The following is a 72,089-nucleotide window of genomic DNA, read 5'->3' on the forward strand; positions in this document are numbered from 1 at the left end:
GTGACCCCATGGCCTGTAGCTCGCCAGGCTCCTCTGTCCATGGAATTCTCCAGGCAAGAATACTGGAGTGGGTTGCCATTCCGCTCACACTCATCAAAAGGCTCTCTAATACCTCTTCACTGATATAATCTGCATATCTGAGGTTGTTGATATTTCTCCTCAGTTCAGTCGCTCAGTCGTGTCTGACTCTTTGCAATCCTATGGACTGTAGCACACCAGGCTTCTCTGTCCATCACTAACTCCCAGAGCTTACTCAAACTCATGTCCATAGAGTTAGTGATGCCATCCAACCATCTCATCCTCTGTCATCCCCTTCTCCTCCTGCCTTCAATCTTTCCCAGCATCAGGGTCTTTTCAAATAAGTCAGTTCTTCACATTAGGTGGCCAAAGTATTGGAGTTTCAGCTTTAGTATCAGTCCTTCCTGTGAATATTCAGGACTGATTTCCTTTAGGATGGACTGGTTAGATCTCGTTGCAGTCCAAGGGACTCTCAAGTGTCTTCTCCAACACCACAGTTCAAAAGCATCAATTCTTCAGCACTCAGCTTTCTTTATAATACAACTCTCACATCCATACATGACTACTGGAAAAACCATGGCTTTGACTAGATGGACCTTTGTTTGTAAAGTAATGTCTCTGCTTTTTAATACGCTGTTTAGGTTGGTCATAACTCTTCCAAGGAGCAAGCATATTTTAATTTCATGGCTGCAGTCACCATCTGCAGTAATTCTGGAGTCCCCCCAAAAATACCAAATGTATATTTCTCCTAAAAAATCTTGATTTCAGCTTGTGAGTCATCCAGCCCGGCTTTTCACATGATGTGCTCTTCATACAAGTTAAATAAGCAGGGTGACAATATACAGCCTTGATGTACTCTTTTCCCAATTTTGAACCAGCCCATTGTTCCATCTCTGGTTCTAACTGTTGTTTCTTGACCTGCCTACAAGTTTCTCAGGAGGCAGGTAAGGTGATCTAGTATTCCCATCTCTGAGAATTTCCCACAGTTTGTTGTGATCCATATAGTCAAAGGCTTTAGCATAGTCAGTGAAGCAGAAGTAGATGTTTTTCTGGAATTCCTTTGCTTTCTCTATGATCCAACATATGTTGGCCATTTGATCTCTGGTTTCTCTGCCTTTTCTAAATCCAGATTGTTTGGCCACATCCATAACTCTAGGGTGAACTCCCTCTCACCAATGGAGTGAAGAGGAGGTGATTAAAACTTCCAGGATAATAAACAACGTTTCCCTATAAAGTAAAAGTTGAAAAGGTTAATGCACAGCCAATTATGAATGACTCAATTTCCCTAGGCTCAGGGTTCCTTAGCTGTGATGCAAACCCACCTTGTGCACAGCTTTCACTAAGCCCCCTCTTCATCATCTTGAAGGAAGAGGAGTGGGTGTGGCAAGGGTGCCTGATATGAACATAAAGCTAATGTTGATTGCTGTGCGATAAGTAATGAAGTCCTCTGTTTCTGACCCAGGGGTTTCATATCTTCTGCCAATATCCTTGAAACTGGCATGCAAATAAGTCTCAGGCCCTTCACAATTCTTGACATTTGTACAGCCTGATATAACTACCTTTCAGTGTCTTTTCCTTTCAATCAACCAATGTAAGCCCATTTTGCAACGTTTCTAGGACATAGTCTGGTTCAGTTCAAGTTAAAGTGTTTGGTCAGTCTGGTTCACTGATATCAGAAGTTTTCTTTCTTGTATATTATTAAGACCTACAACACTGACTTCTATTGGTTTAAAAATATTGCTACCACTAGTACACTAAACAATAAATTAGTTTTTAAATCATTGATTGATGCCTATGTAAAACAATCTTAATTAAATAAAGATGGAATTTATTGGATGTTCAGAGAGGTTCTTATTATCCAAATGTTCATTATCTGAGTCTACACAGTAATTTCCTGAAGGGAGCAAAAATTTCCATAACACAAAAAATATTCATCAATAAACTAGTGCTAGTGCTAAGTCACTTCAGTTGTGTCTGACTCTTTGCAACCCTATGGACTGTACCCCACCAGGCTCCTTTTTCCATGGGATTCCCCAGGAAAGAATACTGGAGTGGATTGACATTTCCTTCTCCAGGGGATCTTCCTGACCCAGGGATGGAATCCATGTCTCTTCAGTTCAGTTCAGTCGCTCAGTTGTGTCCAACTCTTTGTGACCCCACGGACTATACAGTCTGTGGCATTCTCTAAGACAGAATACCGGAGTGGGTGGCCTTTCCCTTCTCCAGGAGATCTTCCCAACCCAGGGATTGAACCCAGGTGTCCTACATTGCAGGCAGATTCTTTACCAACTGAGCCACAAGGGAAGCCCAAGAATACTGGAGTGGGTAGACTTTCCCTTCTCCATAAGATCTTCCCAACCCAGGAATCAAACCGGGGTCTCCTGCATTGCAGGCAGATCCTTTACCAACGGAGCCACAAGGAAAGATGATAGGCATATATGGCAAAAGTTACAACTATGGCCCATAAACGACTCAGCTCAGATGTAAAGGATTTGCCTGCAATGCAGGAGACTCAGATTCAATCCCTGGGTTGGGAAGATCCCCTGGAGAAGGGAATGGCTACCCACTCCAGTATTCTTGCCTGGAGAATTCCATGGACAGAGATTACAGTCCAAGGGGTCACAAAGAGTCGGACACGATTGAACGACTTTCACTTTTAACTTTCAAGGTATCAGACACACATGTCAGGCATCTTCAAAAGATGACATCCAGTGGCCAAGGGTGTGTTGAACAACAGAGTCTCATATTAGTGATTGGACAAGACTTTCACATTGTAATCATGAAAATAAGACCCAAGTATCCAGACACGTGTAAAACTTTCCAGAAACAATAGTTAAAAATAAGTAAAGACAGTTTTTTTTTCTTTATATCTCTCTTCTCCCTCCTATGTATGTCACTGCATTTTTCTCTACTTTTGATCACCCTACACCCGACTCCCTCCACATTCTTATCCTTCTTAACTGAAGGCTTGACCCTATCACACTTTCTTACAGCAATTCAGTCCGGAGGTTCAGAGTACTTTAAAAGTTTCAGTACTGACCACCCCAAACATCAGGAAAGAAAAATGGCTCTCCCTCTAAGTGCAGACATGTTTGTATATGTGTGTGTGTGTGTGTGTGTGTGTGTGTGTGTGTTGTGCAAGGTAGTATGCAGGTAGTCATGGTCATGGGCTTCTATCTTTATTTTCAGTTCAAATGCTTTTTCTAATAAATTAGTTCTTACATCACTTGTTGCAGGAAAAGGAAGCTCTGAAGAAAACTTCACTAAGGCTTTTGAAACATTAATCAAGAAAGTAAGGGGAAAACTTAATTTTAAAGCTTTACAATACAGTGCTTTCAAGTTTTCCAAACTTCAGTCATCTATCAACTCTCAATTTTTGCTATGTCCAATTATCTGTACTATAGTTCACTTAGTATTTTTCTTTCAGTTCAGTTCACTTCAGTCGCTCAGTCGTGTCCGACTCTTTGCGACCCCATGAATCACAGCACGCCAGGCCTCCCTGTCTATCACCAACTCCCAGAGTTTACTCAAACTCATGTCCATCGAGTCAGTGATGCCATCCAGCCATCTCATTCTCTGTCATCCCCTTCTCCTCCTGCCCCCAATCCCTCCCAGCATCAGAATCTTTTCGAGTGAGTCAACTCGTTGCATGAGGTGGCCAAAGTATTGGAGCTTCAGCTTTAGCATCAGTCCTTCCAGTGAACACCACCCAAGACTGATCTCCTTTAGAATGGACTGGTTGGATATCCTTGCAGTTCAAGGGACTCTCAAGAGTCTTCTCCAACACCACACTTCAAAAGCATCAATTCTTCGGCAATCAGCTTTCTTCACAGTCCAACTCTCACATCCATACATGACCACGGGAAAAACCATAGCCTTGACTAGACCGACCTTTGTTGGCAAAGTAATGTCTCTGCTTTTTAATATGCTATCTAAGTTGGTCATAACTTTCCTTCCAAGGAGTAAGCGTCTTTTAATTTCATGGCTGCAATCAGCATCCACAGTAATTTTGGAGCCCCCCAAAATAAAGTCTGACACTGTTTCCACTGTTTCCCCATCTATTTCCCATGAAGTGATGGGACCAGATGCCATGATCTTTGTTTTCTGAATGTTGACCTTCAAGCCAACTTTTTCACTCTCCTCTTTCACTTTCATCAAGAGGATTTTTAGTTCCTCTTTAAATCAAGTAAATTTTCTTACTTTGCCTCATTGAAGCATGATACTTGTGAAATTATAGTTTTTTGTCCTAGTTACATTTTCTATACAATTTAAAATATATAATATCCAACATTTACTGAATGAGTACTACGAGACAGATACTGTCCTAAGTGCTAATATGTGCTATGTTAAGTCACTTCAGTTGTGTCCAACTTTTTGTGACTATGGACTGTAGCCCACTAGGCTCTGCTGTCTATGGGATTCTCCAGGCAAGAATCCTGGAGTGGGTCACCATTTCCTTCTCCAAGGGCTTTTCCCAACACAGGGATTGAACCCACATCTCTTAAGTCTCCTGCACTGGCAGGCAGGAAGCCAAGTGCTTATATGAATTACTTCATATAATCTTCACATCAAGCCTATGAATTAGACACTACCATTATTTTCATTTTACATATGAGAAAACTGAGGCACAAAAGATTAAGTAACATGCTGAAGGCCACATAGCTGGAAATCTGCAAGAACTAACAAATGAACTGCACAAAGTTACAAGAAAATCAACATAGAAAAAAATCAGTTGTTTTCCTATACACTAACAAGAGAGTTGGACTGTGAAGAAAGCTGATCGCTGAAGAATTGATGCTTTTGAACTGTGGTGTTGGAGAAGACTCTTGAGAGTCCCTTGGACTGCAAGGAGATCCAACCAGTCCATTCTAAAGGAGATCAATCCTGGGTGTTCATTGGAAGGACTGATGTGGAAGCTGAAACTCCAATACTTTGGCCACCTCGTGCAAGGAGTTGACTCACTGGAAAAGACTCTGATGCTGGGAGGGATTAGGGGGCAGGAGGAGAAGGGGACGACAGAGAATGAGATGGCTGGATGGCATCACCGACTCGATGGACATGAGTTTGAGTGAACTCCAGGAGTTGGTGGTGGACAGGGAGGCCTGGAGTGCTGTGATTCATGGGGTCGCAAAGAGTCGGAAACGACTGAGCGACTGAAGTGAACTGAACTGAACTGATACAGAATGAAGTAAGTCAGAAAGAAAAACACCAATACAGTATATTAATGCATGCTGCTGCTGCTAAGTCGCTTCAGTCGTGTCCGACTCTGTGCGACCCCATAGACGGCAGCCCACCAGGCTCTGCCGTCCTTGGGATTCTCCAGGCAAGAACACTGGAGTGGGTTGCCATTACCTTCTCCAATGATTAATGCATATATATGGAATTTAGAAAGATGGTAATGGTGACCCTATATGTGAGACAGCAAAAGAGACACGGATATAAACAACAGACTTTTGGACTCTGTGGGAGAAGGTGAGGGTGGGATGATTTGAGAGAATAGCATTAAAACGTATATATTACACTATGTGAAGTAGATCACCAGTCCAAGGTCATTGCATGAAACAGGGCACTCAAAGCTGGTGCACTTGGACAACCCTGAGGGATGGGATGGGGAGGAGGTGGGAAGGGGGTATCAGGATAGGGAACATATGTACACCCATGGCTGATTCATGTCAATGTATGGCAAAAACCACCACAATATTGTAAAGTAATTAACCTCCAATTAAAGTAAATTAATTAATTTAAAAAGTAGAGGTAGAAAAAGCATTTTACAAAATCCAAGAATCATTCATGATTAAAACTCTCAGCATAGTAGGACTAGAGGGTGACTCAATAAAGAACATCTATAAGAAACCTACAACTAGTATCACATTTAATGGTAAGAAACTAGAATCTTTTTGGCTAAGATGAGGAACAAGACAAGGACATATGGTCATCACTTCTTTACAACACTGAACTGTAAATTCTATTGATAGTTAATCAATAAGATAATAAAAGGATATAAAAGGTAAACTTATAGGGGAGAAAGAAGTAAAACTTTCATTGTTTGCAGATGAAATGACAGTCTATGAAGAATATCTAAAAAATTGACCTAAAATTCCTAGAATTAATAAGTGATGATAAGGAAAATATAGGATACAAGATTCACAGAGACAGGTCAGCCACTTTCCTGTACACCATCAATGAACAAGTGAAATTTGATATTAAAAACACAATACCATTTTTTTAAATCTCTTATGTTTTATTTTAGATTCCTCTCTTTTGATGATTTTCCCAACCCACCCACTGCTACTACTTCTTTTTTCAATTTATTTATTTTTAGTTGAAGGATAATTGATTTACAGAATTTTGTTGTTTTCTGTCAAACCTCAACATGAATCAGCCATTCGTATACATATATCCCTTTCCTTTTGAACCTCCCTCCCATCTCCCTTCCCATCTCACCCCCTTAGGTTGATACAGAGTCCCTGTTTGAGTTTCCTGAGCCATACAGCAAATTCCTATTGGCTATCTATTGTACGTATGGTAATGTAAGTTTCCATGTTACTTTCAACATTATTTCACCCTCTCCTCCCCCTCCTCATGTCCATAAGTCTATTCTCTATGTCTGTTTCTCCATTGCTGCCTTGCAAATAAGTTCTTCAGTACCATTTTTCTAGATACCATATATATGCATTAGGATATGATATTTATTTTTCTCTTTCTGATTTACTTCACTGTGTGTAATAGACTCTAGGTTCATCCACCTCATTAGAACTGACTCAAATTCATTCCTTTTTAAAAACACAATACCATTTACATTAAAACCAAAACATGAAATACTTAGATGTAAATCTAACAAAATATGTGCAAGATATATATGAAGAAAACTACAAATCTTTCTAATGAAAGAAATCAATCAAGGACTAAGTAAATGGAGAAATATTCCATGTTTATGGATAGGAAGACTCAAAATACCCAAAATATTGATTATTCTCAGCTTGATCTATAGATTCAATGCAACACCAATCAAACCACCAGGACTTTATTTAGTGAATATTGACAAACTGACCCTACAGTTTTTACAGAGAGGCAAAAGACTCAGAATGACCAGCAAAATATTGAAGAGGAAGAACAGTTAACAAACACATGAAAAGATGCTCAACATCACTCATAATCAGAGAAATGCAAATCAAAACCACAGTGAGGTACCATTTCACGCCAGTCAGAATGGCTGCTATCCAAAAGTCTTATAAATGCTGGAGAGGGTGTGGAGAAAAGGGAACCCTCTTACACTGTTGGTGGGAATGCAACCTAGTACAGTCACTATGGAGAACAGTGTGGAGATTCCTTAAAAAACTGGAAATAGAACTGCCATACGACCCAGCAATCCCACTTGTGGGCATACACACCGAGGAAACCAGAATGGAAAGAGACACGTGTACCCCAATGTTCATCGCAGCAATGTTGATAATAGCCAGGACATGGAAGCAACCTAGATGTCCATCAGCAGACGAATGGATAAGAAAGTTGTGGTACATATACACAGTGGAGTATTACTCAGACATTAAAAAGAGTACATTTGAATCAGTTCTAATGAGGTGGATGAAACTGGAGCCTACTATACAGAGTGAAGTAAGCCAGAAAGAAAAACACCAATACAGTATACTAACACATATATATGGAATTTAGAAAGATGGTAACGATAACCCTGTATGCGAGATAGCAAAAGAGACACAGATATAGAACAGTCTTTTGGACTCTCTGGGAGAGGGCGAGGGTGGGATGATTTGGGAGAATGGCATTGAAACATGTATATTATATGTGAAACGAATCACCAGTCCAGGTTCGATACATGATACAGGATGCTCGGGGCTGGTACACTGGGATGACCCAGAGGGATGATATGGGGAAGGAGGTGGGAGGGGAGTTCAGGATGGGGAACACATGTACACCTGGGGCAGATTCATGTCAATATGTGGCAAAACCAATACAATATTGTAATGTAATTAGTCTCCAGTTAAAATTTTTAAAAAAAGAAAAAAAAAGAACAAAGTTGGATGGTTGAACCTATCCAACTGCAAGATTTACTATGATCAAGACAGTGTGGCACTGGCAAAAGAATAGATAAACAGATCAATGGAACAAAATAAAGAGCCCATAAACTGACCTAGATAAATATAGTTAACTGATCTTTCACAAAGGAGGAAAGACAGTACAAGGGAGCAAAAACAGTCACTCCAAGAAACGGTGCTAGCGTAATCAGAATTCCACATTCAAAATAATAATAACATCTAGACACAGATCTTCCACTCTTCACAAAAAGTACTTCAAAATTCATTATAAACTTAAATGTAAAACCACAGATTAAGATAAAATATTTGCAAAATACATTTAATAATGTTCTGTTATCTAAAATACACATACTCTTAAGACACAACAATAAGAAAACAGGGTTTTAAAATGGGCCAGCGACTTTAACAGATACTTCACCAAAGAAGATATACAGATGGGAAGTAAGTACATAAAAAGTTACTCACATCATACTTCACCAGGGAAATGAAATTTAAAACAACAATGAAATACCACTACACAACTATTAGAATGGCAAAAATCCAGAACACCAACACCACCAAATGCTGACCAGGATGTATAGCAACAGGAGCTCTCATCTATCGCAGGTGGGAATACAACATGACACAGTCACTTTGCAAGACAGATTGGTAGTTTCTCACAAAACTGAACATGCTGTTACCATACAATCCAGCACTCCTCATTATTTACTCAAAGAAGTTGAAAACTTATGTCCACACAGAAACCTGCACACAGATGTTTATAGCAGATTTATTCAAGACTGTCAAAACTTGGAAGCAAGTAAGATGTCAGAAGAGGCCTTACAAATAGCTGTGAAAAGAAGAGAAGCAAAAGGCAAAGGAGAAAAGGAAAGATATAAGAATCTAAATGCAGAGTTCCAAAGAATAGCAAGGAGAGATAAGAAAGCCTTCCTCAGCGATCAATGCAAAGAAATAGAGGGAAACAACAGAACGGGAAAGACTAGAGATCTCTTCATGAAAATTAGAGATACCAAGGGACCATTTCATGCAAAGATGGGCTCAATAAAGGACACAAATGGTATGGACCTAACAGAAGCAGAACATATTAAGAAGAGGTGTCAAGAATACACAGAAAAACTGTACAAAAAAGATCTTCACGATGAAGATAATCACTATGGTGTGATCACTCATCTAGAGACAGACATCTTGGAATGTGACGTCAAGTGGGCCTTAGAAAGCATCACTACGAACAAAGCTAGTGGAGGTGATGGAATTCTCGTTGAGCTATTTCAAATCCTGAAAGATGATGCTGTGAAAGTGCTGCACTCAATATGCCAGCAAATTTGGAAAACTCAGCAGTGTCCACAGGACTGGAAAAGGTCAGGTTTCATTCCAATCCCAAAGAAAGACAATGTCTACGAATGTTCAAACTACCACACAATTACACTCATCTCACATGCTAACTAAGTAATGCTCAAAATTCTCCAAGCCAGGCTTCAGCAATATGTGAACCATGAACTTCCAGATGTTCAAGGTGGTTTTAGAAAAGGCAGAGGAACCAGAGATCAAATTGCCAACATCTGCTGGTTCATGGAAAAAGCAAAAGAGTTCCAGAAAATCATCTATTTCTGCTTCATTGACTAGGCCAAAGCCTTTGACTGTGTAGATCACAATAAACTGTGGAAAATTCTGAAAGATATGGGAATACCAGACCACCTGACCTGCCTCCTGAGAAATCTGTATGCAGTTCAGAAAGCAACAGTTAGAACTACATGTAACAACAGACTGGTTCCAAACAGGAAAAGGAGTACATCAAGGTTGTATATTGTCACCCTGCTTATTTAACTTATATGCAGAGTACATCATGAGAGACGCTGGGCTGGAAGAAGCACAAGCTGGAATCAAGATTGCCAGGATCTTCAGAGATGCAGATGACACCACCCTTATGGCAGAAAGTGAAGAGGAACTAAAAAGCCTCTTGATGAAAGGGAAAGAGGAGAGTGAAAAGTTGGCTTAAAGCTCAACATTCAGAAAACTAAGATCATGGCATCTGGTCCCATCACTTCATAGCAAATAGATGGGGAAACAGTGGAAACAGTGTCAGACTTTATTTTGGGGGGCTCCAAAATCACTGCAGATGGTGATTGCAGCCATGAAATTAAAAGACGCTTACTCCTTGGAAGGAAAGTTATGACCAGCCTAGATAGCATATTAAAAAGCAGAGACATTATTTTGCCAACAAAGGTCCGTCTAGTCAAGGCTATCAGAGAAGGCAATGGCAAGCCACTCCAGTACTCTTGCCTGGAAAATCCCATGGATGGAGGAGCCTGGTGGGCTGCAGTCCCTGGGGTCGCGAAGAGTTGGACACGACTGAGCGACTTCACTTTCACTTTTCACTTTCACACACTGGAGAAGGAAATGGCAACCCATTCCAGTGTTCTTGCCTGGAGAATCCCAGGGACGGAGGAGCCTGGTCGGCTGCCGTCTGTGGGGTCGTACAGAGTCGGACACGACTGAAGCGACTTAGCAGCAGCAGCAGCAGTCAAGGCTATAGTTTTTCCCGTGGTCATGTATGGATGTGAGAATTGGACTATAAAGAAAACTGAGCACCTAAGAAATGATGCTTTTGAACTATGGTGCTGGAGAAGACTCTTGAGAGTCCCTTGGACTGCAAGGAGATCCAACCAGTCCATCCTAAAGGAGATCAGTCCTGGGTGTTCATTGGAAGGACTGATGCTAAAGCTGAAACTCCAATACTTTGGCCACCTCATGCAAAGAGTTGACTCATTGGAAAAGACTCTGATGCTGGGAGGGATTGAGGGCAGGAGGAGAAGGAGATGACAGAGGATGATATGGTTGGATGGCATCACCGACTCAACAGAGATGAGTTTGGGTAAACTGCAGGAGTTGGTGATGGACAGGGTGGCCTGGCGTGCTGTGATTCATGGGGTCGCAAAGAGTCGGACACAACTGAGCGACTGAACTGAACTGAAGATGTCCTTCAGTAGGTGAATGTACAAGTAAACTGTGGTAGATTCAAACATTGAAATATTATTCAGCACTAAATACAAATGAGCCATGAAGCCATGAAAAGACATGGAGGAATAGGAAATGCATATTATTAAGTGAAATAAGCCAATCTAAAATGCTACATATTTATGATTCCAACCATGGGACATTCTTTATAAAGCAAAACTATAGAGACAATGAAAGGTGGTTTCTAGGAGTTAGTGAAGAGGGAGGGATGAATAGGTGGAGCAGAGAATTTTTAGGGAAGTGAACCTATTCTGTATGATAGAATACAGTGGTGGACACATGTCATTTGCATTTGTCCAAACCCATAGTGTATACAACACCAAGCATGAACCCTAATGTAAAGTATGGACTTCAGGTGATGTGTCCATGTAAGTTCATCAACTGTAATAAGGGTACCATTCTGGTAGGGGATTTTGAGAGTGGGAGAGGCTATGCGTGCATAACAGCCAGGGGTACATGGGCAACCTCTGTACCTTCCATTCACTGATGCTGTTACCCTAAACTGCTCTAAAATATAAAGTGCATTTTTTTTTCAAAAAAGTAAAACCAAAAGATAAAGAGGTAAAAAGAAGAGAAAAGATATTAAAATTTGAGGGTCAATCAGAGAGAATAATAGCCACCTACTGATGCTAAAGCTGAAGCTGCAATACTATGGCCACCTTATGCTACGAGTTGACTCACTGGAAAAGACTCTGATGCTGGGAAAGGTTGGGGGCGGGAGGAGAAGGGGACGACCGAGAGTGAGATGGCTGGATGGCATCACCGGCTCTGTGGACGTGAGTTTGAGTGAACTCCGGGATTTGGTGATGGACAGGGAGGCCTGGCGTGCTGTGATTCATGGGGTCGCGGAGAGTCGGACACGACTGAGCAACTGAACTGAACTGAATTAAAGTTAAGAAAGAGTGAAAATGAAGGGGATGAAATTATCTAATAGTGCAAGAAAATTTTCCAAAATGGAGAGATACAAGTCCCTAGTATACTTGGTAAGTACCTGCTGAGCCCACCAAATGCCCAGCAGCATCCATGAAAAGAGCTTGACCATTTGGAAGTGATTTGCCTATCATCAATTAAGCTTATGGAGGTTTCTTTTTTTTATTTATTTTTTAATTGGAGGAAAATTGCTTGCCAATGTTGTGTTGGTTTCTTCCATACAACAACACAAATCAGCTATAATTATACATATATCCCCATCCTCTTGAGCCTCCCTCCCCTCCCCCATCTTACCCCTCTAGGTCATCACAGATATTGTGTTATAAAAGATAATTGTTCTTTTTCAGTAGCTTCCACAGTGGTAAATAATCTCCCTGCCAATACAGGAGACACAAGTTCAGTCCCTGGGTCAGGAAGATTCCCCTGGAGTAGAGCATGGCAACCCACTCCAGTATTCTTGCCTCAAGAATCCCATGGACAGAGGAGCCTGGTGGGTTACAGTTCACAGGGTTGCACAGAGTAGGACACGACTGAGTGACTGAGCACAGAAACACACAATATAAGGCTTTTGAGTCCGTTGCAGTCACTTCAGTGAAGTTTTCATTAGAATCAGTTAGCTGGGCCAAAGTGCTAATGAGGCCCCAGTCATCGGCCAAAACCCTGGGTGGGCCATTCAATTAATTCTGTTCCATGCCCAGCCTCTTAACATTGAACATGAGGGAGGCAGTGTTAGTACAGATGGGTCAGTTCAAAACCCACCCCCAGTAAAGCATTCCAACTACCTGTCCTAGTGGAAGTTCTGTATCTTCATGTATAAAAGGCAGACCCTTAATTTTGGATAATCAAAATTTACTAATTATTTTATATAGTCAACTACTATCCACACACTAGGTTGGATCTGGGTCTTGAAATATTCTCTGGAGAAGGAAAGAGTTGGATTCTCTGTGTTTTTTGGTGGTTTCCTAGTTTTCTTTATTCATGTAAAAATTCAAGCAAGAGCCCAAAAATTATTTTTCAGGCTAGTATTTCCAAGCACACAAATTTTATATGCCAGTCAGATTTATTGTAATAGAAATAGAATGAATTAAGTCAGCTGCTTCTAGATGTTTGTGATTGATTTTCCAGAGCACCTTGGAGACTGCCCATTTATCTCCTACTGTTCTTAATTTTTAAAAAAATACATCTTTGGTCAGGCACATGCTATTTTCCATCTATCCTCCTTGGCACCTACTACTACACAGCACCACATGTTCTTTTCACACAAGTTGCTTGATTTTACCACGTTTCTCTGAGGTTCTTTTTTTTCTCCCTATGATCATTGCTCTTTTGTCAAATTCTCTTTGAATGATTGCTTTCTTTTCCTGTCTCTATTTCATGCTCACTTTCAAATGACACTTTTGGTAATATCAAAAATGTTTATTTAGAAAGAAAAAGATCAGTAGGAAGAAAAACATCTTCTCTTACTCTAGGTTTTTCCCACATCTTAAAATATGATATTCTATTCATCTTGAAGATGTTTTAAAGTTTTCAAAAGTGAATATTAGTCAAGCCACAGTATAAGGTAGTGAAGAGTCCATTTACCTTTCTATGGCTCAATTTTATCCTTTGTACAAGACAGTCACTAAGTTGTCCAGAGGTGATTCTCCTTGATTATAAGTAACTTCTTTCTTTTTTGTCACTTCTTTCTCATTGGTCTCTGCCTAAGCACTCTGAGCAGAGTCCGTCCTGTAAAATGAAGAAACTAAGGGACAGAGACCCATTGTGATTTGATGAAGGTCACATGGCTTGTCTGTGGCATTCAGAAATAGTTTGGTAAATTCAGTACACCAGTCTTCCCACTCAATTGTAAATCATTTAAACTCAGATTTAAGTATAATACCTTGCCTTGCTTTCAGTGCCACAGCAGTCATTTTATTGTTACTGGCAGAGAAGGGGGGGAAAATGAAAACTAATACAGTGGTTGAAAGTTAAATCTCTTTAGCAGGCTAAGCTTAAAAAGAAACTTACTGTTTTCCTTCAGTTCTTCCTTTTGTACCCTAGATTTGGTCCTTCTTGGAGAACATATGAAGAATTATCCGTTTGTCTTCTCTAGAGACAACTATCCCTGCTATAGTGAGAAGAGCCCTGGAAAAGCCCTGATTCTAGCTGTGTTACTTTGGGTAAGTTGCTTCATGACTGGCTTTCAGTTGTCTTATCTTTAAAAATAGGATTAGAGCAGAAAATTGCCAAGATGATTTTAGTCCCAACTTTCCTTAATGCTAAAATAAATAAAAGAAACCACACTCTGTGAGTGAGCACATGGAGTAAATAGGGAAGAAAGAAAAGAGACTAACTTTTGGTTAGGACTCTACACAAAGAAAAGTTCAAAGAGATATGAAGCTGAGAAGTATGAGATGCTGTTAGCTAACCTAGAAATGGATTCAGATATCATTTGGTATAGGTTCGTCATTCTACAGAGAACCTAAAGATTTGGATTAGATGGTCAAATTCCACCCCTAAGCTGTGCTTTTTTGTTTGTTGGTGTAGTTACCAATCAAAGGGAATATAGGATGAGCTGGAAGCAAGGACCTTAAGAAGTGAAGAGTATGGAAAGATGGAGTCTGACCAGTGAAAGATTTAATAATCTATCGAAAATGGACACCACTATTTCAGCCAAACACTGATGACATCATTGGAAACATAACAGAATGTTTGACACTTGGCAAACATTCTGTGAGGCTGTGCACCCATGAAAACAGAGGCAGACAAATAAACTCATATTTGTCAAATTTAGGAATTCATGAGGATGATCTGAGGAAACTTGTTAAAACACAGATTCCACAATATGGCTCCTGGGATTGTGATTCAGTAGGTCTGTAATTATACCCACCAATCTGTATCTTTAAAAAAGTATTGCTGGTGATTCTAATGCAAGTCAGAACACACTGTAAGAAATTCTGTGGTAGAAAGAATAGATCAGACTGCTTCTATCTGGCACCTGTTCATATATGGCCCATTAGAACAAGGTCTTCCAAGCAAACAGTGCTCTACAGTGAGTTTTCTTTCACATTAAAAAGTCATAAGCAATACACAGAAAATTCAGGTATAATCCAAATCCAAGAATAGTATTTACTGACTGAAATAAATATAGGCTTCTAATTATCCCCTCTATCTTTAGCATCTTCACCATCACCTTTAATTATCTTTGCTCCTTGAGCATTTTAATCTACATAGACATCATTTTACTAAACTTTACAGCAGCATTTGAAACATTTCATATACTCTAAAGTAATGACCACCTCCACTTTTTTGAAATTCTTGCTTCACTTGACTTCCATAACATCAAATTCTCAAGATTTAGCTCTTAATTTTCTGGCAGTGACTACTTAGTTTCCTTTGTGATACCTTCTTCTTATTCCCATTCCTGATAGGCTGCTGATCTCTGTTCTGGCCCTCTTCTCATTCTAAACATTCTTCTTGGGCAAGGTCATCTTTTCAAGGGGCTTCATTTAACATCTACTAAATTTTAATCTCTAGACCACATCTCTCTCTTGACCTGAATAGTCAGTCATCTCCTTGACTTCTCCACTTGAATTATGCTCAAGCACCTCTAACTTGGCCTGTCTAAAACTGAATCTGCAAAATCCAATAAGTCTAATAGAGGATCTAAACATGAAAATTAGGCAAAGGAAAGAAATAAATGGCAGCAGAAATGGAAAGGAAGAAAGTGAAATAAAACTATTTGTAGATGACATGATCATATAATGGAGAAATATATAAATAAGCCACTAAAAAAACTATTGGAACTAATAAACAAGTTCAGCAAGGTTTCAAGATACAAGATCAATATACAAAAGCTAGTTGTATTTCTATACACTAGCAATGGATGATACAAAATGAAATTAAGAAAATAATTCCATTTACAATAGTATCAAAAAGAATAAAATCTTAGGATATAATTTAACCCCAAAATGCAAGACTTGTACTCTGGAAACTAGAAAACATAATTGAAAGACATTAAGGAAGACCTAGATAAATGAAAAGACATCATTCTATGTTCATGGATTGGAAGAGTTAATACTGTTAAGAAGGCAATACTCCACATAGGTCTACAGAGTCAAAAAAATCCCCATCAACGTTGAAACAATCTCTTTTGCAGAGACTGAAAGGTTAATTTTAAATTTTATATTGCAATTCAAGGGACACACAACAGCCAAAACAATCTTGAAAAACAACAACAGAGATGAAGGAGTCACAATTTCGGTTTCTGATATAAAAACTTATTACAAAAGCTACAATAATCAAACCAATGTGAAAATGGCATAAGGATAGACCATTTAGATGACCATCCATCATATCCATGGATATGATATTCCATTTAGACCAATGGAATAGAATTACAATAAACCCAAACCTCTTTGGTAAGTTGATTTTTGACAAAGGTGCCAAGACCATTAAATGAGAAAGAACAGTCTTTTCAGCAAATGGTGCTATATACACTGGATATCCACATGCAAAAGAGTGAATTTACATCTGTATCTCATACCACGTGCAAAAACTAATTCAAAATGAGTCAAAGACTTAAATGAAAGGGCTAAAACTGTAAAACTCCTAGGAAAAAATCATAGGGATAAATTTTCTCACCTTGGATTTGGCAAGGTACTCTTAGATATGACATCAAAAGCATAAGCAACAGAAGAAAAATATATGTTGAAAATTGAAATATTTGTGAATCAAAGGATGTTATCATTAACTATTAAGGTCATCCATAGAATGGGAGAAAATATTTGCAAATTGTAAGCTTAACAAAGGATTTGTATCTATAATATATCATAAAATCTCTTCTCACTCAAAAATAAAAAGACAAATAACACCATTTAAAATGATCAATGGATTTGAATAGACATTTAAAGGATATACAAATGGCTAATAAGCACATAAGTCTGCTTAGTTAAAGTCTTTCAGTTGAGCCCAATTTTGTGTGACCCCATGGACTATACAGTCCATGGAATTCTCTAGGACAGAATACTGGAGTGGGTAGCCTTTCCCTTCTCCAGGGGATCTTCCCAACCCAGGAAACAAACCCAGGTCTCCCACATCACAGGCAGATTCATTACCAACTGAGCCACAAAGGAAGCCCAAGAATACTGCAGTGGGTAGACTTTCCCTTCTCCAATGGATCTTCCCTACCCAGGAATTGAACCAGGATCTCCTGCACTGAAGGCAGATTCTTTACCAACTGAGCTCTCAGAGAAGCCCTGACAGAAGCAGAAGATATTAAGAAAAGGTGGCAAGAATACACAGGAGAACTATACAAAAAAGATCTTCATGACCCAGATAAACACGATGGTGTGATCACTCACCTAGAGTCAGATATCCTGGAATGTGAAGTCAAGTGGGCCTTAGGAAGCATCACTATGAACAAGACTAGTGGAGGTGATGGAATTCCAGTTGAGCTATTTCAAATCTTGAAAGATGATGCTGTGAAAGTGCTGGACTCAATATGCCAGTAAATTTGGAAAACTCAACAGTGGCCACAGGACTGGAAAAGGTCAGTGTTCATTCCAATCCCAAAGAAAGACAATGACAAAGAATGTTCAAACTACCACACAATTGTACTCATCTCACATGCTAGCAAAGTAATACTCAAAATTCTTCAAGCCAGGCTTCAACAGTACGTGAACAGAGAAATTCCAGATGTACAAGCTGGATTTAGAAAAGGCAGAGGAACCAGAGATCAAATTGCCAACATCCGTTGGATCATCAAGAAAGCAAGAGAGTTCCAGAAAAACATCTACCTCTGCTTTATTGACTATATCAAAGCCTTTGACTGTGTGGATCACAGCAAACTATGGAAAATTCTTAAAGAGATGAGAATACCAGACCACCTTACCTGCCTCCTGAGAAATCTGTATGCAGGTCAAGAAGCAACAGTTAGAACCAGACGTGGAACAACAGACTGGTTCAAAATTGGAAAAGGAATATGCCAAAGCTGTATATTGTCACCGTGCTTATTTAACTTCTATGCAGAGTATATCATGTGAAATGCTTGACTGGATGAAGCACAAGCTGAAATCAAGATTTCAGGGAGAAATATCAATAACCTCAGATATGTAGATGACACCACCCTTATGGCAGAAACCAAAGGCTCTACAGAGCCTCTTAATGAATGTGAAAGAGGAGAGTGAAAAAGTTGGCTTAAAACTCAACGTTCAAAAAACTAAGACCATGACATCTGATCCCATCACTTCATGGGAAATAGATGGGAAAACAATGGAAACAGTGACAGAATTTATTTTCTTGGGCTCCACAATCACTGCAGATCGTGACTGAAGCCATGAAATTAAAAGACACTTGCTCTTTGGAAGAAAAGCTATGACCAACCTAGACAGCATATTAAAAAGCAGAAATATTACTTTGCCAACAAAGGTCCGTCTAGTCAAAGCTATGGTTTTTCCAGTAGTCATGTATGGATGTGAGAGTTGGACCATAAAAAAGGCCGAGCACCAAAGAATTGATGCTTTTGAACTGTGGTGCTGGAAAAGACTCTTTAGAGTCCCTTGGACCACAAGGAGATCAAACCAGTAAATCCTAAAGGAAATCAATCCTGAATAATCATAGGGGGGACTGATGCTGAAGCTCCAATACTTTGGCCACCTGATGTGAAGAGCCAACTCATTGGAAAAGACCCTAATGCTCGGAAAGTGGGAAAGACTGAAGGCAGGAGGAGAAGGGAATGATAGCAGATGAGGCAGTTAGATGGTATCACCGATTCAATGGACATGAGTTTGAGCAAGCTCCAGGAGATGGTGAAGGACAAGGATGCGTGGCATGCTGCAGTCCATGGGTTTGCAATGAGTCAGACAAGACTTAGCAATGGAAAAACAACAAATAGAAGACACTATAGAAGGAAGCAAGAGAAAGATAACTCAGAGATATTTTTCTTTAATCCAGATGAAGAGCTAGGTGGACAGGTAGAAGGAAAAAAAAAACAAAGCAGCCTGATAGAAAAAGAGATCTGGGCAACATGATCTGTCATAACTTCATCTTTCCCCTGCAATCAATTTTCTACCCACAATGGACTACTCAGTACTCCAACCCAAACACAAACTTATACACCTATAAAACTTTGCTCATTTATTATTGCAGCCCAAAATACTCTTCCACATTCTCTGTATCCACCTAAATCCTATTTTTGACGGGCTTTTGACCTTGTAGAGGCTTCTGACAGAATTCACTACTGCCATCTTTGTCAAACCTAACCTTCTCTTTGCTTTTGTGACACCTCACTTTTTCCTGGCTACACTATTTCAATCTCATTTGACAGCTCCTCCTCCTCCATCATTTGACTCCTAATGCTGGAATTTCTACAATGAAATCCATCCAGCCAAGGGATGAATGGAAGAGGCTATGATGGAAAAGACCAGTGTAGCCCACAGTGCCATAGACAATGCAGTGATAATCAACAAACTCCCAAGGGAACCAAAGTGTGACCCAAGAATTTTCTATCCTATCAGTTTGCCCTTCACCACACAGATATTCCCAAGCTTGCCAAAGTTCAAGAAATGCAACACTCATGAGGGCTGGTTTAAAAAAAAATAACTAGCATCTTATAAAACCTAGACAACCAAGAGATACATGAAAACAAAGAACTCAGGAATAAAGAAGCTGTAATAAAAGGAGTAGTGTTAGACACTGAATTCATTTAAACACAGAAGCAGGACCAAACAACTTAGAGAATTCTAGGTGGAGAACAGAATATAAATGTTATAAACTATGAGAAGGTAAAAATAATAATATAGCTAACAAAAATCATGAGATGGAAGGAAAAGTGTATTTCATCACATTTTATAATGATAACTCATTTCCTCATATTTATAATAATAGTTAATTATGTACCAGGCACTGTGCCAAGTATGTATTAACTCTTTTGTTCTTTACAACCCAGTGAAGTAGGAACTTTTTTAACATTTTATTTTATATTGAAGTAGAGCCAAAATGTTGTGATAGTTTCAGATGGACAGCAAAGGGACTCAGCCGTACATGCACATGTATCCATTCTCCCCCTTATGAAGTAGGCACTTTTTAGTCTTCATTCTAAAAATGAGAAAACTGAGGCACATAGAGATTAAATAATTTGCCTACTTTATAGCTAGTAAGTTGCAGAACTGAGCTTAACCCAAGAAAGCTGTCTTCAGAACCCATATCCTTAATCAACTACCCAGGGAATCAGTCTAACACTATCGAGAACTGAAACATGGCGATAAAAATATAGTAACTATAACCTCTTTATATTTTCCAAATCTTTAATCTTAACTTTAAAACAGTCTTTCAGAGACCACTATTTCTTGAGAGGGAAGAAACATTTATCTGAAATTTGTCAGTTTCTTTACTTTCACTTTAATCTATTTGTCTTTTGTTCAACTTCAGACTTTTTGAAAGAGCATGTATATTATTTCTATTAAAATTTTGTATCTATCCATTCCTTCAGTCAGTTCAGTTCAGTTCAGTTCAGTCGCTCAGTTGTGTCCGACTCTTTGCGACCCCATGAATCACAGCACGCCAGGCCTCCCTGTCCATCACCAACTCCCGGAGTTCACTCAAACCCACCTCCATTCAGTCGATGATGCCATCCAGCCACCTCATTCTCTGTTGTCCCCTTCTCCTCCCGCCCCCAATCCCTCCCAGCATCAGAGTCTTTTCCAGTGAGTCAACTCGTCGCATGAGGTGGCCAAAGTATTGGAGTTTCAGCTTTAGCATCAGTCCTTCCAATGAACACCCAGGATCGATCTCCTTCAGAATGGACTGGTTGGATCTCCTTGCAGTCCAAGGGACTCTCAAGAGTCTTCTCCAGCACCACAGTTCAAAAGCATCAATTCTTCATATAATAAAAGTGATGTCCAGAATAATGTTCATTAATCTTAGTAATTAATGTTTATGAACTATTTACTATTTGTCAGATAGCAAAGTAAGCACTTTAAATGGATTATCTTATTAAGTTATAACAGCAATCTTATAGTTACTATTTTTATCCTCCTTTATTCAGATAAGCAAATTAAGGCACAATACTGATTAGTTCTAGTTCATGCAGGTTTCTGGAGGTATTTTTGCCCTCCTTTTTGTACTTCTCTATATTGCTAGCTTATTTTATAATGAATACTCCATGCATTTTTTAATAAAATGCCAAAACCATTCTAAAAGTATATTTTAAAATAAATATCTCTTGAAGATTCCCAGTGGTCAGCCTTGAGCCTTTCTCTCCTTCTGTTTTACACTCATTCTCTAAACCATGTCATCAGCTCCCATAGTTTTGAATATCATTCACAGGTAAATGGCTCCCAAATCTCTATTTCTACTCCAGGGCTCATCTTTTGAATTCCAGACACATATGTTCAACTGCCAACAAGACATCTCCTTTTGTATGCTTCATAAACACCTCAAATTCAACATGTCCAAAATCATACTCATCACCCCAATCTGGTCCTCCATGTTTCATAATCCCAATAAATGATAGCACTCTCCATCCAAATGCATAAACCACAAGCACATCAATCATTTTTTTGTATTCCTCTCCTTCTCTCACCCTGTGGATCCAATTTCTAACCAAAAGCATGCTACCTCTACTTCTCTCTACTGTCTACTTCTCTCCATCTCTACTACCACTTCCTTAATCCAAGGCACCATAAGCTCTTGCAATTACCTTCTAACTGGTCAACCTTTAAACCATTCTTGCCCCCCTTACGATTCATCCTTCTCACAACAGCCAAACAGATGCTAATCAACATAAAAGGAGCTGTGTATCTCCCCTGCTTAAAACCCTTCAATAAATTCCCACTGTTTTTGAATAAACTAAGAAATCCCACACACTCTGTGGTAGCAACTGCAAATTGCCTACCCAACGTGTTTTCCCCTTTTCTAATAAAACCAGTAGATTTTTTAGGAGTAATAATAGACTAAATTGAAAATGAAACCTCCTCATACTCTATTGTAGTTAAGGGTCCAACCCAGTTCTATCTAATAGACAAGTGAGGCTTCCAGGAAAACTGTTACTTTCCTGATGGAATGAGACAGACTTAGCTGTCATGTGTTTTTTGCCCTTTGCATTCTTTCCTTTTGCTGCCCAGAAGTAGAACAGCAGGCAGCCTGAAGATAGAAGCCATGCTCATTGGATCATAGAACAAAAAGATAGAAGCTTGAGTCCTGAAACTTGTATGAGTCCTGAACTGTTGACGTTGAGGCTCCTTTATGTTAGAAAAATAAACATTTTTTGTTGTTGTTAAACCACCAGAACTTGGTTTATGTTACATACAGCCTAAGAGTCCTAATAGATACAATCTTGTATGATATAGTCCCTGCCTACCTCTTCAGACTTATCTCAAGCAACTCTCCTCCACATTCACTATATTACCGCCACACTGACTTTCCTTTTATTCTTCAAGCACAATCTCTTTTCTGCTTCAAGGTATTTGCATTTGCTGATCCCTCTGCTTGGAATAATCTCTTTCCCGCTCTTCACAGGCTAATTTCCACTCATTATTTAGATCTGAGCGTAAGGGACTTCTATTTAGTGTGGGCTTCCCTGATCACCCCTTCCCAATCTAAATTAGGTGTTTTCATACTATACCTTGAGCTTTTCCTTCTTAGCCTATTTTGTTATTTATATATTTTATTTATTTACAGGATTTTTCCCCTTTAGTTTAACTTCTGTCTCCCCAAATAGCTTCTGAGCTCTATAATGCCAGGGACTGTGTGTGTCTTATCCACTACTGAGTAAATATCTAGCCCCTACAACAGTGCCTGCCACATAGAGTGCTAGTAAATGAACAACCTACCAAAATTGCTTTGTGTCATTTTCCCTGCTCTCCTGAATCAGAATTAATCAATCCTCTTTCTGTGCTTCCATGGCATATAGATTTGACCTTTATTTTATTTCAATCCTTTTAACAAATAAGGAATGTTTTAAAGGATCTCAAAATCTGCTCAGAAGAAAAACACATAGAAACTAATTATAATACAGTGTAAAAAGTGCAACATTTGAGGTATGAGCAAGATACAAAAATAGAACAAGGGAAAGGATGATGAACTCAGTGAAGTGGTAGAGATGAGATCAGCGAAGTCTTTCAGGAACTGGTAACATCTAGGCAGTATTTTGAAGACTAAATGAGAATTTTCAGGTAGACAAGGGGAGGAAAGGAAACCCAAGCAAAGAATGTGGCATGTGAAAATGCAGAGCAGGGTAGAAAAGCAGAGAGTGCTCAGAATCAATACAGCATAAAGTGGAAGGAAGGTATTAGAAGCATAATGTGAGTAACATTGTTGAGGGGGAAGAAAATCTAACACAATAAACATGGATTTCTTCATAAGACTGCTCTCATAGATTTATTTTAAGTTTGGCCAGAGAATTGTAGAACAAATGGAACCATGACTGATATTTCATAACTTCCATATTCAATCCATGTATGATCATGTCTGCAACAATTAGAAAAATATTTTCCTTTGAGACATTAGGACGTGGGTGAAGTCACACATATATGTTCCATAGCTCTGCCCAGCTGAGACACCCAGTTGTCTCCATGTCTATGGAAGAAATTGTCCAAAAGCAAGGCTGGGGGTATTAGGCACAGTCAAGACCTTGAAGTACCTATGATGTCACCATAATGAGTTTTGATGTTTATAAACAATGAATAAACACAGAAAGATTTTAATCATGGCAGAGATTATCCTCAAATCTGAGTCACAGAAAAGAAGGCAAGGGGACCAGTAAGGACTCTATTGCAACAATAAAAGTAACTATGAGAACCTCAACTAACACAGTGGAACTTGAGGATAGAATAAGATTGGGAAGATAATTCAGAGGCAAAAATGACTGGATTTAATAAATCACTAGTCATGGAGGCCTAATTAGGCAAGAGAGGAAGAAATAAAGGATCATTTGGAGGTTTCCATTCTAGAAACTGATCATCATGCTATTTAGTGAGAGAGGTAATATAGAAAGAAAGGTATATTTGAAGGAGAGATAATTAATTCAGTTTGAGACATGTGGGTCAGGAAGATCCCCTGGAGGAGGAAATGGCAAACCATTCCAGTATTCTTGACTGGGAAAAATCCCATGGACAGAGGAGCCTGGCGGGCTGCAGTCTATAAGGTTGCAACGAGTTGAAGATGACAGAGTGACTGAGCATGACCCAGTAGAGGACATGTGGTATTTGGGGCACCTTTTAGATATCCAAGTGAAAATGTTTAGCAGGTTAGATGGACACGAGTCTGGAGCCCTAAGCAGACTGGGTAAGAGATATGGATTTGAGATTCATCAGAGAAGAGGACAACCTAAACTAAGGCTTTAGAAGTCAATACAGGGAGAAAAGAATGGCCTTGATAGATTTAAGAATTTAGAATAAGAAATACCTAGTCACTAATTGGATAAGGGAATGTGACAGAGAGGGAAGTCTAGGACAAACCATAGAGCCTGAGTGAGTAATGGTTCCAGTGTTACAAACTAGATTGTGCCCCCTCCACCATCCAAATTCATATGGTAAAGCCCTAATATCCATTATTTTTTAATGTGATTGTATTTGGAGACAGGGCCTTTAAAGAAGTAATTAAGGAAAAATAAAATTGCATGGCCTTATCCAATATGACTGGTGTCTTTTTAAGAAGAGGAGATTAGGCATATATATGCATAGAAGGGGAGTACCATGTGAACATGAAGGCCATCTACAAGTCAAGGAGGAGGCTTCAGAAGAAACCAACTTTGCTGAGGCCCTGATCTTGGACTTCTAGCCTTCAGAGCTGTAGAAATATAAATTTCTGTTGTCTAAGCCACACAGTCTGTGGTACTTTATTATGGCAGCTCTAGCAAACTAACGCAGCCACCAACTAAGATTAACAGTATGGGAAAAAAGGTTGGAAGAAAGTGGTGTTGAAAGAAGATTTTGATGTGGGACATGTTGCATTTTGAGATTCTTGAGTTCCATAGAGGTAGAGATAGTCAAATAACTTTGAAATTCAAATGACAGATTGGAGTTATAAGTATAGATTTAGAAATCACTGGTATGAAAGTTATATTTTAAACTGTAGAAGTGGATGAGATCATCTAAGAAGGGTATATATAGAGTGAGAAGATCATCAATGATAGAATCATAAGGAATATCAACATTAAGGAACAGACTAAGGAAGAGAATGTAGGAAAAGAAAATAATCAGAAAGACAGAATGAAAAGAGAGACCGAGAAAACTTGTAATTAACCATTTAAATCTTGTTTTTAATTGTAATTTGTTGACTACATATTGATCTTAGTCATCAAAGAGCTTTAATATAGAGAAGGCACTATCTTATTCATTTCTGAATCTCCTACACTAAGCACAGTGCTTGACATTTAATATCCTTGCAATAAATATTTGTTAGATCAAATGGAATTGAAATTAGGTCTCCATTCCTTTCTTTGTTTTGTTTGCTTATTTCTGGAGTATGCAGCGTGCATTGCCACTGATATTTTAAGTTCATAGTGAAAAATCATTTCAAAGTGTCCTAGGCTTGGTCCCCTTCCAAACCAACCCCCAAGACAATAGTTTTCATTATAACCTTCTGTCTTTGCCATTCTGGATGGAATTCTGTGCACAGAAGTTATATACATATATGGGTATATCGGTGCAACAAATCGCAGCACAGGAGCCCCCTGGGCTCCCTCAGGCTCTGGTATGACATATTTGAGCCATATAAATTCAGCTTCTCCTCTGGCATCTGTTAGTCGACTCACTTGCAACTCCACCTCAGCAGTGGTCTCTCAGTCCTCTCAAAGCAGGGAAAGAGTGCTGTGTGCTGAGAGACCATGGCAAAGAATCCTCCAGAGAACTGTGAGGACTGTCACATTCTAAATGTAAGTTGTTTCATATTTTTTTCCCTTTTGAGCAAAAGCATGGCTTTACAGAGATATCGTATTGCTATGTGAACATTAAAAAGTGAAATTAAAAGTGACTTTGAATTATGGCTTGCATTTTTAAGGGCTATTGTTTATTGCTTTGTTCTCTTTGTATTTTGCTTAGGCAGAAGCTTTTAAATCCAAGAAGATATGTAAATTACTTAAGATTTGTGGATTGGTATTTGGTATCCTCGCCTTAACTCTAATTGTCCTGTTTTGGGGGAGTAAGCACTTCTGGCCTGAGACACCCAAAAAAGTAAGTAAATGCACACTATTATCCAAAGTTTCTGTTTTGATTTTATTGAATTTAATTAGTGGTTGACATGTATATTACTCTGAAAATGAAAATCACTAAGTTTGTTTTGCATTTATTTTTTGGTGACGTGAAAAACTGAACCAAGATTTCAGTTCTCTCTTTTTTTGCCTTATTATTTTGGCAATGGAAAACAAAGTTTTCCTGTATTTCAGTTAATAATGATAAGATGTAGAATTATCCATTCTTTTTTAATGTTTGGTCTTAAGGAGTTAAGTTCCTCCTAGAAGAAAACTTCTTACTGTAAGAAAATAGTTTTCATCTTTCTTTCAATTATCTGGGCAGAAACTGATGGAAAAGTAATTATGCTACCACATAAGAAGAAACCACCAGAAATGGCAGCAAAAGATTTTCAGGGATTACATTTCTGACTTAATGCATCTGCTGTGAGGACAGGCAGCAAACTCCTTTTCAGAAGGAGTAATTCTCATACCTGAGTTCACATTTATTTGTGACTCAAAAAAAAAAAAAAAAAAACAACTAGAGCTTTTCAGCTTCTCACCACAGGTTAGTGTTATGTTAGGGTTTAGCCACAGTTGTTGTTGTCCCAGTGAGATAGTAATGCCACAAGGTAAAAAAGTGACACCAAGCCATTAATCACATATGTCTCAGAATGCTTCTGACATTAGGGTTATCTAGTGAAGCTTAGCAGGCCACTGAAGTTGATATTAGTGTACCTTAGTGTTATTGTCACCCCTGGGCTCATACACAATGAGAAAGTTTAGCTGTGACTCAAAGAAAATCATAGCCCCTTCATGCCAACAATTTCCATTTGAAAGAGAATTAATAAATTTACAAGCTGTAAAGTGTGAAGATGGTTTTCTGGCTTTATCACATCTTTTTTTCAGGGTGTGGGATGTTGCTGTTGTTACCACTGTTATTAATTATTTGCTAGCAGACATGGGAAAGGCACACATCCAGGAGGCAAGATGAAATGATGGGGAAGGGAAGAAGAAAATAATGGGTTGTTATGAACTATTAGGGGGCTTCCCCAGTGACTCAGCAATAAAGAACCCACCTGCAGTGCAGGAGACACAGAAGGTGCAGGTTTGATCCCTGGGTCAGGAAGATCCCCTGGAGGAGGGCACAGCAACCCACTCCAGTATTCTTGTCTGAAAAATCCCATGGACAGAGGAGCCTGGCAGACTACAGTCCACGGGGTCACAGAGAGTTGGACACAACTGAAGTGACTGAGCATGAACCATTAGGAGACAAAGGAGTGATAGGAGCAAAGGGGAAATAATATGGATTAATAAGGAAGGACACTGGGGGTATAGAAAATAGAAAGTCAACTGGAAAGTGAAAGTGAAAGTCATTCAGTCGTGTCCGACTCTTTGTGATCGCACTGACTATACATTCCATGGAACTCTCCAGGCCAGAATGTGGGAATGGGTAGCCTTTCCCTTCTCCAGGGGATCTTCCCAACCCAGGGATTGAACCCAGGTCTCCCACATTACAGGAGGATTCTTTACCAGCTGAGCCAAAAGTCAACTGGACAAGTGTCTAAAAAAAAAAAAATCAGAGAAGTAAGACATAGCAACCTTTGGATTCTTCACCTCTGCTGCCATACTGACTTTCATTTAGTCCCAGGGGCTACCTTATCAAGTTTAAGCAAGAGAAAAAATAGTGAACTTTCTTTGCTTGTTTTTTTTTTTATACCTTGTTCCAGAAAGGATTTTTTGCATCATCCATTGCATATAGTTAACCCTTTCTTTTATCATTCTCACTGTTTTCTGCTTCTCAGCTACTTTCTGTTCACGTGTTTTTCTAGAGAAGCCATCTAACTTTGGGGCTAGCAAAGTCGGCAAAGCAATTGAGATCAGGAAACAAACAGTAAATAAATAAGAGTGCCAAGATACATTCTGATCCAATTTTGCTATTACATAACTCATTCCCAAGGTGACACGTTGCCCCACAAATTGAATCTTGGGTCCTCTTGACAATTACAGATGGGCTAGAGGAGAATAGGGCTTCCCCAGTGGCTCAGAGGTAAAGAATCCGGCTGCAATGCCGGAGATGCAGGAGATACAGTTTCAGTCCCTGGGTCGGGAAGGTTCCCCTGGAGGAGGGCATGGCAACCCAATCCAGCATTCTTGCCTAAAGAATCCCATGGGCAGAGGAGCCTTGTGGGCTACAGTTCCTAGGGTCTCAGAGAGTTGGACACAACTAAAGTGACTGAGCACAAGCACGAGAGGAGAATAAACTGTTTGTCCTTAATGACCATAATGTACTTAACTGGGTGTAGTCAGTCATGAGCCCTTTCGGCCACCAATATGTATCTGCCTAAATATGGGGCTATATGACTTTTCTGGTTGTATTGTAGCCATTGTAATTGCAAATCTTATTCTGAAAAAGTTTGTATTTTCCTAAACTTACAGTGCTATTTGTCTCAGTGTAATTATAAATGACTAGGTGGAGACCTTGCTTTTATCTAACAAGGTGTCAAGCTCACTAACAGAGCCCATGGTCACCTCTGCTTTTGTATTATATCATTTTTGCTTCTCACTCCAGTTTGCGTTTTAATGCAGTCCTGTGATTTCCTCAAACCAATTGTCAAACCTTGTCACTGTGGGCACAGAAGAGGTGGGGTATGTTACCAAATAAAGTTTATCAAGAACCAAATCTCTCAAGAATTAATCCATTTGAGTATGTAACTTTTTAGCAAAGGGATTCTCAGAAATGAACACAAAGCAATCTGGTAAAAGATAATAAATAGGTGTCTCCTGGGGTAATTTTTCTACCGTGAACAAAGGTTGTTTGTTCTCCATTCCAATGGGGAGTTGTGATTTATTGCCTTTGATATTGAAGTCCAGGCCTTACCCCAGAAGACCAGGTTAGGTCCACTGCAAACCGAGGAACCAGCTGGAGATGTGGATGCTCCACTAAGTCCACTACCTTCAATTCCCAGACAAAGAGCCCCAGGGAACATCTAGGTTTCCAATGGCTAGGGCTGCTAATAAGGCTGCCTCAGAGAGGGCTTAACGAATTCTGGGAAGTGAAGAGAAGTCAGATTAGTCTTGGAAGAAGATTTGCAGAGGAAAATGATCCAGGCATCTTGCACAAATTAAAGAGGCTCCCCCTAAGAGCAGGGCCTGGCAAGAAACAGCAGTTAGCAGATGAAAACCCAGGCTCTTCTGGACTTTCCTTTACAAGACTGTGGGACCTATGGAGACTGTGGGGCCCTCGGTGGAGAGACCCGGTGATGCTGTTGTGCTCATGGATGACAGTGATGTGTTTCGCATTCCAGGACTCCCTCCAAGTTTTTAATATTTGCTCCTCTAGCTTCCAACCACACCTCCTTTTTATTTTGCTTTTTTACATTTGCTTATAATAAAGTGTTTATTTAACATTCCCCATCTGGTGTTGACATTTCCATGCCAGTAAGTTCGCCCCTCCTCCTCCCATTACCTCCCACCTTGATGTGGACAAAAGATCCAGATTTTTGATCTGAAATGGGAAGTAGGCTATGATGAACTCTCCACACACCTCAGGCATGAGCACATGCACACATAACAGAGAGAGAAGAAGGGATGAAAATAAAGTGAAACAAGGAAGACTAACTTTGAGAGAACTGCTGCACTCCCTTACAGGCTACAGATCCCCAACCACAGCCACATATAGAAGCCACTTGAGTTGAACGAAAGCCAGTCAATTGAGTTCTATATTCAGCTTTCTTAAACCGAGCAGAGGGCACCTATTCAGTCCCAGAGGTTTCAAGAGGACATCACAAGGCTCCATTTCCATGCAGTGACTGCCCAGCCACCTTTGAAGCAGATTCCCTAGAGATACATTCTTGCTTAAGGCTCCCTGTATTACACATTGAACTTGAAACAAGGAGAAATCAACTCTCCAGCTAATTCTTTCAATATGGAGAAAACAAGGCAGAAAAATTCCAGCTTTTAAACCAACAGCTGATAGATATAGCACAGATCTTGTAGTCTATCCTCCCTCCAATCCTTTGTAGAATGAAGCAGAAGAATAATAAATTAAATAAATGAAAGGCTGCCTTTCCTGCCATATATAAGAACTGCCTGGTGACTTTAGGGCTATTTGGAAAGCCTAAGTCTTAAGGCCCACACGGCAATCTGCAGATTCCTGGCGATGTCCCCTCAGCTCCTTCATACAAACAGGATGAAATGAGAAGGGTTAGGATAGGTGGGCATCTGTCTGCCCTCCCCCTCACCTCAACTGCAGATGACAATTGAAAGAGTTTCACTTGGGGCTGCAAACCCAACAGCATTCTAGCCTGAAAATCCTTTGCTCAGAAAAAGCACTTTCCTGATAAGTCAGGATCTGGATTTTTTGTGCCTATTTCTCTAATACTGGTATTGCCCAGGGGCCAACTTTCTTCATTCCCCCTCTAGGCATATGGGGGATACAACTTTCTTCCCTGAGTTCCCTGGGTTTTCTACAGTTTGGTGGGTGAAATGTGGGTCTGGAGAAGCATTTCAGCCTCTCAAGTGAAAGATGAAGCTGGAATCTCTTTAGCAGGGGAACTGAACTTTACCAGATGGTGCCATGTCAGCATTTTAAAATTTTATTTTCTTCCCAAACCATGCAAAAGCGAAGTCCACCGTTGTCTAGAAACTGTCTTGGGTCAGCTCTTACTCTATGTTGTTGAGGATCCACATCAACCACGTAGATTAGGACTGTGGCTACTAGGAACACATTTGAATTCAGTCTCCTTATTCTCCTCAGGCAGCATTGCTGGCAAATCACATGGTACCAGCCAGAAAAACCATAGGTCTTCAAAGGGAGCTGTCCTTTAGTGGCTAAGAGAGGGGCTGCGGCTACTGTAAGGAAGTAGCTCAGGAATCAACAAGTAGTAGTAGTTCAACTGTTCAGCTTGACCGCTGTCTACCAAATCTGAAAAGAATTCATTTTGCCAAACGACTGTATGTAAAATAGATTAACAACAAGAACCTATTGTATGCACAGGGATATATTCTATATATTCTATATCTTGTGTATATATATATATTCTATATCTTTTAATAACCTATGATGGAAAAGAATCTAAAAAGCTGAATCAGTTTCCTGCACACCTGAAACTAACACAACATTGTTAGTCGTAGCTACCAGTCTATCAGTCGGTGGCTCAGTTGTTCATGTTCAACTCTTTGCGACCCCATGGATTGTAGCCCACCAGACGCCTCTGTCCATGGAATTTTCCAGGCAAGAATAATGGAGCAGGTTGCCATTTCCTACTCTAGAGGATTAAATCAACTATGCTGCTGCTGCTGCTTCTAAGTCGCTTCAGTCGTGTCCGACTCTGTGCGACCACATAGACGGCAGCCCACCGGGCTCCCCCGTCCCTGGGATTCTCCAGGCAAGAACACTGGAGTGGGTTGCCATTTCCTTCTCCAATGCATGACAGTGAAAAGTGAAAGTGAAGTCGCTCAGTCGTGTCCGACTCTTAGTGACCCAATGGACTGCAGCCTACCAGGCTCCTCCGTCCATGGGATTTTCCAGGCAAGAGTACTGGAGTGGGGTGCCATTGCCTTCTCCGAAAATCAACTATACTTCAATTTAAAAAGACAATTAATTTCGTCAACTATTCAACATTGCATCTGGCAAGGGGTGGGAGATAAAGATGGGACCCAAGCCTCCAGAGACATTTGGTGACTTGTCCAAAGTCACACAGCTTGTAAGTGGCAGAGTTGGGGCTAGGACTAGAAACTGATCTAGAGATTTTTCCCATTATTCTTCAGCTGCATTTAAGAATAAGGAATGGTAAGGGTAGTGGGTAGGAAAAACTTCCAAGTCAGCTTGAATCTCTAGATGAAAGAAATGTGGGCTTTTTTTTTTTCTTTTTTTTGAAAAAGAGGAATGTCTGTGCTGCCTAGCCAATTTTTTTTTCAGGGGTGAGAACTGGTGATTGAAGATACAGAAGTCCAACTTTGCATAAGAAACAATGTGTCTGCTCTGTGTTAGTTAAGGAAATACACAGAGGCCCTTTAATTCCCACAGGCTAGTTCGGTAATAATATGGCACAATACATTCCCTTCCCTTCCTTCCGGCCTAACATCTGCTAGCCAGCTATTCTGAGCATGTATTTCACCTTTGGAGGGTGTACCTCATAAACAGACAGTAAAGAAGGACGGTGGAGAGAAGAACAGCTAGATTAATCACAGGCTTCAAAAAACAAACCTAAGCCAAATGTGCTCAAATACTTTTTCAGGACAAGCTAAAGCTTACTTGCCCCCAAACAGATCCATCACACTGAGGTCTCAGGCAGCTTCACTTTTTATAAAAAGCTTTTTTTTTTTCTGATATCAGAGATTGTCACAAATGGAGGCCAGAAAACACAGCAAACTGTGAAAGAGGGATGTTAGGGCTCATTTGCTGCCTGAGTGGAGGATTTAACCACACTGAGGAAAGAATTCCTGGGCAAGGAAAAGAAATGAGTCTGTTTTATCCATGTTTTATCAGTGCAGTCCTCTTATATTTCTCACTCCTTGGACTTCACCACATATCTATCTCACTTTACTTCTGAGTCATATCCCATTCCATTGGTTTACCTGTCCCACTCCTTGATATTTGAGATCAGCCTTACCTGTGGATGGAGCTGGAGCCCATTTGAGTGGTGCAGGAAAGATGCCCTTAATATATCTCTTATTCTTGTTGCCATTGTGTTTAAAATCAGTTCAGTTCAGTTCAGTTCAGTCGCTCAGTCGTGTCCGACTCTCCACGACCCCATGAATCACAGCATGCCAGGCCTCCCTGTCCATCACCAACTCCCAGAGTTCATTCAAACTCATGTCCACAGAGTCGGTGATGCCATCCAGGCATCTCATTCTCAGTCGTCCCCTTCTCCTCCCACCCCCAATCCTTCCCAGCATCAGAGTCTTTTCCAGTGAGTCAACTCGTCGCATGAGGTGGCCAAAGTATTGGAGTTTCAGCTTTAGCATCAGTCCTTCCAATGAACACCCAGGATCGGTCTCCCCTAGAATGGACTGGTTGGATCTCCTTGCAGTCCAAGGGACTCTCAAGAGTCTTCTCCAACACCACAGTTCAAAAGGATCATTTCTTCAGCGATCAGCTTTCTTCACAGTCCAACTCTCACATCCATACATGACCATGGGAAAAACCATAGCCTTGACTAGATGGACCTTTGTTGGCAAAGTAATGTCTCTGCATTTTAATATATTATCAAGGTTGATCATAACTTTCCTTCCAAGGAGTAAGCGTCTTTTAATTTCATGGCTGCAATCAGCATCTGCAGTGATTTTGGAGTCCCCCAAAATAAAGTCTGACACTGTTTCCACTGTTTTTCCATCTATTTCCCATGAAATGATGGGACCAGACGCCATGATCTTCGTTTTCTGAATGTTGAGCTTCAAGCCAACCTTTTCACTCTCCTCTTTCACTTTCATCAAGAGGCTTTTGAGTTCCTCTTCACTTTCTGCCAGAGGGTAGTGTCATCTGCATATCTGAGATTATTGAAATTTCTCCCAGCAATCTTGATTCCAGCTTGTGCTTCTTCCAGCCCAGCGTTCCTCATGATGTACTCTGCATAGAAGTTAAATAAGCAAGGTGACAATATACAGCCTTGACGTACTCCTTTTCCTATTTGGAACCAGTCTGTTGTTCCATGTACAGTTCTGACTGTTGCTTCCTGACCTGCATACAGGTTTCTCAAGAGGCAGGTCAGGTGGTCTGGAATTCCCATCTCTTTCAGAATGTTCCACAGTTTATTGTGATCCACACAGTCAAAGGCTTTGGCATAGTCGATGAAGCAGAAATAGATGTTTTTCTGGAACTCTCTTGCTTTCTCCATGATCCAGCAGATGTTGGCAATTTGATCTCTGGTGCCTCTGCCTTTTCTAAAACCACCTTGAACATCTGGGAGTTCACGGTTCACATATTGCTGAAGCCTGGCTTGGAGAATTGTGAGCATGACTTTACTAGCGTGTGAGATGAGTGCAATTGTGCAGTAGTTTGAGCATTCTTTGGCATTGCCTTTCTTTGGGATTGGAATGAAGACTGACCTTTTCCAGTCCTGTGGCCACTGCTGAGTTTTCCAAATCTGCTGGCATATTGAGTGCAGCACTTTCACAGCATCATCTTTCAAGATTTGCAATAGCTCAACTGGAATTCCATCACCAACACTAGCTTTGTTCCTAGTGATGCTTTCTAAGGCCCACTTGACTTCACATTCCAAGATGTCTGGCTCTAGGTCTGTGATCACGTTATCGTGACTATCTTGGTCGTGAAGATCTTTTTTGTACAGTTCTTCTGTGTATTCTTGCCACCTCTTCTTAATATCTTCTGCTTCTGTTAGGTCCATACCATTTCTGTCCTTTATTGAGTCCATCTTTGCATGAAATGTTCCCTTGATATCTCTAATTTTCTTGAAGAGATCTCTTGTTTTTCCTATTCTGTTGTTTTCCTCTATTTCTTTGTATTGATCACTGAGGAAGGCTTTCTTATCTCTCCTTGCTATTCTTTGGAACTCTGCATTCAGATGCTTATATCTTTCCTTTTCTCCTTTGCTTTTCGCTTCTCTTCTTTCCACAGCTATTTGAAAGGCCTCCTCAGACAGCCATTTTGCTTTTTTGCATTTCTTTTCCATGGGGATGGTCTTGGTCCCTGTCTCCTGTACAATGTCACGAACCTCCGTCCAGAGTTCATCAGGCACTCTATCTATCAGATCTAGTCCCTTAAATCTATTCCTCACTTCCACTGTATAATCATAAGGGATTTGATTGAGGTCATATCTGAATGGTCTAGTGGTTTTCCCTACTTTCTTCAATTTTAGTCTGAATTTGGCAATAAGGAGTTCATGATCAGAGCCACAGTCAGCTCCTGGTCTTGTTTTTGCTAACTGTATGCAGCTTCTCCATCTTTGGCTGCAAAGAATATAATCAATCTGATTTCGGTGTTGACCATCTGGTGATGTCCATGTGTAGAGTCTTCTCTTGTGTTGTTGGAAGAGGGTGTTTGCTATGACCAGTGTGTTCTCTTGACAAAACTCTATTAGCCTTTGCCCTGCTTCATTCCGTGCTCCAAGGCCAAATTTGCCTGTTACTCCAGGTGTTTCTTGACTTCCTACTTTTGCATTCCAGTCCCCTATAATGAAAAGGACATCTTTTTTGCGTGTTAGTTCTAAAAGGTCTTGTAGGTCTTCATAGAACTGTTCAACTTCGGCTTCTTCAGCGTTACTGGTTGGGGCATAGGCTTGGATTACTGTAATATTGAATGGTTTGCCTTGGAAACGAACAGAAATCATTCTGTCATTTTTAAGACTGCATCCAAGAACTGCATTTCGGACTCTTTTGTTGACCATGATGGCTACTCCATTTCTTCTAAGGGATTCCTGCCCACAGTAGTAGATATAATGGTCATCTGAGTTAAATTCACCCATTCCAGTCCATTTTAATTCACTGATTCCTAGAATGTCGACGTTCACTCTTGCCATCTCCTGTTTGACCACTTCCAATTTGCCTTGATTCATGGACCTAACATTCCAGGTTCCTATGCAATATTGCTCTTTACAGCACCGGACCTTGCTTCTATCACCAGTCACATCCACAACTGGGTATTGGGTTTGCTTTGGCTCCATCCCTTTATTCCTTCTAAAGTTACTTCTCCACTGATCTCCAGTAGCATACTGGGCACCTACCGACCTGGGGAATTCCTCATTCAGTATCCTATCATTTTTCCCTTTGATACTGTTCATGGGGTTCTCAAGGCAAGTATACTGAAGTGGTTTGCCATTCCCTTCTCCAGTGGACCACATTCGGATGTGGTCCATGTGATCAGATGAACTAGTTTCCTGTGATTATGATTTCAGTGTGTCTGCCCTCTGATGTCCCCTCCCAATACCTACCGTCTTATTTGGGTTTCTCTTACCTTGGTCGTGGAAAATCTCTTCACAGCCGCTCCAGCAAAGTGCAGCCGCTGTACCTTACCTTTGATGACGGGTATCTCCTCAAGGCCGCCCCTCCTGTCCTTGAACGTGCTCCTCTCGGCCCTCCTGTGCCCGCGCAGCCACCGTCTGTTGGACGTGGGGCAGCTCCTCTTGGCCCTTGGCCTTGGCCTCAGGCGTGGGGTAGCTCCTCCCGGCCGCGCCTCTTTGCCTGATTGGTTGCGCCAGGGCGCCGGGCCCGGCGTCTCTCGCGTCTGCGCCGCCGCCGGGGTGTATCAAACTCAATTTTTTAAACAAATGCCCATCACTAATATCTTAGTGTGAGATCATTTGCCAGATAGATTTCTTTGATGTAAGGTATCAGATAAACCACGAAATTCCTAGATGTCTAGACAGGAGGCAGAGGAATAGAGGGAGATAGGAGGAAGGGCTAGAAAGGCACAAAAGGAACAGGATATAAAAAGTAAAGAAAAGGGAAGCTAGAAGCACCAAAGATTAAATTGCCCTAATTTGGCGGTCTGGCAGAAGTGTTGTGATCATATGCTGACCCTGCTCTGTCCTTCCTGAAATAAAGCTGACTTGGAGGCAGTCTGAAATGAGCTACGAGGAGCCCACTCACACTTCTCTCAGACAAGGCATCCTGTTTCTGCTTTAGTTTACACCCAGAGTGGACAAAATCATTTATTCCTTCATCTCCAGAAGGACCCTTAGCCCCTTAGCCAGTGAGCTTAGTAGAAAGAAAAGTACTTCTAAAGCCAAAGGCATGAGCTCAGTCTTCATATGGGCCAGTTAAGCAATGTGCTCCATGGGGACTCGGACAAGACAGTATGTCTGGATTTGCTCAAACTCATCCCTAAGCAATCCAAAGTGGGCCATCAGCATCATCTTCCTAGACAAAGTTTGTTCCAAAAGGACACCTTTGATAATGGAATTCCATCTGAGTGAATATATAGTCCCCACCTCCCACCCAGAATTCACATATAAATGAAGTCATTCTGATCCCACTATCATTATTAACAAAAAGGCAACATGCTGGTTAATAATTACAATCAGAATGGATGCCTCCCCCAATAACAACAACAATAAAACTCTTTGAAAGAATGCTGAAAATAATCAAGATCTGCTGAGCTTGGCAGTTTCCAATAGTTTTCATCTAGCAAGGTGTCCAAGTGAAGTGCATTGCCAACAGTGCAGGAAAATTCATTCCACAGAAGTACACTGAAATCCTAAATGTCACCAGTATGGTTCCATAGTCTTCTCCCAGTGATTGAAAATGCAGCCTGTATTTTCTCTTCTGCCCAGGTAGAAAGCGTTCCAACATCCCCTAGTCTCTAACCTCATTTTTCCGTGCAATAATCCATCAGTTGTGCTACTGATGAAACAAACATCCCACCCCACCCCCAGTGACTGGTGGTGTCGACATCTGTCTCTGCAATGGATAGTATTTCTAAAGAAACTCACCCCTGTTGGGAGATCTGACAAGGCTGAATCTGCATTAGATGCCTCTCTCCTCTACTTAGGTCAGGCCCACTGAGAGCTCAATTTGTTGCCATAAGGTAGAAGTTTCTCGGGCTGGCCACAGAGCTGCAACTCAGAACAAATTTATAACTAGAAGCAAATAACAAGTCTAAGGGAATTTGCTACCTGTCACAAATCAAGTCAGACTCACTGTGTTAACTCTGCAGTTGCTGGAAAGTTCTAAATAGTGTTTTCCTTCCCCTTTTAAAATGTTGTCTCTTAAAAGACCTTGCAAATACTCAAAATCTCTTTAGAAAGACAAGAATTCGCCATTGGTGGGAAAAAATGTATTCAACAAATATTTCACCTCTGACCATCTCCAAATTACTGTAGGGCAGCAAAGTGGTAAATATCATTGTCTCTTGCTTTCCTATTCAGTGACTAAATCAACTTTTCACACTTCAGGTAACAGTGCTTCTACAAGCCCTTCCAACTTGTTTTTCTACTTGAGGTGAGGAAAATTTGACCAGGTTAATCTAACATTCAGTCACAGACACTGGCAGACATTAAAAACAACCCAACCTAGTGCAAGCTCTTAAAGACTGCTGCTGGGAACAGAATCATTAGAAAGCAACGTTGGCTCTGTGGATGACTTGCTTTTTCAGGCTTTCAGTTTACCAAATGCTTTTCATAAAGAAAAATGAATATGAAGAAACGTGATAGTGAAAGGCCTCCTAACAACAGGGATAAGATAGACTTCCACATGGCACCATCAGGGCTGGCCTAGTTTGTGATAGCAAATTCCTTCAGGTTTTTCTTATGCTTCTAGCTTTAAACACATCTGGCTTCCTGGTGGCTCAGCAGTAAAGAATCAGCCTGCAGTGCAGGAGACCCAGGTTTGATCCCAGGGTCGGGAAGATCACCTGGAAAAGGAAATGGCAACTTACTCCAGGATTCGTGCTTAGAGAATTCCATGGACAGAGGAGCCTGGCGGGCTACAGTCCACAGGTTCGCACAGACACGACATAGAAACTAAACAACAACAACATAAACATGCCCTCAGTTATAAGCAATGGGCTTGTTAATAGACTGGGATACTCTATGGGCCTGGGCCTTTTGGTCCTTAGAAAGAGAATGGTCTCTTTTAGAGGTTAGCAAAGAGTCTGGGGTTTTGTTTCAACCATTCAGGAGTAACCTGATATTTAGCTTTGCCATGGCGCTCTTCTTGGAAGATACCATATTACATAGTGCATATTACAATTCATGGTTATTAAATTCTGTATGCAGGAGAACCTGAAGACTTAAAGTCAGCTGAATTGAGTTTGAAAAAGAGAACTCAGGAATAAACTGAATAGATTTTGTTACCCCATAACAGAGAAGGTTAGGGGAAGGCAGTAAATGTTTCCTGGAGTTTAAAGGGCAAAAGGAAGCAGTTGAGGTCAGGGTAAGACTTTTACTTAGTATTCGCCAAAGACAATGGTCTTCAGTGTTTAAAGAGGACATATCCAAGACTGTTAAGGCAATATTAAATCTCTGGGTAGATATGGAGATAAAGAGCAATACCTAAGCATTCTAAATCTGTTCAAATCTCTTTCTCAGCCCTACTGAATTTCACAGGAAGAAGTGGGTGACCTTTGAGTACTTAGAAAGGGAAGTGGCAGTTTAAAGAAGTAATAGAGGTTTTTGGCAGTTCCTCTTCATACCATAAGGGAAAAGCACCTTACAGACTGCTTTGCAAAATATCATTTGCTATTTAGTCAAGGATGCCAAGAAAAACTGTTGGAATTCTTAGTAATTAGTTCAACAACTTGGCTTGAATACAAAATACTAATTCTGAAGGGATCCCCATATCAGCTCTAGTGCCTAAAAACATCTCACTTTAATCTCAAGTCTCAGAGAATTCCCAACAGCAAGCTGCTGAGACGGCCCCTCTCTACAAAGGCTCTGGAAAAAGAAGGTGCCCCAGATATTACCCAATTAAAGTGTCTTATGAACGAACAAGCTTCCCTAGTGGCTCAGTGGTAAAGAATTCGCCTGCAATGCAGGAGACGATCCCTGGATGGGGAAGATGTCCTGGAGGAGGAAATGGCCACCCACTCCAGTATTCTTGCCTGGAGAATCCCATGGACAGAGGAGCCTGGCAGGCTACAGTCCATGGGATCGTAAGAGTCGGACACAGCTTAGCTACTAAACCATCGCCACCATGAACAGACATCTGTGTGAGTGTGCTAAGTTGCTTCAGTTGTGTCCGATTCCTTGTGACCCTGTGGACTTCAGCCTGCCAGGTTCCTCTGTCCATGGGATTCTCCAGGCTAGAATTCTGGAGTGGGTAGCCATTCACTCCTCCAGGGGATATTCCTGACCCAGGGATCAAACCCAAGTTTTTTACATCTACCTGCATTGGTGATCATACTGAGTATCTTACAGCTTGTTTTCCTTTGTTCTCCCAGACATATGACATGGAGCACACTTTCTACAGCAATGGAGAGAAGAAGAAGATTTACATGGAAATTGATCCCATTACCAGAACTGAAATATTCAGAAGTGGAAATGGCACTGATGAAACATTGGAAGTACATGATTTTAAAAATGTAAGTTGGATGTTTTCCCCCTAAGGCTTCCCACTGAAAATATTAGAACACTTAAGTCAAGTTAAAAATAGCCTGTAGCCTCCATTTAATTTATAAGAGAAAGCTTTCCTTTTGAATTCAAATTTTGCCAGCCTGGGGCCCTGACAAATCATGACACTCATTAATTGTGGCTACTTCAGGAAGTTTTCTTATTTTTTTGTCTGTTTTATAGGGATACACTGGCATTTACTTTGTAGGTCTTCAAAAATGCTTCATCAAAACTCAGATTAAAGTGATTCCTGAATTTTCTGAACCAGAGGAAGAAATAGATGAGGTATGTAAGAATAATAGTAGTAGTAAAAGCCATAATTTGTTGGGGACTAATTATGTGTCAGACTTTGTACTAAATGCTTTACTCTTATTTTATTCTCACAATGATCCTATAGACAGGTACTATTATTGTCCCCATTTTCAGATGCGAACAAAAAAGTAACTTGCCCAGTGTTACACAGTTAGAGAAGAGCAGATTGGGATCTTGAACTCAGACCTTTCAAAAACTAAAGTTCATGCTTTTAGGGCCAACATTGTACTTTTCTTCTTTTTTTTAGTTTTATTTTTTTAATGTTTTATTTTATATTGTAGTACAGTTGATTAACAGTGTTGTGTAGTTTCAGGTGTACAACAAAGTGATTCAGTTTTATATATATATATATATTATTTTTCAAATTATTTTCCCAATTAAGTTGTTACAGAATATTGAGCAGAGTTCCTTGTGCTATAGAGTAAGTCCTGTTGGTTTTCCATTTTAAATATAGCAGTGTGTACATGGCAATCCCAAACTCCCTAACTGTTCCTTGCCTCCTGGTAAACATAAGTTCATTCTCTAAGTCTGAATCTGTTTCTATTTTGAAAATAAGTTTATTTGTATCATTTTCTTAGATTCCTCATATAAGTGATGCCATGATATTTCTCTTTCTCTGTCTGACTTACTTCACTCAGTAAATTCTCTAGGTCCATCCATGTTGCTGCAAATAGCATTATTTCATTTTTAATGACTGAATAATATTCCACTGTATATATGTACCACATCTTCTCCATCCATTCATCTGTTGATGGACATTTAGGTCGCTTCCATGTCTTGGCTATTGTAAACAGTGCTGCTGTGAACATAAGGGTGTATACTCTTATATATCTTATAATAACTTATATATATATAGCTGAATCACTTTGCTGTACACCTGAAACTAACACAACACTGTAAATCAACTATAATTCAATAAAAATTAAAAATTAACTTAAGGATAGCAGCCATTAACATTATGTATATTTGCTTCCAAACCAAAGATTTCTGATAAGAGTGGTGAGCTAGAAGAACAAAATCAATCTTGCCAAATCAAAAGCCCCAAGGCCACTTGGGATCCTTGCTGCTTTTGTCACACTGTGACATTCACCTATTCTAAAGATTTTAATTCAACACTACTATATACAAAATAGATAACCAACAAGGACATACTGTATAGCACATAGAACTCTTCTGAGTATTATATGGCAACCTGGATGGGAAGGGAGCTTGGGGGAGAATGGATACATGTATATATGTGGATGAGTCCCTTTACTGTTCACCTAAATCTATTACAGCATTGTTAATCAACTATATCCCAAAGCAAAATATAAAAGTTTAAAATAAGAAATAAAGATTTCAGTTCAACACTACCATATATAAAATCGATAACCAACAAAGACCCACTGCATAGCACAGAGAACTATACTCAATATCTTGTAATAACTTAAATATATAGCTAAATCACTTTACTGTGCACCTGAAAGTAACACAACATTGTAAATCATCTATATTGCTATTGCTTGTGCACTCAGTCATGTCCAACTCTCTGTGACCACATGGACTGTATCCCTGCCAGCCTCCTCTGTCCATGGGATTTCCCAGGCAAAAATACTGGAGTGGGTTGCCATTTCCTTCTCCAGAGGATTTTCCTGACCCAGGGATTGAACCCACATCTCTTGTGTCTCCTGCATTGGCAGGTGGGTTCTTTATGATTAAGCCACCAGGGAAGCCCAGAATCAACTATACTTCAATTTTTAAAAAAATTAAAATTAAGGGACTTCCCTGGTGGCTCGGATGGTAAAGAATCTGCCTGCAATGTGGGAAACCCAGGTTCGATCCCTGGGTTGGGAAGATCCCTTGGAATAGGAAATGGCAACCCACTCCAATATCCTTGCCTGGAGAATTCCATGGACTGAGGAGCCTGGGGTGCTACAGTCCGTGGAGTTGCAAAGAGAGGGACACAACTGAGCGACTAATACTGGTGGTCTAGTGGCTAAGACTCCACGCTCCCAATTCAAGGGACCTGAGTTCCATCCTTGGTCAGGCAGCTAGATTGCACATGCCATTACTAAGACCCAGCACAGCCAGGTAAATAAATATTTTTTAAATTTTTTTTTTATTGGAGGCTAATTACTTTACAATATTATATTGGTTGGTTTTGCCACACATTGACATGAATCTGTCCTGGGTGTACATGCGTTACCCATCTTGAACCATATTTCAGTTCATTCATCTTACCATTTTATGCTGGGCTGCTAATGGAATAATCTATCCTTAATATCACTAAGAAAAGTCAATGTATGGCAAAACCAATACAATAATGTAAAGTAATTAGCCTCCAATTAAAATAAATAAATCTTAGAAAAGGAAAAAAAAAAAGCAAAGAAGGTGAGAAGTACAGTGTAATACAAATTCTCTGAAAGCACACTCCTAGGTCAGGGTAAGATAACCTAGGGCATCAGTGCAACAGCTTAGTGGCCCTTGTAGGCCTAGTGGGAGATGAAGGATTATTGCTTAAAATACAGCCATCAATAAAGCCCAGGAGACTCTTCATTTTTCCATGATATTCTGGAAATAATTATGGTATGTTGCTGTCAGTGGAAGAAGGAGGGGAACCTTAGCTAAGCACATATTGTGATTATAAGCCAGAAGAAACAAATGGCTTGGGTTGGTTTTCTTAGTGCTTAACTGGCAAATCTAAAATGAAATTGTGCCAGTAGCACAGTGACCACTCTATATACTATAAATACCTCTTTCTTTTTCTTCTCTCTCTCCTAGGTTCTTCTACATTTTTCGCTTGCCCAACTCTCTCCATCTTAATTCTCGTCTACCAATTTATCTTTTTTTTTTTAACTTTTCTTATTATTTTGGGGGATGAGGTGGTGTGGGGATCATTTTTACTTTCTATTATCCAAGTCTCATGGCTGTCACTGGCTCCCACAGACATGCTATTAGTCTCCTTATGTCCAGAGAAGTTACAGACTCTGGTTCCTAGAATTTCTAAGAAAAGGATTTCCCCCAAAGATGATGCTCTGCTCCCAAGGTCTACGGCAAGTGAAAAGTTTAGGAGTCTTTTTTTTTTTAATAAGCCTAATTTGTATGCTCCCCTAGTGGCTTAGATGCCTGCCACTAGGTAAAGAGTGGTAAAGAGTCCGCCTGCAATGCAGGACACCCAGGTTCAATCCCTGGGTCAGGAAGATCCCCCGGAGAAGGGGGTGGCAATCCACTCCAGTATTCTTGCCTGGAAAATCCCATGGACAGAGGATCCTGGTGCGCCCCAATTCATGAGGTCACAAAAAGTCGGACACGACTGAGTTAATAACACACACTCAATTTGGATGCATCTGAGGAATAGAGCAACTTCTAGGATATTAGAGACTACTATAGGAGGCAAGAGTAAGATGAAAGGAGAATGAATAAGATAAAAAGCTATTATATCCACTATCACATGGTGCTTTTTACAGAAAATAATGTAAGCCTTTGAGTTGGGCCAGCCAACAATGACATTCCACACTGACATGACAAGATTTCTTTTCTGAAAAAGTTAAAGGCAGGGATTTCCCTGGTAGTCCAGTGATTAAGACTCTGCACTTCCACTGAAGGGGGCATGGGTTCAATCCCTAGTCAGGGAACCAAGCTTCCACATGTGGTGCTGCCCCCCAGAAAAGTTAAAGGCAAAGGCCCATAATGTCTCATTTTGGCCATAATTTATTTTTCAGTTAACTCTGCCAGATTGTCTAAATAACATTAAGTATTCATCTCATGATAGTGAAATCGCGTTGTCTTCAAGAAAATCCTATTTTTTATACTCAGATATTTTTTATGAGACAAATTTGTGGTCCTAAATGACAAAAATCCTTTATTCTGTACTTCCCTCAACATTGCATCCATAGTTTGTACATGTTAAACATGCAGAGCAGGTATATAAATAGCTCTGATTTTGCTAACAAAGCTAGTCAGTGTACCAACCTCATTCTATGCAGTCCCTTTCAGTGCATACCAAGGTCTTTACAGACTCCAGGGCAAAGGAGCTACAATGAAGAGTTTTAAATGACTAGGAGAAAAATTAAACATAGCCATATTTCAAAGAATAAAAACAGTGAAACCATAAAACTAGAACGAAACAAAAGAGAAAGGGAAAAGCCTAATTAAGAGTACAAGGTAAAGTGTCAAAGTCGAAGAGACAAATGATTAAGAGATAAGTATACCGGACTTCCCTGGTGGTACAGTGGTTGACTGCACACTCCCAATGCAGGGGGCATGGGTTCGATCCCTGGTCAGGGAACTAGATCCCACATGTTGCCACTAACAGTTTGCATGCCTCAAAGAAGATCAAAGATCTCGTGTGACATAATTAAGACCTGATGCAGCCAAATAAGTAAATTTTAAAAAATATGTTTAAAAAGACCTAGGTATACAAGACAACTACTTCTAACATTACAAATATAAAAGAAGGTAGTGTTCTTGACAATAAAAAACAGGCGGCCTAAATAAAAAGCATTCTGTCAGACAAACTCCAAGCATCTAGAATGAAAGGAGTAAAACAGTAGTAAGGGCACTCTAGTCACAAGTTAGAGACTTGACTTCTAAACAAACAAAAAATAAAGACATCTTTGGTGCTACAACTATACCGTTAACAGGCAATCTTGAAAACCAAAATATTAGGTTCTGGTGCTACTTAACTGATTTCATCAATTTGGATTATAGGAGTGTTTTTCAGCTTGAGATGAAATTCAGCTTGCAATCCTAGTCATAAGCCTAAAATAAGGCAGGCACTCACAACATCCAAGGTGTTCCCCCATGAGTCAACAAGTAAAGAATATGACTGCAATGCAAGCAACTCATGACATGCAGGTTCAGTCCCTGGATCAGGAAGATCCCCTGGATGAAGGCATGGCAACCCACTCCAGAATTCCTGCCTGAAGAATCCCATGACAGAGGAGCCTGGTGGGCTACAGTCCATGTGGTCACAAACAGTTAGACACGACTCAAGTGACTGAGCATGCACACACAATATCCATTTAAAAGAAAAACATAAATCACTCAAGGTTCCAGAAGGCCAAATTAAAACATACTTGGCCCAGTGAGAGACCCAGAAAATGACAGAGAGCCTTCCTGACTTTAAGAGAAATTGAGCAGAGAAGGCTGCTGTTTCAGTGTGCAGACTTACTGTTAGAGGGAAGAAGGAGGAACCAGTTGCTAACTCTCCCAAGGGCACCTACTGTATGCACGGCACAGAGCTACTTCACAGGAAGCTCTGGGACTGTAATTATTATTCAGACTTGAAATATGGTGTTTTCCACTATCCCATAGTGTCTCACTCACTTTATTAATTTCTCTGCCTATCCCCACCCTGAACTACTTTCTTCTCTCAGAGTGAAGAAATTACCACAACTTTCTTTGAACAGTCAGTGATTTGGGTCCCAGCAGAAAAACCTATTGAAAACCGAGACTTTCTTAAAAATTCCAAAATTCTGGAGATTTGTGACAATGTGACCATGTATTGGATCAATCCCACTCTAATAGCAGGTATGACTTCCCCCTCCCCCTCTTCCTCCTCCTCTTCATCCTCTGCTTTCCAAAGTCAGTAACGGGTTAATGTTACCAGCATTCAGAGACTACATTTCTAGGAAAACAAATGATAAGCTTGCATCTTCTTAGATGAAACTGTATATGCTGATGGCCAGTGAGGAGGAGATTTTTCACAGCCAAGTTATAAATCAGATAAATTAATGCTGACAGGCTATTAAATATCCCATCAAAGGTAACGCCACCCCAATGTGAGCAGTGATAGCAAAAACTAATCTGTCTCTCTTTGTACATCTATATTCATTGCAGTCGGGCTACCAAACTATGGCTCAAACCACTGTGTGCCCAACCCAAGAAAAGAGGAGAGAAGAGCCAAAATAATGCCCTACTGTCTCAAGAAGGATTTTCTATGTCAAATGGTGGCATTCTCCTCAGAAGAAAGGATGGTCACTGCAATACCAATTTCTTTGTGACTATTTTAGGAATCAGTATAAAAGCAATTGGATGCTAAAGGTAGAGTTAAAGACTCCAGATCTCAACTCCCAGTCAGCCCACAGAGAGGGCAAATGTCCCTGGACATCTTATTTTGCCTAACTAGCATAGAATTTGACCTCCCTCATTCTGGACAGCATAGATTACTATATTGCCCAAGAGAGAAGGATCTAATCAATGTGGGCATCTATTGGTACTCTTTGGCCTTAAAAAAAAAAGCAATTGTGGTTTCCTGGATTGGACACTACAACTTCTGCTTCAACATCCTTCTCCTAAATGACGTTAGTGGAGATAATGATGAAATTTGAGTAAAGTTTGTAGTTTAGTTAATTTTATTGTACCTATAAAGGGCTTCCCTGGTGGCTCAGTGGTAAAAAAAAAAATCTGCCTGCCAATGCCTGCAATGCAGGAGACATGGGTTCAATCCCTGGGTCAGGAAGATCCCCTGGAGAAGGACATGGCAACCCACCCCAGTATTCTTGCCTGGGAAATCCCATGGACAGAGGAGCCTGGTGGGCTACAGCCCATGGGATCGGGAAGAGTCAAACACAACTTAGCGACTAAACAACAACAACACATTGTACCAATGCTAATTTCTTAGTTTTTCTCATTGTATTGTGGTTATATAAAATGTTAACCTTAGGAGAAATTGGGTGAAAAGACATACAGATACTCTGTACCACCTTAGCAACTCTTCTATAAATCTAAGATAATTTCTAAATACAAAGTTTAATAAAAAAAAATATTTAACACAGAAAAGAGAAGGGATGAGAAAGGAGGACAGAGGACACTATATCAAGTCAGGCAACCAAAAATATTTACTGAGCACCGACCATGAGTAAAATCATTGTGGGAGACACCAAAGTCTCCTGCCCTCAATTTTTAATTTAATATGCTAACAAGGCAAAACAGTAAGTGTTTGATGCCAAATGAGCAAAGGTGTCTGTTTACATAGGAATGGTCAGATTTCTTTTGGAAGACCTCCTTAAAATGTCAGCTACAGAACCCTGGAAAAGTGGTTCATGCATACCTAAATGAGGACAGTGAGAAGACACAATGAAAATCTCTATCCCCAAATGTTAGTCCCCCAAGCAAAGCAGTTGCATGACAACTTTGTGCATATTACCTTAGTTTCAGAGTTACAAGACTTTGAGGAGGATGGTGAAGACCTTCACTTTCCTACCAGTGAAAAAAAAAGCATTGAACAAAACGAGCAGTGGGTGGTCCCTCAAGTGAAGGTGGAGAAGACCCGTCACGCCAGACAAGCAGCAAGTGAGGAAGAACTCCCAATCAATGACTATGTGAGTTCTGTGCACATTATTCTTGTTTAGAGGAAAAACAAAGAGCCTTCACAAACCTCACTACCTCTCAGATCAAAGTCACTGAAAGGAGAATGGTCATTGCTTTAACAACAACAAAAAAAAATAGTATTTAAGAAACCTGGAATACCTAAAAGTCTCATTCAAAATCAATCTTGTCAATATTTTGCAATAAGTGATAATGGAAAGGAATATGAAAAATAATATATATATAAATATATGTATAATTGAATCACTTTGCTGTACAGAAAAAAATTAACACAACATTATAAATCAACTCTATTTCAATAAAACTAAGTTTAAAAAAAATTAAATTAAGAAAACTAAAATCAATCTTGATACATCTCCAAGATCAGGCTCAGGAACTTAATTACTCACCAGGCCTCAACTTCTATAGGTTCATATTCCTCCCCTGCTTGATGGGCCTCTTCCCCTCCAACACTGGTTTCTTCTTCTTTCAGACTGAAAATGGAATAGAATTCAACTCCATGCTGGATGAGAGAGGTTACTGTTGCATTTACTGCCGTCGAGGCAACCGCTACTGTCGCCGCGTCTGTGAACCTTTACTAGGTTACTACCCATATCCATATTGCTACCAAGGAGGGCGGGTTATCTGTCGTGTCATCATGCCTTGCAACTGGTGGGTGGCCCGCATGCTAGGGAGGGTTTAATAGCAAGTCTGAGCTCTAGTGCTTAAACTTCTGGCGGCCGACATATAATAAATGCATGCTATTCAATGAATTTCTGCCTATGAGGCATTTGGCTCCTGGTAGCCAGTACTCTGGAATTACTTGTAGGTAATTCTTCTCTTCATGTTCTAATAAACTTCTACATCATCATCAATGGCCTGATTGCTGCTGAACACACTGGGTAAGTGTTTGCTAAGAATATTTCCTGCAACTGAATGGAGCAGATCTGCCCCACATGGAGGATGATGAAAACTTGCACTTCATCAGGTTTGGGGTATAGGAAAGGGCAAAGCATAAAGATTCTCAAATATTGTATTTTACTGGGCTGCACTGAGAAAGTGGAAATGGGGTTGATGATAAAATGGCCCCATAACTGATGCCTAAAACCATGTCCTTTTGTGCATATCCCAGTGTTTCATTATCTGAGAGACCTATTGTGGACTTACTTAAGCGTCTCTTAAGCCACTGGCCAGGCAGTGAGTCACAGCAGGCCAACACTAAACTATTCCAAGTTCTCAGACTCAGCAAAGGAGAAAGCTAACCTAGCAAAAATGGTCCCAGGCTCTCCTCCAGTGAATAAGAGCTTAATTTTGGACAAATTCAACACTTTATAACTTTCAGATATGACTTCTCTTTTAGATCAGTGTCTGGTTACATAACTTTCCAAGGCAATAAGCCTGGAAAATGGGGACCCATAAATATCATTCACAGAAACAGGCATTATAGGACATTACTGAGGTAAGGAGTCCAATAGAATGCTGTTTTCCCTCCAAAACCACAAGAAACTAGCAGTATGGCACTTTCTTAAAGGAGGGGTAAGGCCTGATTTCTAATCATCTGATACTCTGCTTGGGAATGGGAAAAGGGGCAAAATGGAGAGAAGAAGTGGTTAAAGGGTCATGTTAAACTAGGAGTCCCAGCCATTTCTAGTTTCAAAATTCCTGTTCTACTCATCTGTCACCCCTTCTAGTTTCATTGGCAGGTAGTCCCTTCACTGTGTGTGTGCTCAGTTGTGTCCGACTCTGCAACCCTATGGACTGTAGCCCTCCAGGCTCCTCTGTCCATGGGATTTTCCAGGCAAGAATACTGCAATTTGTTGACATGCCCTCCTCCAGGGTATCTTCCCAACTCAGGGACAGAACCTGCAACTCCTGCATTGGCAGGTGGGTTCTTTACCACTAGCGCCACCTGGGAAGCCCATAGTCCCATTGTTGCTAAACTTCAAAGTTATTGTGTCATGAAATATCTGTCTGGCACTTTCTATTTTCAAAGAGTAAAATCTTCATCTGGATGCCTGTGGGCTAGCAGTCATTTTCCCCCATTTAACAGCTGAGGAAGCACATAGAAGCAGATTTGCCCAAGGCTGAATTAAGATTAGTCAGTCATTAATTCATAATTAGCATACATGCCATACTTAAATTACCAATTTTCACAGGAGAGTACATAGTAAAACATATCTGACAATGCAACATCACTAAAAATATTTTACTGTTTCATTAATTATTTACAAGTCATCTGAGAATTTTGGAATACTTCAATTATCATAACAGGCATTAATTTGTAGTTGAAATAGAAAAATATAAAAGATATAAGATTAATCTGAGGTTGTATGGACTTTACAATGTTCTCTATCATTTTTTAATAAAATTTTTGTTTTTAAGATTGACCAATAATTTTAAATTCTTAAGATGTTCTATTAGATGCAATCTACATATTATATATATATATATACACACACACACACACACACACACTATGTTCTTTGGGGGATACAAATGAAGTAGAAGGCATACTCCTTATTGTCCAAGAAAAATAAGACATCCCAAATATACAAACCCATATATAGAAACTTATACACAACTAACTACAGTTGTATATGACATGCTAAATGTATGTGCAGACACACACACACACACACAAGAAGTGCTAGAGAGGGTGTGGAGAAAAGGGAACACTCTTACAATGTTAGTGTGAATGCAAATTAGTACAGCCGCTATGGAGAACAGTGTGGAGATTCCTTAAAAATCTGGAACTAGAACTGCCATATGACCCAGCAATCCCACTGCTGGGCATACACACCAAGGAAACCAGACTGGAAAGAGACATGTGTACCCCAATGTTCATTGCAGCACTGTTTATAATAGCCAGGACATGGAAGCAACCTAGATGTCCATCAGCAGACGAATGTATAAGAAAGCTGTGGTACATATACACAATGGAATATTACTCAGCCATTAAAAAGAATGCATTTGAATCAGTTCTAATAAGCTGGATGAAACTGGAGCCTATTATACAGAGTGAAGTAAGTCAGAAAGAAAAACACCAATACTGTATATATAGAATTTAGAAAGATGGTAATGATGACCTTATATGCAAGACAGCAAAAGAGACACAGATGTAAAGATCAGTCATTTGGACTCTGTGGGAGAGGGCGAGGGTGGGATGATTTGAGAGAATAGCATTGAAATGTGTATATTATCATATGTGAAATGGATCGCCAGTCCAGGTTCGATGCATGAGACAGGGTGCTGAGGGCTGGTGCACTGGGATGACCCAGAGGGATGGGATGGGGAGGGAGGTGGGAGAGGGGTTCAGAATGGGGAACACATGTACACCCATGGCTGATTCATGTCAATGTATGGCAAAATCCACTACAATATTGTAAAGTAATTAGCCTCCAATTAAAATAAATTAATTAATTCAAAAAAAGAAGTTTTCATATCATATGTGAGAGCTAAGAGTTCCTACTCACATTATTTTAATTCAGGAAGCATTTCTTGTTCAAATGTGATACCTCGACTTCGCATGTTTCACACTGAGATAACTTCATACTGAGAAAATGTGGATCCCCTTAATGAAGCAGATCATGAATTTCAAAGGAAAATACAAGGACATGCTGGAAAAAAGCATCCAAATCATCTCATTCTTAGGAAAAAACAAACCAAAACAGCAAACAAACCCAAATACATAAGTCTACCACTCACTAGGCCTAACCTAAGTCATATTAAACAGGAAGAAAGTATGATATCACTCTCCCATCATAGATTTTTGCCCCTTGTTCAAGGCATGCATATAGTGGGGGTGTCAAATAGATTCAAGGGATTGGATCTTGTAGACAGAGTGCCTGAAGAACTATGAACAGAGGTTTGTAGCATTGTACAGGAAGTGGTGACCAAAACTATCCCCAAGAAGAAGAAATGAAAGAAAGCAAAATGGTTGAGTAGACCTTACAAATAGCTGAGAAGAGAAGCGAAAGGCAAAGGAGAAAGGGAAAGATATACCCTTCTGAATGCAGAGTTCCAGAGAATAACAAGGAGAGATAAGATAACCTTCTTAATGAACAACACAAAGAATGGGAAAGACTAGAGATCTCTTTAAAAAAATTAGAGATATCAAGGGAACATTTCATGTGAAGATGGGCACAATAAAAGACAGAAACAGCAAAGACCTAACAGAAGCAGAAGATATTAAGAAGAGGTAGTAGGAATACACAGAACTATACAAAAAAGGACTTAATGACCCAGATAACCATGATGGTGCGGTCACTCACCTAGAGCCGGACATCCTGGAATGTGAAGTCAAGTTAGCCTGAGGAAGCATTACTATGAACAAATCTAGTGGAAGTGATGTAACTCCAGTTGACTGACTTAAAATCTTAAAAGATGATGCTGTTAAAGTACCACACTCAATATGCCAGCAAATTTGGAAAACTCAGCAATGGCCACAGGACTGGAAAATGTCAATTTTCATTTCAATCTCAAAGAAAAGCAAAGCCAAAGAATGTTCAAACTACTGTCCAATTGTACTCATTTCACATGCTAGCAAGGTAGTCCTCAATATCCTTTAAGCTAGGCTTCAACAGTACATGAATCAAGAATTTCCAGATATACAAACTGTATTTAGAAAAGGCAGAGGAACTGGAGATCGAATTGCCGACATCTGTTGGATCATAGAGAAAGCAAGTGAATTAAAAAAAAAAAAAACTACTTCTGCTTCTTTGACTATGCCAAAGCCTTTGACTGTGTGGGTCACAACAAACTGTGAAAAGATTTTAAAGATGTGGGATAACCAGACCACCTTCCCTGCTTCCTGAGAAACCTGTATGCAGGTCAAGAAGCAACAGTTAGAACTAGACATGGAACAATGGACTGGTTCAGTTTTGGGAAAAGCAGTATGTCAAGGCTGTATGTTGTCACCCTGCTTCTTTATCTTCTTTGCAGAGTATATCATGTGAAATCCTGTGTTGGTTTGATCACAATTTGGAATCAAGATTGTCAGGAGAAATATCAACAACCTCAGATATGCAGATGATACCACTCTAAAGTAGAAAGCAAGAAGGAACTAAAGAGCCTCTTGAGGGTGAAAGAGGAGAGTGAAAAGGCTGGCTTAAAACTCAACATTCAAGAAACTAAAATTATGGCATTGTTCCCATCACTTCATGGCAAATAGATGGGGAAAAAGTGGAAACAGTGGCAAATTTTATTTTCTTAGACTCTAAAACTGAAGTCAGAAAGAGTTAAAAGATGTTTGCTCCTTGGCAAAACAAACTATGACAAACCTAGATAGTGTATTTAAAAGCAGAGACATCACTTCATTGACAAAGGTTCATATAGTCAAAGCTATGATTTTTCCAGTAGTCATATATGGATGTGAGAGCTGGACCATACAGAAGGCCGATGCTTTCGAATTGTGGTGCTGGAGAAGACTCTTGAGAGTCCCTTGGACAGCAAGGAGATCAAACCAGTCAATCCTAAAGGAAATCAACTCTGAATATTCATTGGAAGGACCGATGCTGAAGCAAGGCTCCAATACTTTGGCCACCTGATGCGAAGAACTGACTCATTGTAAAACACCCTATGCTGGGAAAGATTGAGGGAAGGAGGAGAAGGGGATGACAGAGGATGAGATGGTTGGATGGCATCACTGACTCAAAAGGCATTAGTTTGAGCAAACTCTGGGAGATGGTGAAGGACAGCGAAGCCTGGTGTCCTGCAGTTCAAGGGGTTACGAAGAGTCATATACGACTGAACGCCTGAACAACAAGGCATGAACAGATAGGCTTCTTATATCCTGCCTTGTACTTCACTCAGACCAACCTCACTGAAGCTAGAGTTGGCTCTGTTTCTTCCACCACCCTTCCCTCCCATCACAAGAAGTGACCTTATATTAGTTTTAATGTATCCCTATCCTCTACTCCAGTAGCTCACTAAATACTTCCAGCTTATCCTCCTAAACCACTCCTCAATTACACTCTGGTCCAGGCCATAGGTTATTTCTTCACATAGCTGTTACAACCTCCTCCCTGCTCAAGTTCCCAGGCTACAGACTGAAACAAGAATAAATGCATTTACACAAAGTGGATTTTTCACTTATAGATTTTACAAATGCCATTTCCTTTCCTGAAAGTTCATAATAGTTACTACATTAAAGATTGGGCCTAACTTGCATTCAAATAATCCTCCTCAAACCATCCTTAACCACCATCTCACATCACTTTTATCTTCCCAGTATCCTCCCTTCCCCTTTTGTTTATCATAGGTACATTGGCTTCGTGCTCTATTTGTGCAGTCATCCCACTTCCTTTATAGAGCTTCCTCTTACTAATTGGAAGATACTTTAAAATCCCATTTTCCTTTTACCTAAACATGAAACCTCAGTCTTCTCTATTTTATTCTATGCCTGTTTAAGTTAATATATCATTCAGGGCACATTCTGTTTACATATGAGTTTACCCTGAAAATTCTTTTTTTAAAAAACTGCCCATACGCTCTCCCATTTTTCTCTGTTCAGAACCCAGTACAGTATCAAAAGCATATAAGTGGTCTTTGCTTTTTAACTGAAAGCAAGAAAGAAGAGAGAGAAGAAGATAGAAGAAAAAAAGGAATTTGCAAAAGACCACAGTTAAAAGGCTCTTCAGAATGTCAATACAAAAACTTGGCCTTGAGTTCTGTTGAAATTTAGGATGAAATTTCTTATCTTACTTAAATCCATATTTGCACTTCTTATCTTTTGACACAGTCTGTTTCTACAAGTATGAAGAATTCCTCTAATCCCAGAATGATCAAAAGCATTGTTGATGGCCCATAGCTCAAATATCTTTCCTTCATAACAAATGCAGGCTATTTGCATTTTCTTCTCAATTTTCAATGATTCCATGCATAAAAAGGAAAAAAAGAAAAAAGCACATCTGCTGTGAAATCATGAAGACTCTATCACCTTTCAGATTCTTTGGGAATCTAAATTCCAATCAAGAAGAGTCAGGTGAAACAGAGCTATCCACTGCTTCCACTCAGCAGAAGGGCACTATGTATGAGTGTGCTCAGCGCCTTCCTGCACACCTAAAATGGCTCTTTGGCAGGACTAGGGGCAAAGGAAATCTATTTTGAGTCTTTATATATAAAGCTCACTGTCTGCTGAGTCCAAAACTGTCACTTTGGCTCCTAAAGTCTAACGCTGAAAACTTACTGAGATAAATATGGACCTTCTCATTCACGCTGTCAGGAAATGTGTGTAACTATTTTATTTATACCCTTAAAAATGATTTCATTTTGGCTTTCTTTTTTTTGAAGAAGTTTCATTCCAGGACTTAATTTTACTGACAATATGCTGTTCCCTAACAAGAAAGAGAAGTGCCTCCATATTTAAAACCAGGTATGAAAGTACACAAAAAAATGTTTGTGGCTCTTTCCAAAATCCTGCTTCTAAGTCTCCTCTGGTATCTTTAATTAACTTGCATGAAAACTACTTACCCAAGGACTGCAATTCAGATTAATGATCAATTCTGACATTTATAGCTTAATGAGTGAATAGTCACTTGAATACTTACTGCTTTGATATTTGGCTCCTATTTGCCTGGCTTCTCTGGTGGCTCAGAGAGTAAAGAATCTGCTTGCAATTCAGGAGACTTGGATTCACTCTCTGGGTTAGGAAGATCCCCTGGAGAAGAGAATGGCTACCACTCCAGTATTCTTACCTGGAGAATTCCATGGACAGAGGAGACTGGTGGGCCACAGTCCATGAGGTAGTAAAAAGTCGGACACAACTGAGCGACTAACACACACACACACACACACATACATTCCCATGTGCCTATTTTTTTCTTTTAATCACTTATTTGATACTGGGACCTATTGTCCTTGCTAAAAAGGCTCAGAAAGAGAAAAGCATATTGAACCAAGGGAAAATAGCCAAACCAAAATAAATCCCTCAACCCAAACAAGTAAACAAATAAAAATCAGCGAGTCCATAGTGCTGAGATGAGCTCTGTCCCAGTATATATTATTTATATTTATCCTTCCCTGCTGTTGCTATCATTTGCCATTCTGAATTTTCCACTGACAGCAGTATTTCCGCTGATCTTACAGAGATGTTGGCTACTGAAATACAATTCAGGCTCATACCCACATCAGTCGTCAGTGGGCCAAGAATAAGACACTTGCCAAAGGTAAGGGATTTAAGGTCCAGGCCCTAGCTATGGTTGAGTTGCCGAAGTAGACAGTAAAAAGCAGCAATGTGGCTAGCTACAAATAAAACACAGGGATTTGAGCTTGTTTATTTTACAAAGGGGCCCATGTGGCATGCTGACCAAATATTCACTGTGTCCACTGAAATCTATCCCTTGGGGCAGGGTTGCCTCTTCACAGCAATGTTGCTCTAGCCCTGTGTGTCTGTCTGATGTACCATTGTGATTTAAACCCCTATGTTCCCACTAATAGCTTCTGATGTTTTGGTTATGCTAAATCAAGGGCTTCCTTGATAGCTCAGTTGGTAAAGAATCTGCCTGCAATGCAGGAGACCCCGGTTTGATTTCTGGGTTGGGAAGATCCCCTGGAGAAGGGATAGGCTACCCACTCCAGTATTCTTGGGTTTCCCTTGTGGCTCAGCTGGTAAAAGAATCCGCCCGCAATGCAGGAGACCTGAGTTTGATCCCTGGGTTGGGAAGATCCCCTAGAGAAGGGAAAGGCTACCCACTCCAGTATTCTGGCCTGGAGAATTCCATGGACTGTATAGTCCACAGGGTCACAAAGAGTCAGACACAACTGAGTGACTTTCACTCACTTTATGCTAAATCACATTCAGTTCAAATCAGAATAGTTTGAGGTTGACCTTTTACATTTCCTATTCCTCCAGATTATTTCCCTCTTTGAGAGTGTCTCTGTATCAGGGCATGTCAGTTTAGGGTAACTGTTACACCAATATGATTAACAAAATATGAAGAACCCAGCATTTCGCTCTGCTAGATAGTGTAGCGTGGCAGATAGGTTATCCTCTTTGCTCTCTAGTCATTCAAAATGTATTTGGCATGATAAGATCTATGCCTTCTGAACAGTTAGGAAAGTATAAGACAGATTTTTTTCAGAAGGATTCAGGAGAGCAACAGTTCTCCACATGCTCTTTCAAAAGCCAACAGTGACAGTTTTCTCAGAATTAACCTACCAATTTTGCTGAGATACCACAAAGCCTTGATTTCCAAAAGATATGTGTCATTTGTCTCTTTCAAATCAAGTTCAGTTGCACATAACAGAAAATTCCGAAGTGACATAACTTTAAAAAGGTAGAGGGCTTCCAAGGTAGTGCTAGTGGTAAAGAACCCACCTGCCAATGCAGGAAATGTAAGAGATGATGGTTCAATCCCTGGTTTGGGAAGATTCCCTGGAGGAGGGCATGACAACCCACTCTAGTATTCTTGCCTGGAGAATCCCATGGACAGAGGAGCCTGGCAGGCTACAGTCCAGAGGGTAACAACGACATGAATGAAGTGATTTAGCACAGCACACAGCACAAACAAGGCAGAAGCAGGTAATCCACTTAGTCCAGTCAACTGTACCTAACTTTCTGCTCCACCATCCTCAGTATATGGTTTCCATCCTCAAGGATAGCTGATGATTACCACTACTCCAGTTCTAGTCATCATGTTTACATTCCAGATCGGCATCACAAAGAAGTTGGTCAGGACAAAAGTGAAAGTCACTCAGTCGTGTCCAACTCTTTGCGACCTCATGGACTATACAGTCAGCAAAAAAAAAAAAAAAAACAGGAGTTGACTGTGGCTCAGGTCATGAACTCCTTATTGCTAAATTCAGACTTAAAGACTTAAGTTGAAAAAATTAGGGAACACCACTAGACCATTCAGGTATGACCTAAATCAAATCCTTTATGATTATACAGTAGAAGTGAGAAATAGAGTTAAGGGACTAGATCTGATAGACAGAGTGCCTGATGAACTATAGGCGGAGGTTCGTGACATTGTACAGGAGACAGGGATCAAGACCATCCCCAAGAAAAGAAATGCAGAAAAGCAAAATGGCTGTCTGAAGAGGCCTTACAAATAGCTGAGAAAAGAAGAGAAATGAAAAGCAAAGGAGAAAAGGAAAGATATACCCATTTGAATGCAGAGTTCCAAAGAATAGCAAGGAGAGATAAGAAAGCCTTCCTCAGTGATCAGTGAAAAGAAATAGCGGAAAACAGTAGAATGGGAAAGACTAGAGATCTCTTAAAGAAAATTAGAGATACCAAGGGAATATTTCATAAAAAGATGGGCTCAATAAAGGACAGAAATGGTATGGACCTAACATAAGCAGAAGATATTAAGGAGAGGTGGCAAGAATACACAGAAGAAGTATACAAAAAAGATCTTCATGACCCAGATAATCATGATGGTGCGATCACTCACCTCGAGGCAGACATCCTGGAATGTGAAGTCAAGCGGGCCTTAGGAAGCATCATTTTGAATAAAGCCAGTGGAGGTGATGGAATTCCAGTTGAACTATTTCAAATCCTAAAAGATGATGCTGTCAATGTGTTGCACACAACAAGCCAGCAAATTTGTAAAACTCAGCAGTGGTCACAGGACTGGAAAAGGTCAGTTTTCATTCCAATCCCTAAGAAAGGCAATGCAAAAGGATGCTCAATCTACCATACAATTGCACTCATCTCACATGCTAGTAAAGTAATGCTCAAAATTCTCCAAGCCAGGCTTCAGCAATATGTGAACAGTGAATTTCCAGTTGTTCAAGCTGCTCTTAGAAAAGGGAGAGGAAGCAGAGATCAAATTGCCAACATCCACTGGATCATCGAAAAAGCAAGAGAGTTCCAGAAAAACATCTATTTCTGCTTCATTGACTATGCCAAAGCCTTTGACTGTGTGGATCACAATAAACTCGAAAATTCTGAAAGAGATGGGAATACACCTGACCTGCCTCTTGAGAAACCTGTATGCAGGTCAGGAAGCAACAGTTAGAACTGGACATGGAACAACTGACTGGATCCAAATAGGAAAAGGAGTACATCAAGGCTGTATATTGTCACCCTGCTTATTTAACTTCTATGCAGAGTACATCATGAGGAACGCTGGGCTGGATGAAGCACAAGCTGAAATCAAGATTGCTGGGAGAAATATTAATAACCTTAGCTATGCAGATGACACCACCCTTATGGCAGAAAGTGAAGAGGAACTAAAAAGCCTCTTGATGAAAGTGAAAGAGGAGAGTGAAAAAGTTGGCTTAAAACTCAACATTCAAAAAACTAAGATCATGGCATCCAGTCCCATCGCTTCATGGCAAATAGATGGGGAAACAGTGACAGAATTTATTTTCTTGGGCTCCAAAATCACTGCAGATGGTGACTGCAGCCATGAAATTAAGACACGCTTAATCCTTGGAAGGAAAGTTATGACCAACCTAGATAGCATATTAAAAGCAGAGACATTACTTTGCCAACAAAGGTCTGTCTAGTCAAGGCTATGGTTTTTCCAGGAGTCATGTATGAATGTGAGAGTTGGACTATAAAGAAAGCTGAGCACTGAAGAATTGATGCTTTTGAATTGTGGTGTTGGAGAAGACTCTTGAGAGTCCCTTGGACTGCAAGGAGATCAAACCAGTCCGTCCTAAAGGAGATCAGTCCTGGGTGTTCATTGGAAGGACTGCTGTTGAAGCTGAAACTCACATACTTTGGCCACTTAATGTGAAGAGCTGACTTATTTGAAAAGACCCTGATGCTTGGAAAGATTGAAGGCGGGAGGAGAAGGGGATGACAGAGGATAAGATGGTTGGATGGCATCACCGACTCAGTGGACATGAGTTTGTGTAAACTCTGGGAGTTTGTGATGGACAGGAAGGCCTGGCGTGCTGCAGTCCATGGGGTCCCAAAGAGTCAGGCATGACTGAGTGACTGAACTGACTGGACCTACAGTCTATGGAATTCTCCAGGCCAGATTACTGGATTGGGTAGCCGTTCCCTTCCCAACACAGAGATCGAACCCAAGTCTACTGCATTGCCGGTGGATTCTTTAACAGCTGAGCCACCAAGGAAGCCAAGAAGACTGGAGTGGGTAGTTTATCCCTTCTCTGGCAGATCTTCCCAACCCAGGAATTGAACCAGGGTCTCCTGCATTGCAGGTGGATTCTTCACCAGTTGAGCTACCAGGGAAGTCAGGTCAGGACAAAAGGCCACCCTCTATCTCTTAGGGAGACTTTGGTGGTTTACATGTTGTCAGCCTGAACTTAGCCACATGGCCAAATATAGCTTCAAAGGAGACTGGTAATAGTCTTTGTTCTGGGCACACAATCACACCAAATGAAATCGTGATTCTGTTACTGAGAAAGAAATGAGAAACTGGGGGAGGCAGTTGTCAATATTGGCCACACATCGTAATATGTTGCAAGGTCTAGAATCCCTGTTATTAAAGTCATCCTTTTTGTATTAAGTTGCTCCCTCTCAAAATCTCTATTAAATGCAAATATTACTTGGAAGTGGTAAAACATTAACAAATGAAGACGCATTTCCATATGATCACAAGTCTGTGAGATTATTTCTCTGACAAATGTGGCTATAAGTAAAAAGAACCAAAAACATTAAATGGAGAAACAAATGAATATGTTAAGGGAAAGCATCCACAGGACACTGTGGGGTCAAGGCACTACAGGCTGAAAGGCTGAGGCTAAGGAGAGAGCTAAAACCAATTTTGCTTACTTCATAATTTTGCTGAGGACTAATCCCACGTATCTAAATTGCTACAATGGAATATAGTTGCTGTAGCCTGTAGATTATATACAAAGACAGTATGTCACAAAGCAAATAATTTTATTTACTATTATCACTTGCAAGATTTTTATTTGTTTTTCATTTTTACCAAAGAAAGGGTAGGGGAGTGGTACTAGGAGATTTAGAACTGGTTGGGAAAAAGAGAAGAAAACTACTTTCAAACAGCTGTAGTTTTTATTTTGGAATAAAAATAGAGCACTATTTTGATGAAAAGCAATGGGGACGGGATTTTTCTTTTCAAAAACTTTCATCAGTTTTTAGAATAAGACCTTTATAAAATGAATATTTTTCATCAAAGAAGTTTTGTTTTGACAGACAAATTGACTAGAGAAAGCTCATGTTCTATATTATGAAGAATCAAAATGTGTCTGTAGAGCAGAGTAAATTTTGTGACACATCATACACAGTGCAGATGTGAGAGTCTAAATCAAGAAAAAAACAAATTCTATTTTACTGTCACCCAGGGAAATTTCCCTTTTCTTTAAAGTAGCTGATAATCCACACTTATTTTTCTGGCTCTTCAGTTTTTTGCCCCATCAATGGATCCCATCCATCAACCCAATGAATATGGCTTTGGAGATATGAAAGACTGTAACCAATTTATAGACCAATCCCAGAAGCATCAACCTTTATATTCAGAGAAACTAGGATGGCTATTTAGGCCACCAGAGAAAAAATAAAGAAAAAATTTATTAATTTGAAACTTATCCACAGTCTTCAAGCCAACCAACACAAACTGATTCCCTGTAGCACATTCATTGTGGGCATTCAATAAATATTAACCAACATTCCCTGGTGTTTTGACCCAGTGTTATATTTAGCAACCTCAAGAATGAAGCCCATTTCAAGTCTTAAGAGATTTTTCACAGCGATTCTACTTGTCTTGATTTTCAGTCCAATTTTTTTTCTAAAGCTTGTTTTTCTAGTGTCTACATTTTATTAATGAATGAATCCTTACCTTTGAATTTATGAGAAGTTGACAGAAAGTAGTAAAAAAAGGTGTTCATTTGAGAGTTTTACTAATGTGATCTCAGATATTTTGACTTGGGGGGATTAGAAGGAGGGGAGGGAAAGCTGACCTGTGTTTTAGTTTTTTCCCAAAGCCCCCAAACTCTTTTCATTCCAGTTTCTTTTTAGGTGATAATTAAATGGTCTGTAGGAGCTGAGAAAAAAACACCTTGAACCACAGAAAATTAAAATTTATCTTTCATCAAGCTTTCAAGTATTCCCCAACCCCCAGCTATCTAATTCCACATGCCAAAGCATGTTATTTTCAAAAATAGAAGAATTCAACATCTCATAATTTTTCTTACACATTTTGCTGCATTTCATACCCTATTTCAAGGTGCTCAGTTGGAACACATGTTACTCATGAAAGAAGGGATCTGTTTCACTTTATAGAATGGCATGTTGAGGAGAGCACATTTTTCAGATATAAAAGTTTTCATTTTAAAAGTTTCATTCTGTGTCATCTTTGAAAATTAAACAATCCCACCGAGAGGGTCACATTCCTACCCTACACAGAAATGGCGCTTGGCTCTTATTATCCAACCCCCAGGAAAAGATTTCCATACAAAAATAGAGAAGAAGCCATCTCAGACTTCTTTTTAATAACAAGCCTAAGATCAATAGACTGACTGTGCTCCCTACTGGTAAAATGGAGAGCTACAGCCAGCAGTCAAAATTTTATTTGACAAAAGCCTTACAGAACTAAGAATTAAAATTTTGCTTATCATGCCTGGAAACAGGAAATCTTGCTACCTGAGTTCCAAAATTACATAAAAGATTATTCACTGGCCTGAAAGCAGAAACAAGTGAAGGCAGAGAAGCTACTGGGTCAAGCTCAATGTGGATCTGAATATTAGTACCATTTGATTTTATTGTCAGTGCTACTAGCTACTTCTGACCAAACCATATCTGAATATAGACTGATCCAAGGGTTCTCAAACTTTAGCCTGCATCAGTCTTCTGGACTACTTGTTGAAAATGGATAGTCTTGGTTCCAAGGACCAGAAATTCTGATTCTTCAGGTTTGGAATGAAGCTCTAGAATCTGCCTTTTATCAATTCTTCCCTACCTCAGTGATTATGATGAAAGTAGTTTAAGGAATACATTTTGAATAACATTGACATAGTCTTTACAAAACACCCTGGTAGTATGAATAATTACTGTCTTGTTTGTCAGTAACACCATCTCCCTAACCATGATCTCCCTAGTGGGACTGGAGCAAAGTTTCTGGTTTCCTTGCTCCCATACACACCAGCTCTCTGCCTCTACTTGCTTTCTTGGCTCCTGCTAAACGCCAGTGCAAAGGAGAGAATTTTATTATAATAACAATAATAGCTAATATTTATTCAGTGTGTTCTATCTGCCCAGTTCTAAGTGCTTTTCTTATAGTAAGTAATTCAATCCTCATATTAAGCCTGTGTATGAAGGAGGAACTATTATTATGTTTATTTTACAAATGAAGAAACTGAGACACTGCCCATGGTCACAGACTGAGGGACTGAGCCAGGATATGAAGGCAGGCAGTCTGGCTCCAAAGCCCATGCACTTAACCACTATGTTATACTAACTGTCTACCTATAAAAGGGAAAGTACTAGCTTTTTTTTTTTCTTTGTGATTCTATGATTTTTATCTTACTCATTAAGGCATAAAAGTACAAAATTATTGTGAGAAGAAAAAAAGATTTAAAGTATATCCCTTTATCGGAGGCTTAATTGATCAAGTTCAATTTCCCTGAATAGTATGTGATCATAGTAAAACCTACCATAATGCTTTTATAATGCTTCCATATTCCCTGCTAATTCATTGCCTCACTTGAGAGATTCGAAAACTGAGACATTAAGCAAATTTTCCAAGGTCACCACAGGGTTAATGGTAGCAGCATAGTGAAACCTGCTCATCTACCCTTCTACCCCTAATTCCTGCACGCTCCCAACTCAGCTTCTCTACATACTGGCCTGATTTGAGTAATACAATATCCATGGTCTGGGAATGGCCATGTATGAAAGATGCAAAAGAATAAGTTGTGTATTAACAAAATTTGGCATGGCTTTTGGAATGCTAATGCTCAAAAAACAACAAATGTAATTGAAGACATCAGCCTAAACGAGGGAGATGTTTTCCTTATAGTTGTCCTAATAAATCTCTCTGAACTTTACCTGACATTTAGGTATATCAGGCTTTCAACTGTAGACCTTTGATTTTTTTTCCCCTGTCTTTTTAACCTCACTTTAAAACATCACTATTTCCTTCTCTAGACTTCTCTCACATGATACTTTTAAAGCAGCCAGGACATAATAGTATTCTTTTCATAACCTCTACAAAAAAATTGTGAGCCCAAAACATGTGCAATTCTTTCTAGTTGCAACTGTGAAGGAAGAAGATCACCAGTTGCTAGTTTAAATGTATGCAAGCAGCTATAAGTTCTAGTCAGAGCTTACCAGTGCCTCATAGCAATCAACAAGAGGGATCTGCATTCATTATCCTGAGTCTTTGTGCCAAATACCAAGGTGTAGAACTGCAGTCTCTCCAACAATCACAACTAATCTTAGTAGTGTGGAGTTACCCAAATCCATGAAACAATGGCAAAAGCAGGTTTTGATTGATGGCTTTATCCCCAGACAGCTTTTGCAAAGCACTGGAAAAACCACCTTAGTAATAAGGCATATTCTGTAATGCTCCCAAATCTACAATTTCTTTTTCCTCTCTTCTTGCTTTCAAACCCTGTGTGTGAGGTAAGCAGATAGTCAGCTTTGTACTAAGCTGCTTAATTATACTTATAGTATTAAAACCAATTAGAAATAAATAAGTGAATTAATTAAATGAGTCACCATTTTCTGAACTATTGAATTAGCAAAAATTAAGAATCTCAGCATTGGCAAGTATATATGAAAAAGGCACTTTGATATAGTAGTAGAGATAGTATAATTAGTGTAGCTATTTTGAGGGCAATTTGGAGATATCAATGAAAATTAGAACCTCACCTACTCTTTGACTACCTATTCTTTAACTGGGAATTTGAGGAGGGAGGTGGGAGGGGGGTTCAGGAAGGGGAACTCATGTACACCCGGGGCGGATTCATGTCAATATATGGCAAAACCAACCAATATAATATTGTAAAATAATTAGCGTCCAATAAAAAATTAAAAAAATAATAAAGTTTATTGAATCTGTAAAAATAAATAAATAAACTAAAGATAGAGAATTGCAATATAATTGCAATATAGCATTCAAAAAGGTATTTGTTGCATTAATTGTATCGGGAAAAAAACTAAATGGTCTTATGATAGGTCCTGGTTAAATAAATATGTCCCATCCCTACTCTGGAACAATACAGAAGATCTGTATGCTCAGATACAGAAAAATCAAGAGGTATTGTTAAATGGGGAAAAAGAAATAAGGAGAAGCTTGAAAAATAAAGTAATAGCTAATCATGAGGGAATTCTAGAATGTCAGAGTGAAGGCTTTTATAAATCCATTCTTACATAAAAGCAACAAAATACTGGCAAAATTATAAAATCAACTTTTTCAGAAATCTGAAAATTACTCAAAGGCCTGAAGCAATCTGAGAGGCATTTAATCAAGGAAAAGTGTTCAACTCCTATAAAAAACACTTTATGTCATTTTATTTTTTTAATTTTTAATTTATTTATTTTAATTGGAGGCTAATTACTTTACAATATTGTAGTGGTTTCTCCATACATTGACATGAATCAGCCATGGGTGTACATGTGTCCCCCATCCTGAACCCGCCTCCCACGTCCCTCCCCATCCCATCTCTCAGGGTCATCCCAGTGCACCAGCCCTGAGCACCCTGTCTCATGCATCGAACCTGGACTGGCGATCTATTTCACATATGATAATATGCATGAGTCAATGCTATTCTCTCAAATCATCCCACCCTCACCTTCTCCCACAGAGTCCAAAAGTCTGTTCTTTATATCTGTGTCTCTTTTGCTGTCTCACATATAGGGTCATTGTTACCATCTTTCTAAATTCCATATATATGCGTTAGTATACTGTATTGGTGTTTTTCTTTCTGACTTACTTCACTCTGTATAATAGGTTCCAGTTTCATCCACCTCATTAGAACTGATTCAAATGCTTTCTTTTTAATAGATGAGTAATATTCCATTGTGTATATGTACCACAGCTTTCTTATCCATTCGTGGACATCTAAGATGCTTCCATGTCCTGGCTATTATAAACAGTGCTGTGATGAACATTGGGGTACACGTGTCTCTTTCAATTATGGTTTCCTTGGTGTGTATGCCCAGCAGTGGGATTGCTGAGTCATATAGCAGTTCTGGCATTTTAAACTTGACCTACTCCCATGTCCCTCTCCCCAGTTCCACAGCAGCCTTGAAAAACCGCAAACTCACAACCATTGTAACAGTAAAGAAAACAGCAACAGCATTACCACCACAAGAGGGAGCAAACTGAGTCTAAAGTGAAGTGAAGTCGCTCAGTCCTGTCTGACTCTTTGTGACCCCATGGACTGGAGCCTACCAGGCTCCTCCATCCATGGGATCTTCCAGGCAAGAGTACGTGCCTGGAAAGAGTACTGGAGTGGGTTGCCATTTCCTTCTCCAGGGGATCTTCCTGACCCAAGGATCGAACCCGGGTTTCCCACATTGCAGGCAGACGTTTAACAAAAAATCCCATTCCCAGGACGTTGTCATTATTTAACCTGTTTCACAGCTCCCTGAAAAGCCCCATTCATAGACTTTTCATTATTTGACCTGACTCAGAGCTTGATCCACAAGACAAGCCCTATTTGCAGAGCATTTATAGAATGCAATCAGCAGCAATTGATTAATATCATAACTGCCTGAGATAAAAGTTTGGATAACCAAGAGCCTAGCAAAAACTTTAAAAAAAAAAAAAGATATAGATGAAAGAAGTCAGCCCTCCACAACAAGTGTTTTCAAAAAATTTTTTTATTAAGAAAAATCTAGGGAAGTCTATGTCCATTCAGTCCAGTTCAGTTCAGTCGCTCAGTCGTGTCCGACTCTTTGCGACCCCATGAATCACAGCACGCCAGGCCTCCCTGTTCATCACCAACTCCCAGAGTCTGCTCAAACTCATGTCCATCGAGTCGGTGATGCCTTCCAGCCATCTCATTCTCTGTCGTCCCCTTCTCCTCCTGCCCCTAGTCCCTCCCAGCATCAGAGTCTTTTCCAGTGAGTCAACTCTTCACATCAGGTGGCCAAAGTATTGGAGTTTCAGCTTCAACATCAGTCCTTCCAATGAACACCCAGGACCGATCTCCTTTAGAATGGACAGGTTGGATCTCCTTGCAGTCCAAGGGACTCTCAAGAGTCTATGTCCATAGTGGCCTTTAAAGAGTTTTGGCATAATCCTGGGAGTCTACAAGGGTCTGTGTATGCAGCACTGTGTACATGCCTAGGAAAGACCTGTGAAGACACCAGAATCTCATCTCTGGCTGATCTTAAGGCTCTGTGCAAGCCTGAAGTGCAGGCTAAGGCAGACTGAGTTTTTGTAAACTGTTTGCCTGAGTGTTGAAAACATGCCCCAGCCAGTACTGATCCCCACCCCCACCCTGCCCTGACAGGAAATGGGTGGACAAATTATTGATTCAAGACACTTAAGGAAATAGCTGATGAATATTTAGTAGAGACTTGCATGGATACACACTAGAGGCAATACAATAGAAGTAGCCCGGAAAAGTCACTAAACAAAAGAGCAGCAAAAACAAACTGCCACAGACTTCCCTGGCCATCCAGTGGTTAAGACTTCACTTTCCAATGCAGGGGATGCAGGTTTGATCCTGGTTAGGAAACGAAGATCTCACATGCCTTGTTGCCAAAAAACCAAAACATAAAACAGAAGCAATATTGTAACAAATCCAATTTGTTGTTCACTCTCTCAGTTGTGTTTGATTGCAACCCTATGGACTGCAGCACGACAGGCTTCTCTGTCCATCACCACCTCTTGGAGTTTGCTCAAACTCATGTCCATTGAGTCGGTGATGCCATCCAACCATCTCGTCCTCTCTCATCCCCTTCTCCCGCCTTCAATCTTTACCATCATCAGGATCTTTTCTAATGAGTCGGATCTTCACATCAGGTGGCCAAAATATTGGAGCTTCAGCTTCAGCATCAGTCCTTTCAATGAATATTCAGGATTTATTTCCTTTAGGACTGACCGGTTTGATCTCCTTACAGTCTCCTTGCAAATTCAATAAAGACTTTAAAAATGGTCCACATAAAAAAAAAAATCTTTAAAATTAAAAAAAAAAAGCTAATAAAACAGCAACAACCAAAAATTCCTGAGGAGGCAGAGGATGTGATCTAGAGTTGCCAAATTACATTATCTAAAATGTCCAGTTTTTAACAAAAATTATAAGACTCATAAAGAAACAAGAAAATATGACCCATATATGGGGGCGGCAGTCAATAGAAACTCTCCCTGAGAAAGCTCAGACATTGAACTTCAAATAAGCTTTTATATATATATATTCAAAGAACTAAGAGAAAATATGCATGAATAGATAATTAAAGAAAAGGAAAACACTGATGCTTCATCAAATATAAAATATCAATGAAACAAGAGATTTTTTCAAAAAATCCAAATAGAAATTCTGGAGTTGAAAAGTACAATAACGGAATGAAAAATTCACTAGAAGTGTTCATCAGCAGATTTAAGCTGACAGGAAAAAGAATCAGAGAACCCAAAGATAGGTCAACTAAGATTATCCAGTCTGGGGCTTCCCTGGTGGTGCAGTGATTAAGACTTCACATTCCAATGCAGAGGGTTTGGGTTCGATCCCTGGTTGGGGAGCTAAAATCCCACATGCCTCACAGTCAAAATACAAAACATAAAACAGAAGCAGTATTGTAACAAATTCAGTAAAGACTTTAAAAATTATCAACATCAAAAAAAAAAAAAGATTATCTAGTCTAAGTAACAAAAAGAATGAAGAAAAATGAACAGAGCCTCACAGACCTGTGAGAAACCATCAAGCATACCAACATACACATAATGGGAGTTCCAGGAGAAGACAGGTCAGAGAAGGAGGCAGAAAAAATTTTTAAAGAAATAATGGCCAGAAACTCCCAAAATTCAATGAAAATCTTTAATGTACACATCGAGTAATCTCAACAAAACTTAAATAAGATAAACCTAAAACGATATATACCCAGACATATCATAGTCAATCTTTTGAAAGACAAAGAGAAAGAGAGATTTTTGAATACAACAAGAGGGAAGGGACTCATCATGTACAAGGGATCCTCAATAAGATTAACGATGGATTTCTTATTAGAAAACACGGAAGCCAGAATGCAGAAGGATGACATAGTCAAAGAGTTGAAAGGAAAATACTGCCAACCAAAATCTCTATATATTTGACAAAGCTATTCTTTAGAAATGAAGGAAAAATTAAGACATTTCCATGTAAACAAAAGCTGAATTTTTTACCAGCTCAGACATTACACACAGGAAATAATAAAGGGAATACTTCAGTCCAAAATGAAAGTATTAGGCAGTGATTCAAAGCCACACAAATAATAAACACAGATCATTTAAAAAGGTAACTATGTAGGTAAATATAAAAGATAGTATAAATGCATTCTTTTTGTAATTTTTGTCCTCTCCTACCTTATTTAAAATACAATTGCATAAGGAAATAATTATAAAACAGTGTTGAGGGAAATTCCCTGATGGACCAGTGGTTGGAACTCCAAGCCTCCCTTGCAGGGAGCACAGGTTCAAACCTTGATGGGGGAACTAAGACCTTGCACGTTGTGTGGGTCAGCCAGATAAATAAATGGTAAAAAAATATAATTTTCACCTTTAAAAGAACAGTGTTGGTGGACTAGACATGTGTAAAGAAGCAATTTCTACGATGATAATAGCTCAAAGGAATGGAGAAGGAATAGAAATACATTGGACAAAGTTTCTGTATAGCTTTGAAATTAGGCTAGTATTAATCTGAACTATATTGCTTTAATATATTTGTAATCCTCAGATCTACCACTAAGAAAATAACTTGAAAGATGCATAGCAAAATAAACAATGAAGTAATTTAAATGGTACACTAGAAAATATTCATTTATTACAAAAGAAGGAAGCAATGGTACAAAAGCAAAGGTACAAAAAGATATGACATGCAGTAAACAAATAGCAAAATGACAGAAGTTAGTCCCTCCTTATCAGTAATTAAACATAAATGAAATAAACTTTCCAATTAAAATAGATTGACAGGACAGATAAAAACAAGCATAAGTCAAATATATACTGTCTATAAGAGACACGTCTTATATTTAAAGACCCAAATAGTTTAAACATGAAAGGATGGGAAAATATACACAAATAGTATGTGCAAAAAGATAGTAATCAAAAGAAGCTTGGAATAGATATATTAATAGCAGACAAAATAAGCTTTAAGGCAAAAATTGAAATTAGAATCAAAGAGGAACATTTTATAATGATAAAAGTGTTGATTCAGCAGGAAGAGAAAACATGCACTTAATAAAACATCTTCAAAACACATGACAGTTAAACTGGTATAATTTAAGGGAAAAATAGATAATGAAACAATAATAGTTGGATATTTTAATAACCCACATTTGACAATGGGTAGAAAAACATCCTGATCTAGTCAGAAGATCAACAAAGATATAAAAGACATGACCAACACTAACAATCAAATCAGTCTAACCAAAATGTACAGAACAGTATACTTAACAGAAGTGGAATACATACTTTTTAAAGTGCATATGGAATATTGCCCATGATAGACTTATGCTAGGTCACAAAATAAGTATTAACAAACTTAAAAGGAGTTAAATCATACAAAAGCTGATCCATGACCAAAGTGGAGCTAAATTAGAAATCAACAAAAGAAGAAAATTAGGGAAATTGACACTACTTGGTAATTAAAGAAAACACTAAAAACCTCATGGGTCAAAGAAGAAATTCCAAAGGAACTAGAAAGTACCCTGATCTAAATTAGAATAAAAATACAAGTATCAAAATTTAGGAGATGCAGCTAAAGTAGTGGTTAAGGGAAACTTATACCTTTCAGTCAGTTCAGTTCAGTCGCTCAGTCGTGTCCGACTCTCCGCGACCCCATGAATCACAGCACGCCAGGCCTCCCTGTCCATCACCAACTTCCGGAGTTCACTCAAACTCATGTCCACAGAGTCGGTGATGCCATCCAGCCATCTCATTCTCCGTCGTCCCCTTCTCCTCCCGCCCCCAACCTTTCCCAGCATCAGAGTCTTTTCCAGTGAGTCAACTCGTCGCATGAGGTGGCCAAAGTATTGCAGTTTCAGCTTTAGCATCAGTCCCTCCAATGAACATCCAGGATTGATCTCCTCTAGAATGGATTGGTTGGATCTCCTTGCAGTATAAGGGACTCTCAAGTGTCTATAATTTAAAAAGAAGAAAAATCCCAAATCAATAATCTAACCTTTCACCTTAAAAAGCTAGAAAATGAAGAGCAAACTAAACCCAAAGCAAGACAAAGAAGGATATAATAAAGATTAAAATGACTGCACTACCCAAAGCAATCTAGAGATTCAGTACTGCTGCTGCTGCTAAGTCACTGCAGTCGTGTCCGACTCTGTGTGACCCCATAGATGGAAGCCCACCAGGCTCCTCTGTCCCTGGGATTCTCCAGGCAAGAACACTGGAGTGGGATGCCATTTCCTTCTCCAATGTGTGAAAGTGAAAAGTGAAAGTGAAGTCGCTCAGTCCCTATCAAATTACCAATGGCATTTTTCACAGAATTAGAACAAAAAAAAATGTTTTTAATTTGTATGGACACAAGACTCCAAATAGCCAAAGCAATCCTGAGAAAGAAAAAGAGAGCTAGAAGAATCAGGCTCCCTGACCTCAGACTATACTACAAAGCTACAGTCAAAAAAATAGTATAGAACAGCACAAAAACAGAACTATAGATCAATGCAACAGGGACAGAAAGCACAGAAACAAACCCATGCACCTATGGTCAATTCATTTATAACAAAGGAGGCAAACTACACAATGGAGAAAAGACAGTTCCTTTAATAAATAGTGCTGGTATAACTGGACAGCTCAATGTAAAAGAATGAAATTAGATTACTCTATAACGTCATAAACAAAAATAAACTCAAAATGTAAGACCTAAATGTAAGTCTGAATACTATACAACTTTAGAGGAAAACATAGGCAGAACACTCTTTGACATAAATCACAGCAATAACTTTTTTGATCTGTCACCTAGAGTACTGGACATAAAAACAAAATTTAAAAATGGGACCTAATTAAACTCAAAAGCTTTTGCACAGCAAAGGAAACCATAAACAAAAAGATAACCTGCAGAATGGGAGAAAATATTTGCAAATCAAGCGACCAACAAGGGATTAATCTCAAAAATATACAAAGAGCTCATGGAGCTCAATAACAAAAATAATAACCCCCCAAAAAATGGGCAGAAGATCAAAATAGACATTTCTCCAAAGAAGACATACAGATGGCCTAAAAGAAATTGAAAAAATGTTCAACATCACTAATTATTAGAGAAATACAAATC

General features: G+C 39.6%; 1 protein-coding gene across 1 annotated transcript; it reads left to right on the plus strand.

The window, feature by feature from the left end:
• The first annotated feature begins 25,753 nt into the window (after window positions 1–25,753).
• Window positions 25,754–48,841, plus strand: TNMD (tenomodulin). Its single transcript, XM_055393296.2, has 7 exons — window positions 25,754–25,872; window positions 26,039–26,170; window positions 40,007–40,147; window positions 40,359–40,460; window positions 45,845–45,998; window positions 47,622–47,791; window positions 48,271–48,841. The coding sequence occupies exons 1-7, from the start codon at window positions 25,825–25,827 to the stop codon at window positions 48,478–48,480; spliced, it is 957 nt and encodes a 318-aa protein (XP_055249271.1). The 5' UTR covers window positions 25,754–25,824; the 3' UTR covers window positions 48,481–48,841.
• The last annotated feature ends 23,248 nt before the right edge of the window (window positions 48,842–72,089 follow it).

This window comes from Moschus berezovskii, chromosome X (assembly GCF_049115385.1).
Source record: "Moschus berezovskii isolate FMDL1 chromosome X, NW_MosBer_1.0, whole genome shotgun sequence".
NCBI classification, from domain to species: domain Eukaryota; kingdom Metazoa; phylum Chordata; class Mammalia; order Artiodactyla; family Moschidae; genus Moschus; species Moschus berezovskii.

Bases quoted from the DNA above. Each gene is read 5' to 3' on its own strand.
- TNMD (XM_055393296.2), top strand. From the start codon at position 25,825: ATGGCAAAGAATCCTCCAGAGAACTGTGAGGACTGTCACATTCTAAAT. The intron at 25,873-26,038 runs GTAAGTTGTTTC...TATTTTGCTTAG, and splicing joins AGGACTGTCACATTCTAAAT to GCAGAAGCTTTTAAATCCAA. The intron at 47,792-48,270 runs GTGAGTTCTGTG...TTCTTCTTTCAG, and splicing joins AACTCCCAATCAATGACTAT to ACTGAAAATGGAATAGAATT.